This window comes from Schistocerca piceifrons, chromosome 1 (genome assembly GCF_021461385.2).
Source record: "Schistocerca piceifrons isolate TAMUIC-IGC-003096 chromosome 1, iqSchPice1.1, whole genome shotgun sequence".
Taxonomy (NCBI): Eukaryota; Metazoa; Arthropoda; class Insecta; order Orthoptera; family Acrididae; genus Schistocerca; species Schistocerca piceifrons.
In genome coordinates, this window is record NC_060138.1 from 423,915,762 (window position 1) to 423,987,850 (window position 72,089).

Here is a 72,089-nt window from a genome sequence, read left to right on the forward strand (position 1 = left end):
CGATTGTAGATATTAATTATTATCTGCGTACTATTTAAGTCAAACAGCTACTAAATTGTTAATACACACATTTACAGGTATGTGAATCTGTGGATACTGTAAAAAGTGTATACTTGGCGAACTGTAAATACATATATGATAATCGTTTCTCGGAAGCTGGATATATCCAGTAATGACGCTCATCTTTGGCCTGTTTGCCATGAATCTAATAGTTGCAGAAATTCTGTAAACCGCTTATACCCCATCTTTCGTTCTCAGTGTAGCCTTCCTGGGAACGGCAGACAATGCCTTAATCAGTTTTAACGTTGTACATCTCATAGAAATTACCTTTTCCTAATGTCTCGTACATCTAAGGTAATCGCGTAAAGTATTCAAGAACAACAGACAATTAAGAAGCCAGTATTCAATGCATTCTGTGGAGCTCAACTAGGGGAAATCATACATAATGTATACCGCTGTATCACCAAAATCATGTACATTCGATACCTGACCTAGGGAAACGTCGTATAACATTAACAACTTTATCAGTTGGAGAACTGTAAAACGGAACAGAACGTTAGTCTCACCATAAAGAGGATATGAGGTAGTTATATCTGAAAGGCCTGAGTAAGGAGAGATATACAGGTGGCAATCGTATGGAAGGTATACAGTGACATTTTTTGAACTTTTTTTTGGTGTAACGACTCTTTTTGCACTGACTTTATGAAGGAAAAAAAAACCATCCTGAGCTGTCTCTTAGTCCTCTATATTTTGGTGGTATAGGTTACCAACAGGACACTGCTTTTAGCTCTAGTAGGAACGGTGGAGGAAGACAAACGACTCACTTTTTCTAAAATAACTCTTCTGATAACTACGTTTAATGTGGCAACCAAAGGATGGCTCGTTTGTCAGTGTATTTATATATGTATCCATTCTTCGATTTGAGTCTTTGGGTAACATGAACAATAGATCAGGGATCATGCAAATGAAAAAGTTGTCTGAGGTAGGTATTAAATAAATGTTACACTAAGGTAATAGGAGTAGATAAGATTGTTATTATAGTTAAAAATTTCTGGTGTTTACACAAATATTGTGCACAAAATTACAGAAAAGCTCCTCTGAAGGAGCCCATGCATACCGGAATATCAGTGTAGCAGATTTTTGAGTAAAGCGTAACTATCTGTTTTCTGCATATTTAGAAACCTCTAGAGACATCACTTTATTTCGGGGATGGCTGCGATACGTAGTTTAATCCTACCAGAAGCAGGAATTAACAAAAAAGAAAGTGTTAATCTGCAGGCTTTAGTGTTCATTGTCAGTGAAGGTAAAATTTTCTAGGTTGTTAGTCCGCGTCATATTTCTGAACGATCGACGTTTCGATCCCTCTGCTGGAATCATCTGTACTGTTTAGCTTACCGTGAAAGCCACAAGTTCCTCAAGAAGATCTCAGCATAGGATCGAAACGTTAATAGTGTAGAAGAAATACGACGCGGCCTAGCACAAAAGAAAATTTTACATTTAAGATACAAAGTGTTTAGCAATCACTATTCACTTGAAGAGAAACATGTTCAAGTTGATAATAGTAGCTAGAGGACCGAAACACTTGTTTCATTCCACTATGACAACCACCAAATAATGTTCACGAGTGGTAGTGCTGATTCTGTTTGGCAATTACTTAATGGATGAGGAGGAAATAAAGTGTCACAGTAGCACTGTCGGAAAACGTAATACGCATAACAGCTTGAAATGTAGCCGCAGTTAATGAAAATGTTAGCTAACTTAAACGAAAGATGGTGGCATTGCGGAATGGCACGTTTGAATACGTTTAAGACTCGAGTGCATAAATAATTGTCTTTCCGGAACGAATTTGCAATATCCTCTCTGTTATTGTGTCCTATGTATGTCACAGGTATAGCTTTGTTCTCTTGAACAACAACCACATGCAGGGGTTGTTTTCTTTCGCAAATATTATGTCGGACGCACGACGATACTCTTCTTCTGAGAATCCACAATGTCCCCAGAGTTGTGAAAAGAAACGTGACATTTTCTTCACGTGTGCTCAACTTCTCCGAGATTATTTACCGGAAACAACTGTTTGAGAAAACTTCACACACTCTTGCTTACTCATTTGCAATCTGGGATTTGTCAGTCACAAACTATGAGGAATTTTAAGCGCCTAGCTTCACCACTGCATTCCTAAAAGCTGAAAACACACGCTGCTCAGTATGGAAAATGACATTTTGCAACAAATCACGTTTCACTTCTTACAAATGTTAACAACTTTCTTTACAGTCTGGAAACAAATTCCTATAAAAAGCACGACCAGTTACAAAAATATTTTAATGTACCACAGTCCAGCAAGATTCTCGACGACTCAGAAAAGAACAGCACTTCAATCACTTCTTAACAAACATAGGGAATCTAATTATTGCAAAGTAACAGCGGCAGGCGGTCGCACATCTCCACGGCCGTGGGCTCAACTACCGTCTCTGCTCGCTTACGTAGGCCTACGACACAGAACACTGTGCGTCGGGTTGCACTTACTTGCTAAACAGGAAGTAGCTATTTAGAATACATTTTTTATGGAAATGGTACTTTAATATATCAAATAGTTAGAAATATCACGCTGTTTCTGAAAACAACGAAGAGTAACTTTAGGGCCCATTGGAGGAACGAGACCATGCCACTTAGCAATAGTTTTTTGGATTCATCTTCGAAATATGATCGTCTGTCATCCTTTCTGTTACATTACAGTCTTTACCCTATACATAGGTGTCTACGAAGCACGTCCAATGCACGAGTGTAAAGAACCGAAATTTGAATATTTCATCACCATTGGGAGATCCATTCGTATATTATGTTTTTAAAGGTACACAAAGTAGAGTACTAGTTGATGAAAATACATTCTTATCACTAAATTTCGTTACCCTTCTTACACTGAACATAGGATTACAAAAGTCTGGCAACGCTCGTTACTTCTCAAAAATGTGACAAAATGTAGTACTTCTAACTGAGCCCGTTGTGCTAAAGGTCTCGTTTCCACGAAGACACCTTTCTCTGATGTGAATTTTACAGTGATAAGATTTATTTTCCCTTTGGCCCTGCCACGTACATAGCGTTGCTGTATTAACGTTTTCCTTGCTGCCTATTCTGAGAGTAATTCAAAGTATATGCTTTCATAACATCAGAGAAGCACCGAGGACAGCTTGTCATGCGAGAAAATGACTCGCAGAACTTCAGAGTTAATAACGTATCGTGAACAGCTGAATAGTAAAGCAGCCTAAGGATTAGCAAACATATTTAAAAAAAAATTAATTATGGTGGTGAATACTGCAATCATATTGTCAAAGGCGATCAATGACGAATCAAATCTGCCTCTCGCGTTTTTTTTTTTTATTTTAGTGTAGTTCGTAAAAGCAATGGCAGCATATATCGAAGGAGGAGATTATTAACAAGGAGCAGAAATAAGGACCATAAAGGGGCGTTGAGGAGGCTGAAGAGGGGATTGATATGGCTTCTGATGAGCAGATTTTTCATCTGTTTTGGAGATGCTAACCGAGTTTAAACCTCTGTGACGATAGATCCACAGGTCTGGAATGTTGGTCCACTTAGAGTACGACCAGAAGATGAACCTGGAAACTGCTCTGTAAACTTGAATGCTACAGATTATTTCAATAAAACCTTTATTTGATAACATTGCAATGTAGAAAACTGATTACTTTTTTCAACCACTTAATCGGTCATCTCCACATCAGGATACAAACATGCGGTATCTACATCAACTGTCTTGATGTTTGTATCCTGGGTGAAGAAGAGCGTTTGAAACTAGCTGTCCCAGTTCTCTGCGTTGCTACCTTGGGAATAAGGGTTTTATCAAAAAGATCAAACGTATTCAAGTGTTTTCTTGTTTTGTAGAAGACTGGCTTGTTTGAACAGTTCTCTTACATAAATGATGCTTTATATGCAAACTGTAGTTTCAAGCAGTTATGCTTGTCTGCAAGTGAGTATTTCAGCTCCACTTGGTATAGTTTAATATTATCTAACATATGGTTAATTTTCTTCGGACACCTCTGTCGAATGAATGAGAACAGGCTAACGAAACAAATATTTCTTAATTTCTGCAAAAGGAGCCAAACGTTAGCATGGATTACAGAAATAAGAATAGAACTAGAAAGAAACAACATCAATGAACCTAAAGTGAGAAAAAGTTTGGAACAAATATTTGTATTTCACGTGTATGAGCACAAATATTGTAGGTTGTCGGACAACCGGTTTCGGCCAGCAGTGACACATTGAGATATGCTGCAAAAATAGAAATAAAACTAACGAATGTCTACAGCTTAAAACAATAAAACAGGCCATGAAGGTCATAGGCGTGAAATAAATTTACTGTCAATTTTCGAATTACTGTTCCATTCTCGACCATGTCGAAACTTGTGGGACAAAAAGTTTCTTTTTAAGAATAAAGTCTCTCAAGGTACAAAAAATAAATGTGGAATAACGTGGGCGGAAGAAAGGAAAAGACAATATAGGGAGAAAATGCGGTACTGCAAAAATAGGAATCAACATAGAACGTACGTGATCCTAGTTGGTCAATAGAGAGGTAATTAAAGGTTGCAGCTACTTTTTTAAGCTTCTTTTGGCAGCTAAAATTATTTTATTGTAACTAGTTATTACGTCATGTATTGAATTGCTTTTGGAAGTGGATAATCTGTTTCTAACATCTACCAGAACCCTTACTGTTTGAGCGTATTGATCCATTTTGTCTCCTGTGTGTATAATGTTTTTTTCAAATTTTAAATAATTTAATGTATATATGGCTCGACTGTTTAATAACGTAACAATGTTCAACGGACGCTTGAAGTTGGAAGACTTATCATCCAAAATCAGTCGCCTTTAATAAAAGAAAGTGGGCAGAGGCAGATTTTAAGTTACTGGAAGTAATAGCTGCCATGTGTGATGAATGGAAAAGCTTATATTTGAAAGACATACTTGTGAAAGAATAGTGGAGAAGACGGGCGCTATGGATGCACGCTCAAAAATTAATATGTCGTCCTCTGTATGTACTACATAGGGAAGACTATTTCGGTACAAGAGCAAACTCACATTTCTCCCCGGGCAACAAAAAAATCAGTGTAATCCTTCAGGTTTTCTCGGCGAAATTTATGGTTTACAACACTTCGAATGCGCAGCAGAGTTGTTATTCAATCTTTCAAAAGATATTTCAACAATATCTTTAGTTCCCTTCGTCGGTTGAGGTGATAGTTTCATTACTTTTTTGTTCTGATTCCAGTTGGCTGTGCCAAACGGTCGCCGTGTCATACTTTGGCATGTGTCACCATTTACCATTTGGACGCGAAAGGGTTGACGTTCAAGTGGGTCTTCAAATGGTCTGACGAGGCCGAGATCATCCCGTCGCAGCCTTCCCACCGAGAAAAAAAAAATTCATGCTAGTATCGGGGAAGGAACGTAGATCCTCATAATCGTTGTCAGACACGCCAATCTCTTCGCTACACAGGTGGACTTCCCAGAGAAACACTTGTACGACAACTGCTGGACTTGCAGAACGCTTTGTGGCATTACCCTGTTTTCCAGTGGGCCCTTAGTGGTAATTGGCGCGCACGTGTCGGTGCCTAGCGTCCTCAGACGTAGACGATATGCGCGGGCTTCTTGAGGGAGCCGTTGATTGCGCCGGGGTACTGCGGCGGCGGCGGCGTGGCGGGGGAGCGGTACTGGTGCCCTCGGTAGAGCGCGGCCGCGGCCGCGGCGGCCGCCGAGCGCTCCTCGTCCCAGCAGGGCGGCAGCGGCCGGTGCTGGAAGCCGCCCGACATGGCGGCCGCAGCCGCTGCCGCAGCCTCCTCCTTCTTCGCCTTTATCCGGAAGGTGTCGACCGCGGACGGCGCGTCCGGCGGACGGTCCTTGCCGGACACCAGCATCAGCACGGCGCCGTTCTGCAGGTGCGAGTGGTGGTGCGTGTCGGTCGTGGCGGCCAGCTGCTCCTCCTTCTTGCGGCACCACTTCCAGTTGCCCATCACCAGCAGCAGGCCGCACGTCACCGCGAACAGCGCCATCACCACTACTGTCACGATGATGACCGCCAGCCACGACGCGTCGCATCGCACCTGCCGGGACAAACGCAAATCTTCGGTGGCAGCTACGAAACTCGACTAGTGCCAGTTAATAAATGGCCTATACAACCAAATTAAAAAAAAGAATTTTTTTTTGTAGCAGGAATGACGCCTTCAGTTCACTATGTAACTATCTGATCACAGGTATCTAGATACACATTAGTGGACATTAATATGGGCTGTGTCCACCCGTAGCCCTTATGACAGCTTGAACGATGCCGGGGACGCTATCAGTGAGGTGTTAGAATGTCTGTGGCGGAATAACAAATCATTGTTTCTCAAGAATGAAACCAAAAAAGACAGACTGAGTATTTATTTCGGGCGCTGAGGGTTCGCAGGGGGGGGGGGGGCGGGAGCGGTGGCGGGGGCGGTGGGGGGGGGGGGAAGGGAAGGTAAGGGAAGGTGGTCCGGCACGAAGCCGACGTTCCAGATTAGCCGTATTAAAATTTGCTGTTTTGAAGAGCACGCCGCAGCGCGTAGCATAAAGCAGTCGCCACGTCTACATGGCGGTGGCGCCGCTGTGGCAATCGCAGCTTTGGTGTCTCCCTCTGGTGGAAAAGGGAAAAAGTTGCCTGTTTATGTGCATTTAAGGGGCGCTATGAGCTCGGCAGATGGGGGCAGGCGGTGAGTCTCGGCGAGTCTGTCAGTTGGTCAGCCGGGTCAATGTGGGGCAGTCAGTGTCTGTCGTTCGGAGTGCCAGTCTACTCGAGTTTGTTAAGGCAATGGACATTGGCGGTTGGATTGATCGGTAGGTCGGTCTCTTCCCGGGGCAGGGGTGTCAGGTAGCCTGAGGGCATGTTTCCTCTGCAGGGGTGGGTCCGACCGAGTGTATCGCTTAGTCAATGTCGGTCTGCCGCCTGGAGTGCCAGGATGTCTGTCGTTCGGATCGACCTTTAAGGCCAGTTGGATCGATCAGTTGGTCGGACGTGCACTGAGACACAGAATGCCTTGTCCGTCTTGAGCGTCGGCGCATGCGAGGTCGCCACGTCAGTCCAGTGGGCCGCGCCGTATAGAGAGGAGTAGTGGCTTCGCAGCCGATACGAGAGCAACAGGAGTCAACCCACGACATCGGTCTGGCCGGCGCGAGCTGCGACGCCGTGAGACGGGAGATCGGCGTGCCTTCCTGCGTCCGTTGAAGCGGCTCGCAGCGGACGGCTCGGGAGAGCGTTTTGTGGGTGCTAAGCCAGGTCTTCGCCAGTTATCGCATAGAAGTTAAGTGATTCGTGATGTGTGTTTCATTGACTTGTTAAATTCTATTTGTTTTCTTGGTCAGTCTCTCGTCCCCAACTTGTTCGTCTGTTTCCCGCCCGCATTTGTTATGCAGTTAGTGTCTGTCTGTCGGTCTGCCGTACGTTAATAGCTGCCTCTCTCATGTTTCTCGGATTCGGTTTTAACGAATTTATTGCTTAATGGACGAATTCTTGAAATATGTTTTTATCTTGCCTATCATCCTGCGAGGTGGTATATGTGTAATGTAGAGCATGTTGTACATTTTATGTAAGTCTGCATTTTATGGGTTTTATTTAAATAGCCATTTTAGGTTATAAGGTTGCCACCCTTCCACCGTAAGAGTCATTTAAAAAAAAAGTTGCACTCTCGGTGGCAAATAATTTGAGTGTTGTACCATTTTCATCCCTCTTACGGGTTGCATAGTTTACATGTTTGTGTGAGTTGTTAAAAATTTTTTAGTTTAAAGTTGCAGATTTGCACCAGTGTACTCTTTCAGAAGTTGTTGTGAGCGGTCATGACTACGGCCGTGTTGAAAAGGAGCAGGCAAGCTTCTCAGCCCAAAGGCTCCTACTGTTAATATTGTTCTTTCTGCCTCTATATAAAATTGTAACTTGATATTCCGAGGGCGCTTTTCTGCTTATAATTTTAAATCTGTTTGTGAAAAGACTTTTAAGAATAAAATTCACATTTGTTAAAACTAATTTCATTTTCCATCAGTTACTTCCTGGCAACTACTTCCACGCTCACCTAGTGTGATTAAATGTGTTAATATTCTTGATGAATCGCTAGTAAATAAAGTAAATTATTTAAGAAAAAAAATTGAAAGTAAATTCACGGTTCACCAGATGTTCCACTGAGTTCACATCAGGAATTTGGACTCGTCTATTCATTTCAGAAATGTCCGCAGACTATTGTCTCACAGATGCTACTTTACGACAGGGTGAATTGCAAGGAAGCTAAAATATAGGGGAGATGCTGTTGTCTATACCGAGTACAGTGTCAATTGAAGTTTGTCCGCCAGCTCTGTGTCAGAAGCTGCTTGTCCATTAAAGTCCTCTATTAAACCAACCCACTTAGAGTTAATGCGTTGAATTGACCTACTTCATCAGTCGAAGACGTAAAGTCTGCGACTGAGTCCGCGATCATATTGTGAAACTTTATTTGTAAAGGTCCGTAGCGATCACACTGATTTTGCAATTCACTATTACCGGTTTCGGCGACAGCCATCTTCAGATCCGTTACAAGTAAGAAACTGAGATGCGACCAACTAACTTCAATTAGCTGGAGAAAATATATAAAAGGCCTGGTGATATATTAGAAAAATAAAAAAAAATGATCAACAGCCATTCTTACCAGCCATACATACCACAAAATATTTTGATGTAGGTGTCAATGTTAAAAGCTATACACGTACGTAAATAATAAATGCTGGTGACGTCTTGGATGCTTGTGGTATTTATACAAATAACTGAAACCAGCAGAGGGCACTACACCTAGGGTACATAAGTAACCAGTATCGTAAATTTAATAGTTAAAATGCAGTATGCGTAGTCCTCAACTGAAATTTCTACACATGGCAAAATGAGCGTCTGACAATAAAACGAGAACTGACATACAAATTGCGGAATCAGAACAATACCTAAATTCCAAATAAAAGATATAAAGAGTAATAATGGGGAGCTCCTAGCCTGGCAAAATAAATAACACACAATTGTGTAAAAGCCAGAATGTATAGTTTAAAAATAACATCACATCTATAAATCGAAACCTTCCAGTATGAAAAAAACAACTAAACCATAAACTTAACTATAAGGTAACTATGGAAAGAGTGACTGTTAATTGAAAGCTTGATATTTGTAACAGATCTGAAGAGGGCAGTAGCCACAACCGGTATCAGTGTGACCAAGTTGGACATCTACAAATAAAGTGAATTGACAGTCAGTTACGAGTATATGTTTTGAAACAATATACCTTCGTGGATGAATGCTCATTATCAGACAGTTGAAGACTTAATAATTAACGCCAACTGTAGCTCTTCGAGCAAGATGTACATCGCAGTAAAACAGCCTAAAGTTTTATTGCTGTTTTAAGTGAGATCGAAGAGCAGCACTGCAATACGAACGCTTCACTAAGACTCAGCAATTTGGCAGAGACAGGTTCAATTTTTCGGCGAAAGAGCATCTACCTATATTCTAACCTCCTCTGTGCACTGTCATGCTGACAGAAACAATCTTACCCTCCGAACTGTTTCTCTGCTGTACACATTATTGTAAAATATGTTCTCCAGTTTCCACTCACCCACTGTCCAGTGGCGTTGCTCTTCACACCGCCTACAGATTCTCTCTAACTCGCTAAGTACAGTAACTGTGCTAGCTGCACTACTGGTAGCACTTAGAAACTAACTCGTGATTCTTCCGCTGACTTCATGTGATTTTTTACAACAACTCTTGGCAATGGCAGACGATTCCTGTCCGCCATTACATGAGGTCCGCTGGTCTTTGTTGAGCTCTGGTCATTCCTTCGCGTTTCCTGTCCACAATCACATCGCTAATTGTCGATTTGGGTAGCTTCAGAAGGGTTGACATGTTCCTGATGTATCTGTTACTCAGATGACATCCAAAGTCTAGTCCACGTTCTAAGCCAGCTTGCTCTCTTGAGCAACTCATTGTGCTCTTACTACTTCTCTACTGACAGCAAAATACTCCCTGCTTTCTTCCATACTGTCGAGTTCTCCTCTCGTGGCGTCTAATGGTCAATTCCGCAGTATATAAGGGTGTCAGTATTTTAGAACAGACACCAGGGTCTTAATTTTATTGCAGTCGATTTCGGTGTTTCATTACACTAACTTCAACCCCCTATATGACGCCAGTAAAGGAACCTGGAGATGATGTAGTGGAACATAGAAATCGATTGCAATGAAATTAAGACCTCTAATTGCAGCTAAAGGTAGCATCCCTAATACATAAAGCTGCACTAAGAGTTGTCGTCACATAACCCATCAGAAGATGGAAGTACTGTAGGTAAGAAATAATCGTCATTGGTTTTGAATTTGTAACAGTAGCCGAATTTGGAGTCTAAATTATGGTAATTCAGATCTCCAGTACGACTACGTTACCAGTTTCGGATCTTCAGCTTTACAATTCATACAGTCTCCGCCATCTTCGCTTTGCATCACCTCATTTCACAGATGTATGTATAGGGATCATGGAATACACTGGACGTTAGCATGTCATAATAAAAATAACTGTATATACAAAACTGCACTGACTGACATTGTTCATGTTCATACCACAGCTGAATACAGACAATGATATGAGACGATACAAAGCGCAGATAGGGGAGATTGGGTGAACTGTAATGTTGAAGATCCGAAGATGGTAACATAGTCTTACGGAAATCGGTCATCTAAATAAATAATTTACTACAGATCTTAGCTGTATGGAATTTTTACGGATTTCGTTACACTAAGATCGCCCCTATCCTGGAAATGTGAGGAATTTATGAATAAATATGTATGGTCAAAAATTGAATTGAAGTTATATCACACATAAAAAATGAAAATACTGAATATTTTTGAGTTTAATATATGTGCATGTTATGAATGAATATAAAACACTTAACCTTGTGTCTTTGAAAGTTAAACTTCTGTCACAAACTACTGAAGAACCATGCAAATAAGTAGTGGACTTTTCAGTCAAATACATGTACGAGCTTGGTTGTTCAAAGAACTTAGAACTAATTGGTATGGGAAGTAAGCAGCAATTTAAATGCAATCCAAGCAGAAAAACAGCGACGCACCCCTAAGGAATTATCCGAATCGGTAGATGTAATGTACATTTACAAACAAATGATCACAATTCCAGAAAAATTTGATGATTTATTAAAAAAAAAGAGCTTCACAAGTTGATCATGTTAGTAACGCGTTGGTCTACATTTGGTCCTTCAGTTATTCAGCAGTTATTCGGCTTGGGGTTGATTGATAGAGTTGATGGATGTCCTCCAGCGGGGTATCCTGCCAAATTCTGTCCAACTGGCGCGTTAAATCGTCAAAACTCCTGAGCTAGTTGAGGGCCCTGTCCATAAAGTTCTAAACGTTCTCACTTCGGGAGAGATCCGATAACATTCCGGCTCAAGGTAGGGTTTGGTAGCACGCAGACAGGCAGCAGAAAATCTCGCCCTATGTGGGCGGGCATTTGTCGCTGAAAAGTAAGCCCACGATGGGTTGCCATGAAGGGCAACAACGTAGGGTGTAGGGAGTGTCGTCAACATACATCCGTGCAGTAAGAGTGCTCTGAAGTGAAATAGTACCCACTGGTTGTCGGGCTCCATATCGGGTGACCATCAGGTTCGTATTCCTGGGGCAGCCCCAGCCAAGTCTTAGGCCTGGAATCTCATTGACTGGAGCTTCGAAGTGAGACCCGGTGACTGGCCAAAACCTGTCTGGAGACACCTTTGACAGCACTGGAATACCAGCGTGACTGTCGCACTTCCTTCTGCTCGACAACCAAGAGTGGTGGTCTCGGGTGCCATTCCCCGAACCTCTCTGCCATTGAGAACCTCTGAAGCATCATGGGTGGTGTCTTCCAACCATTTCGGGGTTTTGACAATCTAATGTGCCAATTAAACAGAGTTTGGCACGATATCCCTAAGGAGGACATTAAACAACTCTGTCAATCAGTGCTAAGCCGAACAACTGCTTCCATCCGTGCCAGGGGCGGACCAATTCGTTATCGACTTGCTCAATTTGTGAAACTCCTTTTCTTGAATAAATCATCCAATTTTCCTGAAACTGCAATAATTTGTTTGTCTGTACATGTGCATCACGTTCACCGATTTCCGCCCCACTTGCATAATTCCTTCATGGCGCGTGGTTTTTTTGGCTTAGAGTGTTCTTTGTGTAGGACGAGATATTTGTTTGTTGTTTCGTACCCTCTTCACTAAAAATAATGTAACATGCCCCATCAGCTGCAAATAATATTGAAGGCAAGAAAACATTTTTATTGTGCCCTTCTGTTCTGACAAAAGTAACTCGCAAAACATGTCTCGTACATTTCTTGCCACCAGTGATATTTGACGCAGTTGTTTAAATTGTTTAATATTATTTTCGTTTAAAATAACATAAAACATCATTGTTGAATTCAGTTTAACTTAAATGAAGGTACCCAAAAGCTTTTCCACTAGCGATCTAGTTGAATGGAATTTGGTGTAAAGTACTCTCAAGCGCGCAGCGATTTTTTTCAAAACGCAATCAAATGTAGACTCAGACAACCTCGTGCATTCATGGAATTTATCACGATATGATCGTAAACTCTCATACAACGTATTAAAGTCTCCAAACAATTCTCTCCGTGTCACTAGAATACGCAGAACTTCTTTTACACTGAATAAATCGACGTTCATAAATGTATTTAAGACTCATGATTGAAATCGACGAGGGAAGTTGAAAATTTGTGCCGGACCAGGATTCGAATCCGGGTCTCATGTTTACTAGGCAGATGCTCTGACCGTCAAACCATCCAGAGGTTGCGATCATCGCAACTGCACGACTACCCAAGCACGCCTTCCATCAGACCCAAATTCTCAACACATCCACACACTACTGAAGTACTGCCCCAGGCCCATTATCCTCATTATTCGCGGCATTTCGCTGATTCCCTTTAGAGTTCGAGCCTGGTGTGAACCTGCACTGAAGTGATCATTCGCCGTCCCGCATTGCCACAATCACATCGGATAGTAAACCGTCCGGCTTATGTTTGTCTGCTCTCTGCAGAGAGCCACTACACAAAGCCAAACAAGGTATTGATGCTCAGGGCACTAAAGCGTCGACTCGCGTGCTGACATCATAGAGCGCTCTAGTCGCTCCCTGCCATGCTGCACTCAGGCTGCAGCCTCGTTGTTTCTCAGAAGGGTGTGCATGGGCTCCTGGCAGGGGGTGGACTTACGTCGGACTCTGGCACGTCGACGATGAGAAGGCCGCGGAGCGCCTCCGGCTCGTGGCAGCGGATGCCGTCCACGTCGAGCCTGGGTGTGATGTCGGGCGCAGGGGTGGGCGGCGGCGGCTGCTGGCTGGGCCCCGCCGTCGCGCCGGGGGCGGATGCGGCGGACAGCGTCGTCAGGTTGGCGGCGGACGCCTGCAGCGCCGGCGGCGGCGGCGGCGCGTCGCGCTGCTTCCGCGCCAGCAGCCACAGCCAGAGCAGCGAGCAGTTGCAGTGCAGCGGGTTGCCGGCCAGCGAGAGCGCGCGCAGCCGGTCCAGCGGGAAGTGCTCGGCCTCGAGCGCGGTGAAGGCGTTGCCGCGCGCCGACACGCGCTCCAGCGCCGGGTTGCCGTGGAACAGCCGCGGCGGCAGCGACGACAGCCGCTCGTTGTCGTCCAGCTCCACCGACTGCAGCTTGATGTTGTCCACGAAAGCCCGCACGTCCACCCTACACCGGCAGCGCAATTTCTTATCAGTACACAATAAAGTTCTCCACGCTCGAACAGTAACCACTGATTTTTTTTTCCATTTCAATTATTGCATGTTTAAAGACGTGTTGCCTAATTTTTAATAACAAGTGGTGTATTTTACAGTTCTTTAGGTAATAACACAGATGGCTCCGTATTACTAGCAATTTCTGTGGCGCCCTCAGTCATTCTGGTTATACACTCCTGGAAATGGAAAAAAGAACACATTGACACCGGTGTGTCAGACCCACCATACTTGCTCCGGACACTGCGAGAGGGCTGTACAAGCAATGATCACACGCACGGCACAGCGGACACACCAGGAACCGCGGTGTTGCAACGCCGCCGTCAGTGTCAGCCAGTTTGCCGTGGCATACGGAGCTCCATCGCAGTCTTTAACACTGGTAGCATGCCGCGACAGCGTGGACGTGAACCGTATGTGCAGTTGACGGACTTTGAGCGAGGGCGTATAGTGGGCATGCGGGAGGCCGGGTGGACGTACCGCCGAATTGCTCAACACGTGGGGCGTGAGGTCTCCACAGTACATCGATGTTGTCGCCAGTGGTCGGCGGAAGGTGCACGTGCCCGTCGACCTGGAACCGGACCGCAGCGACGCACGGATGCACGCCAAGACCGTAGGATCCTACGCAGTACCGTAGGGGACCGCACCGCCACTTCCCAGCAAATTAGGGACACTGTTGCTCCTGGGGTATCGGCGAGGACCATTCGCAACCGTCTCCATGAAGCTGGGCTACGGTCCCGCACACCGTTAAGGCCGTCTTCCGCTCACGCCCCAACATCGTGCAGCCCGCCTCCAGTGGTGTCGCGACAGGCGTGAATGGAGGGACGAATGGAGACGTGTCGTCTTCAGCGATGAGAGTCGCTTCTGCCTTGGTGCCAATGATGGTCGTATGCGTGTTTGGCGCCGTGCAGGTGAGCGCCACAATCAGGACTGCATACGACCGAGGCACACAGGGCCAACACCCGGCATCATGGTGTGGGGAGCGATCTCCTACACTGGCCGTACACCACTGGTGATCGTCGAGGGGACACTGAATAGTGCACGCTACATCCAAACCGTCATCGAACCCATCGTTCTACCATTCCTAGACCGGCAAGGGAACTTGCTGTTCCAACAGGACAATGCACGTCCGCATGTATCCCGTGCCACCCAACGTGCTCTAGAAGGTGTAAGTCAACTACCCTGGCCAGCAAGATCTCCAGATCTGTCCCCCATTGAGCATGTTTGGGACTGGATGAAGCGTCGTCTCACGCGGTCTGCACGTCCAGCACGAACGCTGGTCCAACTGAGGCGCCAGGTGGAAATGGCATGGCAAGCCGTTCCACAGGACTACGTCCAGCATCTCTACGATCGTCTCCATGGGAGAATAGCAGCCTGCATTGCTGCGAAAGGTGGATATACACTGTACTAGTGCCGACATTGTGCATGCTCTGTTGCCTGTGTCTATGTGCCTGTGGTTCTGTCAGTGTGATCATGTGATGTATCTGACCCCAGGAATGTGTCAATAAAGTTTCCCCTTCCTGGGACAATGAATTCACGGTGATCTTATTTCAATTTCCAGGAGTGTATTATTTGGACGTTTTCTTCATGAACACAATGACGGAATTTCTAGCCCATTCTTGTCGAAGGAGCAAGTGCTACGTCTGCAATGAATAAGCTTCCTCGAGTTTTACTTTCCGTTAGCGTGACGGCCTGAGACGTTCATACGAGTACTTGGCCCGTAGTCACACTCGAACTGAAATGGACCAAAATTTTCGTGCCTAAGTCACCCTGTAGGGATTTAGGGAATTTGAGGAAGAATCAAATCTGGACGGTCCTATGAGGATTTGAAGGCTTCTATCGCTCTTACACTTCCCGCTGAGAAAACCCGTGTCAGTTCAGCGTGCCAGCACATCTCTTTTAAGACAGGTTATAAAAGCAGGTAGCTAAGACATTAGTTTCATACGCGGAAAGAAGTTGTGGAAATAATCAACTGGAAAACTCTAAGGTGCGGAGTTTACCTGCGTAGTTGTCGGAGCCGGCTGAGACGCAGCTGCCGCAGCTCGAAGAGACTCTGGAAGGAGACGGCCTCGATGGTGTCGAAAGTGTTGCCGCTCAGGTCGAGGTCCACGAGATCGGCCAGCTTCGACAGCTGCGACGTCGGCACCGACGTCAAGTTGTTGTCGCTCACGTCCAGGCTCTGCAATATAAGAAGGCGGCGAGCCGCTGTGAAACGAGGGTCGGCGCCTGTGTGTAAGCGTACCGTGTCTGCTCAGGCTTAGTTCTTTGTTAACTCGGCAGACGGTTGTTGAGCAATGTCGTGTCGACAACATACTTTTCAGTTGAGAGCAGATGCGTTTTCGTACGCTTGGGTCGGGTGGAAGCAATTAGAATTTTGAGTTCGTCGCTTGGAACAGTAATGGATACGAACAGTAATCGATGCATACTAAGAGTAATGCAGTGTAACGCCATTAATGCAAGAATTAGTAATATGTGCTAGGGGACTGTGTTAAGAAAGTTTTATTCTGATTAAAAATGGATAACTGAATAAAGTTAACCACCGCATATGAATAATAATTATCATACAATGTATTACATAAAAATTTTCGTAGTTTCCATGGGGATAATGCAGACTGACGCTAACCATCTGTATCTTCATCTGTACTCTACTAACCACCTACCACGCAAGGTTGTATTTTAACCACAGTAACGAGTGCGAACTTCAACCGTTAACTGTAAATATGCTTGTTAAGTAAACAGAGATTTATTTATGCATTCTGTTCGTTCTGAGTTACGTACATTGAGCATTCTCGTACCATTGACAGTCTCAACTGAAATTAATAACAGCCAGGCTGTATTTAAATCGGAACAGCACTAGATGGTTAGTAGACTGTCTCAGCTCTTAAACGTCGCCTGTTTACCTGTTTGTGAACTCTGCAGCTCGGTTGCATTAATTTTACTAGCCTTTAACTAAATTTGGATCCTCAGGGAGTCACACCTATTGGTACGTGGCTGGCGACCACGGGGCTCCGAGCTGAGTCCTGGCATTGCTTCCACTTACTTATGTCAGGCTCCTCACTTTTATCTTTCCTGTCTGGCCACCCTCGGCCAGCTCTTGTTCTTTTCCGACCCTGACGCTATTAGGTTTCGAGGGCTAGGGGTCTCTCATTTTCCAACCTATACTTCAGTGTCCGGAGGTAAAATAGTCCCCCATTCGGATCTCCGGGGGGGACGACGACAACTTGAAAGGAGACAAAAAATCAAAACGAGAATTGGTACCTGGAATGTCAGTACTCTGCTACAAGCAGGAAAACTAGAAAACCTTAAAAGAGAGATGGAAAAGAATCATATAATAGAGAGAATAATGAACGGAAATAAGAAATGCTGCAAAATAGTAATGGTAGACTGGAACGCCATTGTGGGAGAAGGGAAAGAGGGAAACATAATAGGCAGTCATGGTCTTGGAAAGAGAAATGACAGAGGTGAATGGTTAATTGACTTCTGCAGGGAAAGGCAGCTGATAGCGGCAAACACATGGATCAAGAACCACAAGAGGAGGCTCTACACTTGGAAATCACCAGGGGATAAATACAGAAACCAAATCGATTTTATACTGGAAGAAGAAAGATACAGGAATGGAATCAAGAAGGTGCACACATTACCAGGTGCAGATATTAAAAGTGACCACAACTTACTTATGGCAGGAATAGAAATAAGAATGAAAAAACTGAAGAAGGCGACCATGGTGAAGAAGTGGGATTTAGAGAAGATAAGATCCAACAAAGAACAAATTACAGAAATGCTATCTCGGGAATTTTTAAACACATTACGAGACAAAGAAGCACCTGATAATGCCAACGAGTATTGGAATATGCTGAAAGAAGGAATCATTAAGGCAGGACAGCAAAATATAGGATATGTAAAAGGGAAAAGATTAAAAAAACCATGGGTCACACAAGAAATTATTTCCAAGATGGAGGAGAGAAGAAAATTGAAAAACAAGAACACTGAAGATGCAAGAATGATATATCGAAAGTTAAATAATGAACTGCGAAGAGAAACAGAGCAGGCTAGGAAAAACTGGCTAAAAGAGGAATGCGATGAAATTGAAGAACTGGACAGGAAGGGAAGATACGTCTTACTATACAACAGAGTAAAAACTATGACATGGGAACACAACAGAGCAGGAAGTGCTACTACGGAAATTTTGAGTAAAGACGAAGAGGTAGTGTACAAAGATCGTGACGATGTCCTCCAGATATGGGAAGAATATATAAAAGAGCTATATGACACAAATAGCAAACCAGAAACTCTGGAACTTGAATCACACAACAGTGTAAGTGATGACGAGAAAGGACGAATCATCATAATGGAAGAAGTAAAGTCTGCCATAGCTGCAATGAAAAATGGCAAAGCGGTAGGTACAGATACAATACCGGGAGAAATACTAAAATGCTTGAACCATGATGGAATAAGAGAAATATTGAGGTTATGTAATAAAATATATGACAGTGGTGAGTGGCCTGAGGACTTTCTGACAACAGTAATGATTCCATTACCGAAAAAACAAGGAACCAAGAAATGCAGCGAGCACAGGACAATCAGCCTCATTTCACATGCAGCCAAAGTGATGTTAAGAATAATTAATAAAAGACTTGAAAAAGTAATGGAGGAGAATCTTGGCGAGGAGCAGTTTGGTTTTAGACGGAATACGGGCACCAGAGATGCAATAGGGCTCCTACGAATCTTGGGAGAAAGTTTTGTTGAAAAAGGAAGAGACCTATATATGTGCTTCATCGATCTAGAAAAGGCATTTGACAATGTGGTTTGGGACAAGCTGGCGACTATAATGAGGGAAAAGAGAGTGGACTGGATAACCAGAAGACTTATAAACTCATTATATCTTAATCAAAAAGTTTCAGTTAAAGTGAGAGGAAAAAGTACAAACTGGATCAGACTAGGAAAAGGAGTAAGACAAGGATGCTGTTTATCACCTACTCTTTTCAACCTCTACTTGGAAAATACGATTGACCAATGCTCATTAGATGACGAAGGAGTAGAAACTGGAGGAAGAAGAGTAGGGTGTTTGAGATTTGCTGATGACATGGTCCTTCTAGCCACAGGGGAAAAAGAATTACAGGATTTGGTGGACACCATTGCAACTAACGGAAAAAAATATGGAATGAAAATTAACACAAATAAAACAAAAGTATTGGCACTAGGAGGAAATAAGGAAATAAAAATTATGCTGAATGGAGAAACACTAGAACAGGTGCAAAATTTTAAGTATCTTGGAAGCAGGATAGACACCGACTGGAAGTTCACCACAGAAATTAAAACAAGGATAGCAATGGCAAAAGAGGCGTTTTATAAGAAAAGGAGAATCTTCTGCTGCGGTCTGGACAGAGAACTCAGAAAGAGACTCATAAAATGTCTTGGATGGAGTGTTCTTCTATATGGCGCTGAAACATGGACTATGAGGAAAAAAGACAGAGAAAGGCTGCAGGCTTTTGAGATCTGGACATGGCGGAAGATGGAAAGAATAAGTTGAATGGACAGAGTAAAAAATGAAGAGGTACTGAGAAGAGTGGGAGAGAAAAGACAGTTACTAGATGGAATAAAGAGAAGAAAAAGAAATTGGATTGGGCATATATTAAAAAGAATGACGGACTGATAAAAACAGTTTTAGAAGGTTATGTAGAAGGAAAAGGAAGCGAGGAAGGAAGAGATTCCAGGTACTAGATGACATTATGGACAGCACAAATTACAGCAGCCCTAAGAAGGAAGCAATGGATCGCAGAAAATGGAGAGGCAAAGTACCTGCTAATATAGCAGATAACTGATGATGATGAACTAAATTTGAGTGGATACTGGCCATGAAAAATCGATCAGAACGGCAACTGGAAGATTATAAGCCGTACATTTGACGTAAAGCTGATCACTATTGCACAAAAGATGGCCATAGTTCATAGAGGGATGTACAAAAGTTCAGACGCGAGCCCTCGAATGTAATGTGTACTCAGCTACTGCGCCACAAACAGGTAAAGCGATTCTTCAATGTAAAACGAGTTAAGGAATATCAGAGGCTAAATGTTACTACCATTTTACTCAAATTATCGCCCTGTGTAAAGCTCAGTACATCTTTATGAACGAAATATCTCTATCTTAGGTCATCAAAAGCCGAACTGCCCTGTTTTACGACAGGTATGTAATGAGAGAATTATCGCTGCTGTTTTTCAATTATCGGACCACTTTCTAAGTGTCACCACTAACGGGAGAGGGGGGCGGGGAAGGCGATGCCGTAGCGGTGAGAGTGGAGAAACAGGGTGATGTGGTGTTAGGTTTTGGGAAGTGGGGGAGGTGCGAGCGGTGGACTGGGAGAGAGTGTGTGCACGAACCTGGAGGGACTGGACGCCGTCGAAGGCGGCGCGGTCGATGGAGGAGAGCACGTTGCGGCGCAGCGAGAGCGCGCGCAGGTCTCTTAGCGCGGGCAGCGCGCCCTCGGCGACGGCCTCGATGAGGTTGTCTGCGAGCCCGAGGCGCTGCAGCGCGGGCAGGCGGCGCAGCGCGGCGGCCGGCACGTCGAGCAGCTGGTTGTCGTCGAGCAGCAGCTCGCGCAGCTGCGGCAGGCGCTCGAGCGCGCGCTCGCCCACCGCCGACACGCGGTTGCCCGTCAGGTTGAGCGCGCGCAGGTCGCCCAGCTCGGACAACGCCGCGCCCTCCAGCGACGACAGCTGGTTGTAGCTCAGGTCCAGCACCTGCACCGACTTCAGGCCCTTGAACGTGTCCTTGCTCAGCGACGAGATGTCGTTGCGGCTGAAGTTCAGCGTCACCTGCGCATACAAAAGCAGCCTCGTGTAAAGGCTCGGCACCTCGTAATCAACACAACTCTGTTGAGAAACCTTGAGACGCCGGTATACAGTAAGTGCTGAAACAGACTTATTACTACGTGAGTTCATTTACTAACGATAAGCACATATCATTCAGCCACAGCAGCAAAAACACAGCTTAAAATAATTATATCTAAAGGCTGTTATTCAAGACAAATACACTAGTGGCGATTAAAATTGCTACACCACGAAGATGACGTGCTACAGACGCGAAATTTAACCGACAGGAAGAAGATACTGTGATATGCAAATTATTAGCTTTTCAGAGCATTCACACAAGATTGGCGCCGGTGGCGACACCTACAACGTGCTGACATGAGGAAAGTTTCCAACCTATTTCTCATACACAAACTGCAGTTGACCGGCGTTGCCTGGTGAAACGTTGTTGTGATGCCTCGTGTAAGGAGGAGAAATGTGTACCGTCACGTCTCCGACTTTGATAAAGGTCGGATTGTAGCCTATCGCGATTGCGGCTTATCGTATCGCGACATTGCTGCTCGAGTTGGTCGATATCCAATGACTGTTAGCAGAATATGGAATCGGTGGGTTCGGGAGGGTAATATGGAACTCCGTGCTGGATCCCAACGGCCTCGTATCACCAGCAGTCCTGATGACAGGCATCTTATCCGCAAGGCAGTAACGGATCGTGCAGCCACGTCTCGATTTCAGAGTCAGCAGATGGGGACGCTTGCAAGACAACAACCATCTGCACGAACAGTTCGACGTAGTTTGCAGCAGCATGGACTATCAGCTCGGAGGCCATGGCTGCGGCTACCCTTGACGCTGCATCACAGACAGGAGCGTTTGCGATGGTGTACTCAACGACGAACATGGGTGCACGAACGGCAAAACGCCATTTTTTCGGATGAATCCAGGTTCTGTTTAAAGCATCATGATGGTCGCATCCGTGTTTGGCGACATCGCGGTGAACGCCATACTGGCGTATCACCCGGCCTGATGGTATGGGGTGCCATTGGTTACAGGTCTCGGTCACCTCTTGTTTGCATTGACGGCACTTTGAACAGTGGACGTTACATTTCAGATCTGTTACGACCCGTAGCTCTACCCTTCGTTCGATCCCTGCGAAACCCTACATTTCAGCAGGATAATGCACGACCGCATTTTGCATGTCCTGTACCGGCCTTTCTGGATACAGAAAATGTTCAACTGCTGCCCTGTCCAGTACATTCTCCAGTCTCTCACCAATTGAAAACGTCTCGTCAATGGTAGCCGAGCAACTGGCTCGTCACAGTACGCCAGTCACTGCTGTTGATGGACTGTGGCATCGTGTTGAAGCTGCATGGGCAGCTGTACCTGTGCACGCCATCCAAGCTCTGTTTGACTGAATGCCCAGGCGTATCAGCACCGTTATTACGGCCAGAGGTGGTTGTTCTGGGTACTGACTTCTCAGTATCTATGCACCCAAACTGCGTGAAAATGTAATGACATGTTAGTTCTAGTATAATATATTTGTCCAATGAATACGCGTTTATCAACTGCATTTCTTCTTGGTGTAGCAATTTTAATGGCCAGTAGTGTAGTATACCGTGCTTAATCACTCATTAACCCAGCATTAGCGGATAAGGTCATGTTAGTTGGGTTACATAATTTAGTGTCGATATGGCAAAATCAAAGCCATCCCAAATAGGAAAAGTCATCCCAAGTTAGAATTTGCGATATTAATTCGTAACTCCTACCTCAGACAGGCACGAAGTTTACAATTTGAAATTGCTTTAAACACCAAGCTGCGTTACCAAAATGCCATGAGCGAAATAGATGGCACGTGTAAGAACACAACAACAGCCGGGGCTGCCTAGCACAGTGGCCTCCGTTCAAGAACATTTGACATCAGTTACAGGCCAGTAAAATAATCCAATTAGCTAATAAAAAAATCATTCCCAAGGCATATCAGAGCAAAAGTTCCAGTACACAACTTGGAAGTCTTACGGAAACAAAATTTAATAGACTTTAATGTCAAATTTCTCTTTAACCACGGGAAAGCCACTGCAGTGTATCACCACGGAGACGAAAATAACCGCAGCGTAAACACCTGTCTGTTGTGTTGAGCACACCTCTGGCAGCCCGCTACCTCCGTCGTAACCAACTCCACGCTCCTCTGAAGTAAATGTCGTGTGCCTAGGGGCTCCCGTCGGGTAGACCGTTCGCCGGGTGCAAGTCTTTCGATTTAACGCCACTTCGGCGACTTGCGCGTCGATGGGGATGAAATGATGATGATTAGGACAACACAACACCCAGTCCCTGAGCGGAGAAAATCTCTGACCCAGCCGGGAATCGAACCCGGGCCCTTAGGATTAACAATCTATCGCGCTGACCACTTTTTTTTTTTGCATTTTTATTCGTTATTGATCGTTGTGTTTGGTCGTTGCGGACGTCACATGACATCAGTTCATGTTCGTTTTGTTGATTCTTCCACTCAGTTTTTTATTACAGAGGCAAAGCAGCTCTCTGACCGAACACGCTGAGCGACCGTGCGGGCAACCACTCAGTTACCGGGGGGGCGGAAGCTCCACTGATATGCTTAACGATGGATACAAGGTTCCTTCAGGCCGCGGACAGCCCTTTTCCCCTATTGCACCGATAGACCGGATGCCGCCAGATAACTTGTTTTTGATTCCGCTCCACAGGCCTTATTGCCACAACCAATGAGAACCAAATCCCTTGTTCGTGACGGTTCCCTCCAGAGGGAGCCACTCGTTTCAAAGACCAGCGGTGAAAGATGAGAGGCGACTACCAAAATAGATAAGCCGCCACGGCTCACACTGTTTCAAAATACGCGTAAGCTGTCCTTATTGCAAGACATTCGTCAGAAATAAAGGGGTACCCGTGCAGAAACATAACCGATATGTACGGAAGACATATCTCGAAGACGGCGTTCCTCGTTCTGGATACACTTTCAGAGTCACTACGCTAACATATTTATTACAAATGAAACTATATGGTTCCAAAGACCTATTGAAGTCTCACACATCTAGGATTCACATATGCAGACTCATGCGACGAAAGAAAATTGGTACTGAGGCCGGCATTGGAACCCGAATCTCTGGCTCACTAGGCACTTGCGCTATCGACTACGCCACCCTGCCACGGTGGCTTTGAACAACTGCGGGGCCCACCCTAGTTGGCCCACTTCTCAACCCCAACACTAAATGGGCTGCGCTGTCAATGGGAATTTGAGTTGAGGAGGCGGCATGCTGGGGTAGTCCCTGCAGTCGTGCAAAGCTACTGGGCGACAATCTGCAGTGATGGATTCCTGAATGGAAATGGAGCAAAACAGATCCTATGAACATATATCCGGAAAGGGTCGGTGTGCACGCAACGACTAAACGACCCGCGGCAGAATCTTCTCATAGAGGGATTTCCGCTGCTGATAATCCCTGCAATCGTTGCCGGCGAGAGGGATAGTGGCGGTTGTCATGCAGGACACGCAGAATCGTATTTTGGCTTACACGATGTTGGCGGGCCACTTGCCTGGAGTTTATAATTGCGTTTGTCTCATTATTGTAGAACCTGGTCCTCCAAATCTGGTGTACGCACCAACATAGCTGCAATTTACTGATGATTATTTTCTGCTTACTTGTGTCAACAGTCCTGCAGTTTTTTTTAGAAAGAACAGTCTTATTAAATAAAAAGTCTTCTTAAATAAAGGGAGCCCCATAAAGAACGACTTTCTGAAATGCCTGCAACTTCTGTTCTAGTAAGTTGGCTGCACTGAACGTTGCACGATTTTCATTTCTTTTCTTTGTGGTTAACAACGGTTGTTCTCGCAGTGAAAACTTATTACAAATGTGGTCAATGTTGTGCAGAGACCCATCGCAAACTCCATGGAGTGATTGGTCAACGTAATACACCCAATAAATCTACGTGATGAACTGCTAATTTCTGAAAAACGGTTCGCTTGCGGACATTAAACTCTCGAGTTATCTTCGAGTAAGATGTTCTGTGGACAACATCACCATGTGAGTGATAATGTTGGTTTAAGTACGGTGAAATATTTTCGACGACGTTCACAACAATTGGATTTCTCATAACCAGCATGCAACGAATTTTAAAAGTAGATCTTGACCTTTCACTTACAAAATTCAGTTGGCACAAGAGCTGAAGCCAAACCATCACAAAAAGCGGCAAGCATGTTCCCACTGGATGTTTGACAAACAAAGAGCGGGAAGCGAAAATAAATAGTGTTCACTGATCAGGTGCACTTTCTACTGAATGGCTTCTTAGCAAACAAATTGCAGGATCTGCGGCACAGAAAACCCTCGAGTAAGTTTGGAGAAACCTTTACAACGAGCGACTGTGTGACGTGGAATTTGAGCTGAGGGCGAAAATGGGCCGTACTTCTTCCAAGATGGCGCCGGAAACGCATTAACTGTGCACGGCAAACGCTACCGCAGTATGTTAGGAGTGCTTTGTGGTCTGAGATGGATCGTATGAATGCTGGACAGTTATGGTCTGAACAAGATGGTGCAATCTGTCACTTATCGATTGCAACAATAGACTTGTTACGAGAGAAATTTCCTGCCTGTGCGATTCCTCGCAGTGGTAACATGAATTAGCGAGCAAGATCTTGCGATATGACACTATGTGATTTTTTTCATGGGGGTGTTTGAAATGTCGTATGTACATCAAGAAATCATCATTTTTAATTAGATTACATGTTTCGATAACCCAGGATCATCTTCAGATCCAAGTAGTTGCGTCAGCAACCCGTTTCATCTTCTCAGAATTACATACTCAGCAATCCGCCTTATCTGCTCAGAACCATGTGTCAGAGGACTGATGATGATTGGTTTGTAGGGCGCTCAAATGCGGGGTCATCAGCGCCCATACGAAGTCCCAATTTTTACACAGCCCAATTTTTGTACACAGTCTAGTCTAACCACTGTCACTAATGATGACGATTATGATGAAATGATGAGGACAACACAAATACCCAGCCCCGGGTTGCAAAAATCCCCCACCCGGACGGGAATCGAACACATTACAATAGAGAATACCGTGTTCTAATGTACTTGAGCTAAGTTTTTGTTCGTTTAGAGTATTTTATCACGGATGCATTTCATTTCCTGTGAGTAAATCGGCGTTTTTGATCGACGTTTCAAAGGCTTGTGCTCAAGTGGTATTCCTGTTTGACAAAATTTGTTTTCTTTGTTGTTATTTGTCTTTGTTCCAAATATTTTGGTGAGGATAATTTTGTATAATTTTCGCGTTTTGTTATGATTAGATACTAATGAATTTCAGACGTACAACCAATCTAAATAACTTGACTGCATGCAATAATTGATCGTTTGAGTGAGAAACAGCAATAATGGTAATTTTTGACACACATAAGTGGTGGCGAAGCTCATGATACTTCAAGTTTCAAAGCAGTGTGCTGTTACTATAACACGGTCTGTTCTTTGTTTCACCAACTGTATGTTTCAATGGAAATTTCAATATTAGTCGTGTAGTATTTTACACATTGTTTGAGAGCTAGCTGTTTGTCTGCACTATCACTGCACTATGCTGCTCGGCCTCTCAAGGGAGGTTCTCTGAAAACTCCTAAGTGCGTCCGAACCCAATTTTAATAAAAGTGTTCTTCCAAAAATCATTACTTTTGGAATGGGAGGTTTGGACCGCGACTGTTTTATCATCGCAATTCCGAAATCAAGTACTCTACCAACGAAATGTGAGGGACCTTTAATAGATATTGCACAAGTTGGTATTACTGTGGATTGTTTGTTGCAATAACAATCAGTTACATCAGATGTTGTTGGGAGCTTGAGGAAGAAGCACATGTTTTTATTTTTTTGCTGTGCACTCTTAACATAAAACTGCCGAGAGGTAGAAACGGACCCTGTAGGAGTCAGGTAATGTGACTGTCGTAGACCAGAGGTAGTACATCAAGATCAATACTTCACGCGGCAAAAACCCGACGGAAATGCACAGTGCGGTCTAAGATATTTAATAGTGGATCGTAGTACAGTTTCACACTGGGTTAATCGTTTTAGTGGTGGACGTATGAGCACAGACGATAATACGAAATCCGCAAGGCCAAAAACGTCAACAGATGAAAGAAGAGTGAAACTTGTAGCATTTGCTCTTGAAGAAGATTGCAGTGCGGTTTGTAAGGATCGCAGTGCGAATTTTGAGAAACTCTCCGAAGCCATGGGAACTCCCCCGACATCAGTATTCCGTATTCTCACAAGTGATTTGAAGAAGAAAAATGTTCTGCGAGATGGGTCCCACACTGTTTGGTTGCTGAAGAGAAGTAGAAACGCCTAGACTTTGCAACGTTGCTCAAACAACGATTCGATCGTGAAGGTAAAGGATTATAGTGCCGAATTGCCGCTATTAATGAAACCTGGATTAGAGACTTTGAACCGGAGTTGAAATCACAGTCCAATGAGTGGAGAGCTTCAGATCCTCCACGCCCAAAAGAAATTTTGACTCGCTCAAAGCACAAAAAAAAAAAAAAAACAAAAAATTCAAATGCGTGTGAAATCTTGTGGGACTTAACTACTAAGGTCATCTTACACACTACTTAACCTAAATTATCCTAAGGACTAATACACACACCCATGCCCGAGGGAGGACTCGAACCTCTGCCGGGACCAGCCGCACAGTCCATGACTGCAACGCCCTAGACCGCTCTGCTAATCCCGCGTGGCTCAAAGCTCAAACAAATGATGATTTTTGCTTATAATCATCAAGGAATCATCATGACAGATAGAGTCCCGTTTGGAACAAGTATCACAGCAGAGTATTGTCGTAACGTCACGTAAAACCTGGGCAGAAAAATGCACAAAGCGCCACCTCTATTGCTCGAGGCTAGGCCGCTCATTCTCCACGACAATGTTCGCCCGCATATCAGCAATGTTGTAGCCCAAAAACTGCGCAGATACGGCTGGGAAGTATTGCCTCATTCTCCTTGCAGCCCGGACATGAGTCCACCAGACGTAGACTTCTTCCTGAAGTTGACAAACTGTATGCGTGATCTTCATTATCTTTCTCCGGAAGAGCTTTCTACCACCGGTACCCGAGCCATTCGACAGACGAACAGACGGGGTGTCCTGGATGGAATAATGGAGCTTCCAAGACTTTGGTATTTAGTCATAGAGAAGCGGGGAAACTATATTGTAGCGGTGTAAAGAAATAGTGAAAAAAATATTGTAAGATGGCAAGAACTATGCCCCTTACATGAAGTCATTAAACATCACCTAACTCACGTTGAGCGAACAGTAGGGCTGAACAAAAATGACTGACAAGGCACAATGCATCTTGTAGACGATATAGTATGGACGTATTGGAATAATTAATGTCGGGTGATGGTTTTAAAGTAATTCACACGACATGAAAACTTCGTGGAAACGTGTCGATTTACTGGAGGCTAGTTTACCACAGGGAAGTACTCAAAATTGACCGTGGCCGACGGGGGAACGGCTAAGGGAAGCGACAACAGGTAGCTTAGGGCGGCTCAAGCTCTGAGAAAGCGGTAACGGTGCGCGGCCTCCAGCCGCCTTAAGATGAGTGACAGTGAGTGGGTGGTTGACCCCGACTCCATGCTGGTGTACCGGGAAACAGACGGAGAACTTATACGCCTGTTGATAAATGTCTGTCGTCCGGTTTTCTGTGAAACATGCGAGAAAGCCGCGCAAAGCTACGGTGGAGCGGTCAGCAGAGGTCAAAATATGCGTGTTCGTGACTATAGCAACTTCACGCTGAATTCACGGTCCGCAGAGCCTGAAGTAAATCAGGTGAAGAGCGACAGCATGAAATACGCCGGCCTCCGACGGGAACGTAGGACCAAGGAATTTGAATTACTCTCCTGGGCGTCAGAATTCCGGAAAAATTGGTGTTTGTGCAGACGCTAACCTTGATGGGTGGCCTGGGAGGAGCGAAATAGCAGAAGTTGAGAGGAAGGGAAATTTTGTGGGAATTTGTTCACTTCCCAGAGGAGGCATTGGTTGGCGCTGGGAAGCGACGCATAATTAAAGCGACTTGCGCTGCAATTGGCATTAGTGATTTTGCTGGAGGGGAAACCGAGGCGAAGAGCAGACTGTGAGAAGTTTCCGTAGAGGTCTTCCGTTCCCAGCTTGCCTAGAGTGCGGACGTGGCGTTCTTTACTCAGCTTGCCTGAGAAAGAGTGAGCATCTCTGCAGTTTAGGACTTAGCAAATGGAACGATTGAGCTTGGAGATAGAAAGTTTTGGTTTAGCTATGTACTGAGAAAGATAGCTAGGAGTGGAGCGCAGCCCTGCAGCGCCACGAGGTCGTCCGACGTCCACACAACGACGCCGCTCCGCCACGCTGTATTCGGTGATATTGCGCCCGCTCCGGCCACCGATTAATTTGTTGGATCATGTCGGCAAAGTTTCCACGAGGGTTTCATGGGCCGTGTATTGTAGAATTCTTCTCGCACTTCGCATTACGCCTGGGTCAGTCGATAGGAATTACTTTTGAGTTATCGCGCTTTACTCCACGCAAACGCAATTTATTACCACTGCCTGATAGGAGAGTCTTGTAATGAGATGATTGAAGGTCGGGAGTTAAAATAAATTTGTGCTAATCGACTGCATCTGTTTTCAATCAAGTAGTTGAAATCCCAAGTCACTTTATTAATTAATTTTATGTTCAACATTTGAATCTGGTGTTGAATAGATGAATATAACATTAATGTGCACCCCTTTGTAATTAAAAGTGATCAATTCTGAATAAATTAATGTCAACACTGCCACCGCAGTTCAATCAGGAGTCACAGGGCCATATTACTTTTTTGCGTTATCCGATATTGCGGCAGTTTTGCACTCTCTGTTGATCTGTTAGTCAATTAGTTGGGGTGAACACACGCCAAAACCAGCGAAGTAACGGGTGGGGTGTTACAATGTTTAAAAAAATAAACGTGTAAGTAAAAAAAATAGCTTGCGAGATTTATAAAATGTCCTTCGTATCATTGTAACGCACAACTCAAAAAAAAAAAAAAAAACACAGCCGGTAGCACAGCTACTCACCAGCTTGGTCTGCAGTTTGAAGTTGAGCGTTCCGAGCGACGATATCCTGTTACGGGACAGGTCGAGATGGCGCAGGTTGGGGTAGAGGTCGAGTGTGAAGTGGACGTTGCTGATGCGGTTGCCCTGCAGGTTGATGCGCTTGACGTCGGGGTTCAGCTGGATGGGCACGACCTCGAGGTTGGCGTCGGTGCAGGAGGCCTCGAGAGTCTCGTCGTCGCACTGGCACTTGGACGGGCAGATGGCGGCCGCCGCAGAGTCCGCCGCCAGCAGCGCCAGCGCCAGCGCCGCCCCCAGCACCGCCAGGGGCCGCCACCGACAGCTCGCCGTCCGCCACCCCGCTGTCCGCCTCTGCCGCGGCGGGGGCGGCTGGCCGCTACCTGCACTCACCACCATTCTCACGTCATGCTGGAAGCCCCTTTTGTACGAGCGGTTTCCTTATGCAATACCAAGCGACTCTAGGGCAACGCCCCTGGATTTGTATTCCTCCACTGAGTTTCGCCTGTTAGACGTGGTCGTTTTTGTTTACACATCAGTGCCAAAAATGTGTGTCGTGTGAGCTGACGTTTGTTTAGTTTGGCACCTGGACGGTGAAAGCGACGTCACGAAAAAACCGTAATACGGTAATAGAATGTACCAGGTGTACCGGTATGAAATGAGCGTATTTTTGTGAAAATGAAACACTAATTTTGAATTGAAAAGTAAAAACATTTTATTCAAAGTACTGACCATTGCTTTCTATCCATTCTGATCAGCTTTCTGGCAATTTGTGGACACCACGCCAATAGAAATGTTCGTCTTTTGAAGCAAACCAATCAGACACCCAATTTTCGACTTCTTCATAGGAATCGAAGTGTTCCTCAGCCAACGCGTGTCCCATTGATGAAAACAAATGGTAGTCGGAAGGGGCCAAGTCTGGTGAATACCGCGGGTGGGGTAGCAGCTCCCAGCCAAGTGTTTTGATTGTATCCTGAACCAGTTTTGCTTTGTGTGCAGGTGCATTGTCGTCTAAAAAAATTATTTTGCCATGTCTTCTGGCCCATTCTGGTCTTTATCTGATCAATGAATAGTTCAAATTGACCGTTTATTGTCTGTAGCGATTAGTATTCACAGTTGCACCGTATTTAGAAGCTCATGATACACCACACCTTTCTGATCCCACCAAACACAGAGCACTGTCTTCTTGCCGAATCGATCTGGTTTTGCAGTCGATGTTGATGGTTGTCCCGGATTAACCCATCTTTTTTCCCGTTTAGGATTCTTAAAATAAATCCATTTTTCATCGCCAGTAACAATTCGATGCAAAATTGACTTTCTTTCATGTCTTTGAAGCAAAATTTGACAAATGGTTTTTCGGTTTTCCATCTGTCTTTCATTCAATTCATGTGACACCCATTTACCACACTTTTGGATCTTTCCCATAGCTTTCAAACGGTCAGAAATTGTTGTGCAACGTATAGCATTGCTGCCATTTGCTTCTGACTCAAAGTATCATTTTCACCCAATATTGCTCGCAATTCGGCGTCTTCGAACTTTTCTGGTGGTATTCCACGTTCTTCATTTCTTACAAGAAAATCATTATTTCTGAACCATTGAAACCATCTTTTGCATGCTGCTTCTGATAGAGCATGCTCACCATACGCCTCGACAAGCATTCGATGCGACTCTGCAGCACTTTTTTAAAAATGAAAACAAAAAATTAATGCTTTCCGCAAATCGTCACTTTCTGGTACAAAATTCGACGTTGTTAACACGATGAAAACATATGATGTTGTTTGTTCCATGACTTGATGTATACTAAATATCTTTGACAGATGTCATACCAACCAAACAAAAAAAATTAAGGCTCGTTCACAACAAATGTTCCCTATCGACACTTTTTGTATCTTAAAGCGCATTCCATACCGGTACACCTGGTAGGAACCGGCAATGTGCGCTACTTGTACCTGACTGCCGCAGTGCGCGAGTTTCGGGCGGTGTAAATGAGAAGAGCTTGCCCCCAGCTAGTGCCAGAGATACATTGAAACGCCAAAGAAACTGGCATAGGCATGCGTATTCAAATACAGAGATACGTAAACAGGCAGAATACGGCGCTGCGGTCGACAACGCTTATATAAGACAAGTGTCTGACGCAGTTGTTAAATCGGTTACTGTTGCTACATTGGCACGTTATCAAGATTTAAGTGAGTCTGGACGTGGCGTCTTGTCTGCGAACGAACGATGGAACACAGCATCTCCGAGATAGCGATGAATTGGGGATTTTCCCGTACGACCATTTCATGAGTGTACCATGAATATCAGGAATCTGGTAAAATATCAAATCTTCGAGATCGCTGCGACCGGAAAAAAAAATCCTGCAAGAATGGGACCAGTGACGACTGAAGAGAATCGTTCAACGTCCCAGGAGTGCAAGCCTTCCGCACATTGCTGCAGATTTTAATGCTGGGCCATCAACAAGTGTCAGTGTGCGAAACATTCAACGAAACATCACCGATATAGGATTTCTGAGCCATAGACCCACTCGTGTAACCTTGATGACTGCACGACACAAAGCTTTACGCCTCAACTGGGCCCGTCAACATCGCCATTGGGCTGTTGATGACTGGAAATATGTTGCCTGGTCGGACGAATCTCGTTTCAAATTGTATCGAGCGGATCAACGTGTACGGGTATGAAGACAACCTCATGAATCCACGGACCCTGCATGTCAGCAGGGGACTGCTCAAGTTGGTGGAGGCTCTGTAATCGTGCTGGGCGTGTGCAGTTGGAGTTATATGGGACCCCTAGATACGTGTAGATAGGTGACACGTACGTAAGCATCCTGTCTGACAGCGTGCGTCCATTCATGTACGTTATGCATTCCGACGGACTTGGACAATTCCAGCAGGACAATGCGATACCCCACATGTCCAGAATTTCTACAGAATGGCTCCAGGGACACTTTTCTGAGTTTAAACACTTCCGCTGACCACCAAACTCCCCACACGTGAACATTATTGAACATATCTGGGATGCCTTGCAACGTGCTGTTTAGAAGAGATCTCCACCTCCTCGTGCTCTTACGGATTTATGGATAGCCCTCCAGGATTCATGGTGTCAGTTCCCTCCAACTCTACTTCGGATATTAGTCTATGCCACGTCCTGTTGCGGCACTTTTGTGTGTTCACGGAGCCCCTACACGATACTGGGTATCTTTGGCTCTTCCACGCAAATATTGGTGGGTCATCGGGATGTCATGTTAGGATTCTACATAGTATCAGAAAGGCACGGACTACGACCTTACTTGTAGAGAGCCACTAATTTGGATGGCTAATGGGAAAGTGGAAGAAATGGCAACACTATTAAATAAAGGTGCAAAAAATAAACAAAGACATCCATTGTGAAATCAGTACAGAACGTGTTACGCCGATGCCAAGGTAGCCCCTGAGGGCTGGCAACCCATATTACACCACAGAGGAGGGGGTTGTCTTTGTCCAAGGCGTACCAAAAGCACCATGGTAAAGACCGGCTATTTTATACACAAGATAACGGAAACAGACATTCCGAGCACTACTTCCTGCAGGGGGAGTTCGAGCCACGGCCTGCTGGAAGTATCACTACGCCAAAACCTTGTAACCTCCCCCTCACTTATCGACCTTAATGACAGTGAAAAATTAAACCGCGTGTACCTAATGGAAATTTGGGAAAAGCAATCGTCACCGAAGTTAATCTATCGGTAAAGAGGGAGGAAAGGGTTACATCTAAATGAAAGGAAAAATGCAAATGAAACTGGTGGAAATTAATTTTGAAAAGGGGTAAAGTTAATAAAGAAAGTAAATGTGCGGCCGTTACGTTAACAATTAACTAGCGGTAATTAGATATTTGAGATTTGGGGGAAATAACGGTCGCCAGTCCTAAGGACAATTACTATAGTAACCGAAAAAGAAAGGTTATTACACATATAATTAACACTAGAAGCGTGGCAACTGAAGGTTGACACGTGTAGTGTGAAAACTGAAAGTTTGTCAGAAGTAATAAATTTCGCTACACTCTGACTTAATTTAGCAAAAGAATTAATAAAACCGGAAAATCGAAAGTTAATTTAGTGACTGAAGTTAATAGTGAGCTTTCTTTCTGAAGCACATCGAAATCCAGTAAAATACGGTTAGTCTTGGACTACCTCAACAATCATTTCAAAAGCAACTTGACTCTACGCAATTTAGAAACAAGAGATTTAACTCTGAACTTGAATTAAATGATTCTGAACTATTAACAATAGTAAAATTTAGTACGTACCAAGCTGAGCTGCAGTCACAGGTAAGCTAAAATATGCTAACAAAACTCGCACTCTAAATTTGTGCTCGTGTAACCTAAATATTGTAGCCAGCTACTGAACTTTGAAATTAAAGCAGTGAAATCTAATTATATTATTTTAATGCTGGCGTTTGAATTTCAACGACACTCGGGTTCATTTCGAAAAAGGAAGGGACCCTGCTTGGCAATGCAATTGGGACAATGAGCAACAAAGGTTCATGCTAAGTTGCTGTAATTTTGCGAGGCAAATGGAACAATTTGAAAAGCTGAGGTCTGCCATACAGTTCTGAAACTTTACGTGCTTTTAGTCTTCCTTGTTGGTTGATTGAAGGTTTGAAGCCGTCGATCGAGGAGGTGGCGACAGTCACTCATTGTCGGCCGTCGCTGTTGCAGAAGCTGGATGTTGGCGCGCCTTCTTCTCGACACGGTCACCAGGCGAAACGGGCTCTTGATGTGCGCCAGCTAATGCTTCCCGTCCGCGACACCATGTCAGAAACTATCATCGCGAGTCGAGCGCAATTACATGCTGCCAAACCCCGAAAGCGCGGCAACTCGCGGGAGCGTCACACAACACACCTGCTCCACTCGCCACTCCCCGCCAGACTCTCACCGTTCTGCCCGCGCTTCACGCGGCAGAGTTAACCCTACCAAAGATCCTACACACTTTGAGTCTTCACACGACCTATCGATGTAATCGTTCGATAGCAGTTTTCCCTAGGCAAGACCCAGCGTAAAAATACAAATAATATTTACGAAACAAACCAATTATACATCGACATAAATGCATAAATATATATATATAAACAGTAAAGCAATTACAATATATAAAGAGACAGAAATGTCATATCTTGAGGTAACAAAACAAGGAAAAAAAATAATAGTACAATAGATGGAAATAGGAGGATATGCATTTCCGGCGTTACACGTGCCCCACATTGTCTGAGGATGTCCGTGTAACGTAAACAGACTCAGAAAATGTCCCAAAAAAGAAACAGCGGAAATGCATATGCTCAAAACATCAACAAAATTTAGCATTCGTCTAATTAACCATAAATCAATTTTTAGACCATAATAACTGAGTGGAGACACTCCTAATCTTATTCCACTCTGTCATCTTGCACAAAATAAAACAGGTTGACAACATATTAAAATTCATAGAAGATATAGAAAATGGTTTAGCTATTCCAAAATCGTCAAAATTCCTAACAGTATCAAGAAATGGAATACTATTTACAAAATTAATCAGAGTACATGGTCATAAAAACAGGTAGATCAAAATACGCAAATTAATAATTAAATAGACTACACATTTTATATAACCTTTTCGTAATTAATATTCTCGTCACGAGAATCTATTTAAAGCTAAACAAGAAAATAATGTACAGCAGATCGACAAAAACATAAATATTAACAGCAGAATTCTTTCAGCTGTCCAGGAAGAAAAACAATTCCGCCTTCCGTACTCGCAAGTACAAAGAATGCGGACAGCGGCACAAGAGCCGACAGCGGCTCGCCTCGCCAGTATTGTTGCGCCCGCGTGTGCGGCACGCTTGATCTCACTCGCCCTTGTGACGGCGTTTCCAGAACGTCTGTTTCACTGAATTCTTTCGGAAAAACTCACTCCCGAGTAATCTCAAGGAGTCCCTTAATACTATCACAGTGGATAAATCAACACTGTCCATCATCACACGCATGTACTAGCCTGAAACTTAAAACAGCGTCTAAGTACATCGGCAATGACTAATAAAACACACATTCATGAAATCTGACAGCTAGTTACAAAAGCATATTTACATTCCTTAATCTACTGTGACTCAGCTGAAAACTTAAACTAGCAGCTTGGATTTTTCAGTTGGTTAAACGTCTAATCAAAATTAATTACTTGTTAATTACAAGTTCTTTAATGATCTCTAGGTCAGGCAAAAGCATCGCAACATGGCACATCCTTAAATCTTCTAACTCGCTCGATTTCTCATGAGCTTTTACAAGTACTAAGTCTCCGATTGCAAACTTAGCAAAACGCGCTTTAGCGTCATGACGACGTATGCGAGCATCGGCTTTAGCTTCATTACTTCTCGCAAACGATCTTTTTTCACACCAATACTAATGTTAATCCGTGGAGGGAATTTGATTATCTCTTCCAATTCACTTTCTACACTTTTGTCAATGCCGAAATTCCTCATGTTATGGCAGTTCAAACTCATTCCTACGTCAATGTCATCCGGCCAGTTAACAATGTGTATAGGCTGGTATTGCCTATGCACACCGTCTCCTGCCTCGTCAAAACCAACTACCATTGTTTTATCTAGTGACATACATGTCAAAGTTTTGCTTTCGCAGTTAATCACTGCACGGTACTTTAATAGCCAATCTAACCCGATAATTACTTCCGTAGTTAAGTCTGGCACGACGACAAACTCTTGTTCAAATCGTGCCCCACATATCTCGAAGTTGACAAAAATCTGTTTTGTGACCGGTTTACTGGCCTTCCCAGTAGCACCGATAATTTTCACTCCTGTTACTGGCATAACTACGATGCCAGGTCTGTCTTTCAGTAACTCAAATATTTTCCCAGATACAGCACTCAATTCTGCCCCGGTGTCAATCAACACGTTTAGTTGTAGGTCGTGCATATTAACGGACACTACTATCTGTCTACACTTGTCCTCGACTGTTTCTTTATTTTCCCACAGTAAATCCTCGTCTATATCCAGGTCATTCCAGAAAAAACCATCCGGCTTTGATCCTAAATCCGATTTATCTGGCGGCTTTTTCAGCCTCTGTTTACATACAGTTTTAATTTTAACACGTTTGTCCTGAGGCTTAGTCTGTAGCTTCGCCTCCAATACCGAAACCTTTTCCTGTAACTCGTCAACTAGTGAGTGTTGCTTTGCTATCAATTCACTAATTGTCACCTTCGTTGATTCCCCTTTGGTCAGATTGATCTCATCTGCCAATCTACCTGGAGGAATGTGCCCAGTCGCATCTGAAATTACTTCCTCTGGATCTGCGCAACCCACACTGCTACCGTCTGACCGCACAACGTCAGCTCTAACCTCATACACGCTGAAATCTATGTGCTTTTCTACCAATTGTGTCCGGCTATCACTAAAATTTTCGCAATCTTTCTCCTTAATACTTTCGCAATGTTTAAACTGGAGGTTTGCGTCGGATGGGTCGGCTACTTCTACCACTGAAACTTTCGGTAAGGTCTGCCGGTTAGGGCCAGAACTTTCCGTTACTACTTCAACATCCAACTCTTGTGGGACGAGACACGACGAATCTTGCTCGTGCTCCCCCTTAACATCAACTATTTCTAGTAAAGTCTGCCGATTAGGGCCAGAACTTTCTATCATTTCACAAAAACTATCTTCTTGCGGGACGAGACGTGGCAAATCCTGCACGCGCTCCCCATAAACACTTCTCCCATACAGACCCCTATAATCTCTTAGTTCGTCGTATAAGCGACCGAACTGCCTTAACCAGACCTCATCCCTCTCTGCATCCCCTCGCTCGATGACGGACGTGTTATCCGACATCTGATCTTCTCTCAACAATTGCGAATCATTCTTAAACTCAATCTCCAGTTCCGCTGCGGGTATTACAGCTGCCACTTTATGATCGATTTCCGGAACACTACTTAAATTGTTCTCACTGACAGCGAATGTATTTTCTACTGCCGCGTATACAGCTGATCTACTACTTGTGGGCGCACTCTTTTCTCTTAACACTGGCACACTCTCCCGCCGTTGATTATTCCACACGGAATTTTCATAATGACGATACCTGGGTTTTCTCCTGTTATTGGGCCGCCAAAATTTCTCCACGCCCGCTCGGCCCCTCACCGGCGCGGCTAATGGTTTCCCTGTCTCGTCCCAGCAGATACGCTCCCCGGATGCTGCTGAGGCGGTTCATCACACCCTCTGGCGTTATTACTATTCTGTGAGGCCCGTATCACGTTAGTACGATACTGGTTTCCGTCATTCCGGTTATTATTTGCATTGTACCGATTGTTATTACGGTCCGAACCATTATTGTTATTGCTGCCATGGTTGCGGTATGCATTATTCCCATGGTTATCGTTGGTGTGGTTGCTGTGGTACCCGTTGTTGTTACCACGGCCTCTACCACTGTCGCGATTATTGCGCCAATTGTCCTCGTCCTCCACTCTTTCCAGGAAATCATTTATTGTCCTGTAATTGCTTCCTACGTAGCGTTTTGTATCATCTGGAAGCTTTTTGTAGAGTTCCCAGACTATTTCGGATTCCGTGCGGCGATCACGCAAATATTCCAACTTGCGGATCCAGCCCTCACAAAACTCCCTCATCGAGCCGCACGAATTCGCATCGAAAGGCCTCGATACGACAAATTCGCGCCAGACACTTTGCTGTTTTTGCTCTGACCAGTATTCAGCCAGAAACAATTTTTTAAACTCGTCAAAAGTCAGGTTCGTAATGTTACGGTTTAAGCCCCAACGCTTGGCATCACCAGCCAACACATCAATAACCGCATTAATTTTTCTCTCATTAGTCCATGATCTGGGTAAAACTCTTTCACAATTTTTAATGAAATCCGTCGCGTGTATACCGCCTTTTTTCAAGGGGTCGAACCGCTCCTCCTTCGTCAACAATTCCGAACTATGTGCACAGATTGGGACATAGCTCTGTTTTTCGTCAAGTTTCTTTTCTAATTCCGACACTCTCGTAATTACTTGGCAAGTGGTTGTCGCAAGCGTTTCCACTTCCCTCTTTTTCTCTTCGCAGGTGTTAGCCTGCTTCGTCACTTTGGTATCTACTTCGGATACTAAAGCCTTTAAAGTTTCCACCTTCTGTTGATCCTCTTTTCTCACTAATTGAATTTGTTCCGTCACCTTATTCTCGATGATCGGAGCAACTGCGTCTCCTACACTTTTCTCGATTCTGCTAATTTCGGAATCAAAACGAGTATTTATGCTCGCAATTTCCGCCTGAACGCCTATCATTTCCTGTTTAAGGTTACCGATTTCGGTATTAATCACGACAATATCGGCTTTGATTTTATCAACTTTTGTGTTAACAACTTCAACATTGTTGTTAACAACATTAATAGCTTTGTTCTGATTGTCTAGCATTCGTTCAATTTTTTCAGACTGAGCTACTTGCTTGGCAGCCTGAGCTGCTTGCTCGGCAGCCTGAGCTTCTTGCTTGGCAGCCTGATCTTTAATTTCTGCCGATTGAGTCTTGATTTCGTTAATCAAAACATTCAATAATTCAGTTAAATTCCCGGAAACCACCGGTTTTACTTCCGTAGCGGCTTCCTCTTTCATTGTCCCCCCGTATTCGTCATCAAGGGATTCAGATTTGATTTTCACTTCCGATTCCGAAACATTTTCTAAAGTCTGGAATACCATTTCTGCTCTTTGTTGCGTTTCGGCGGTCGCATCTTTCATGCTAGCCGCCTGCCCCGGAACAATGGGTACCGCTGTGCGCGTTTCCCACTGTTCGACCGATTGTTCCGTATCTAAGTCTACCAAATTTTGGTAATTGTTGCCTTCACTCATTTTAATAATTTTCAATATAAATGCAAAATCTCAACTCTAATTAGGATTCCTCACACGAATATTCTCGCTGACGTATCGACCATTTCGTAACCAGTACTTTGTTACGAGATTTGCACAATGCAAAATTCGTGTCCAGAACAACCTCAAATATGAAGATTGTCCTGTCACGGTCGCCACGTGTAACCTCCCCCTCACTTATCGACCTTAATGACAGTGAAAAATTAAACCGCGTGTACCTAATGGAAATTTGGGAAAAGCAATCGTCACCGAAGTTAATCTATCGGTAAAGAGGGAGGAAAGGGTTACATCTAAATGAAAGGAAAAATGCAAATGAAACTGGTGGAAATTAATTTTGAAAAGGGGTAAAGTTAATAAAGAAAGTAAATGTGCGGCCGTTACGTTAACAATTAACTAGCGGTAATTAGATATTTGAGATTTGGGGGAAATCACGGTCGCCAGTCCTAAGGACAATTACTATAGTAACCGAAAAAGAAAGGTTATTACACATATAATTAACACTAGAAGCGTGGCAACTGAAGGTTGACACGTGTAGTGTGAAAACTGAAAGTTTGTCAGAAGTAATAAATTTCGCTACACTCTGACTTAATTTAGCAAAAGAATTAATAAAACCGGAAAATCGAAAGTTAATTTAGTGACTGAAGTTAATAGTGAGCTTTCTTTCTGAAGCACATCGAAATCCAGTAAAATACGGTTAGTCTTGGACTACCTCAACAATCATTTCAAAAGCAACTTGACTCTACGCAATTTAGAAACAAGAGATTTAACTCTGAACTTGAATTAAATGATTCTGAACTATTAACAATAGTAAAATTTAGTACGTACCAAGCTGAGCTGCAGTCACAGGTAAGCTAAAATATGCTAACAAAACTCGCACTCTAAATTTGTGCTCGTGTAACCTAAATATTGTAGCCAGCTACTGAACTTTGAAATTAAAGCAGTGAAATCTAATTATATTATTTTAATGCTGGCGTTTGAATTTCAACGACACTCGGGTTCATTTCGAAAAAGGAAGGGACCCTGCTTGGCAATGCAATTGGGACAATGAGCAACAAAGGTTCATGCTAAGTTGCTGTAATTTTGCGAGGCAAATGGAACAATTTGAAAAGCTGAGGTCTGCCATACAGTTCTGAAACTTTACGTGCTTTTAGTCTTCCTTGTTGGTTGATTGAAGGTTTGAAGCCGTCGATCGAGGAGGTGGCGACAGTCACTCATTGTCGGCCGTCGCTGTTGCAGAAGCTGGATGTTGGCGCGCCTTCTTCTCGACACGGTCACCAGGCGAAACGGGCTCTTGATGTGCGCCAGCTAATGCTTCCCGTCCGCGACACCATGTCAGAAACTATCATCGCGAGTCGAGCGCAATTACATGCTGCCAAACCCCGAAAGCGCGGCAACTCGCGGGAGCGTCACACAACACACCTGCTCCACTCGCCACTCCCCGCCAGACTCTCACCGTTCTGCCCGCGCTTCACGCGGCAGAGTTAACCCTACCAAAGATCCTACACACTTTGAGTCTTCACACGACCTATCGATGTAATCGTTCGATAGCAGTTTTCCCTAGGCAAGACCCAGCGTAAAAATACAAATAATATTTACGAAACAAACCAATTATACATCGACATAAATGCATAAATATATATATATAAACAGTAAAGCAATTACAATATATAAAGAGACAGAAATGTCATATCTTGAGGTAACAAAACAAGGAAAAAAAATAATAGTACAATAGATGGAAATAGGAGGATATGCATTTCCGGCGTTACAACCTGATTGGCTGCAGACAGCTATTTAGGGGCTAGAACCAGCGCCGAAGTTCAGTTCACTCCGGAGGCCGACCTCGTGGACTTCGACCGCTGAAGATTACGTCTTCGTCTTTGAATTTCACTTTTACTAGTGTGTATGTGCTACCACGAACCTCTGTGGAAATTTAGAAAACTTTTGTTTTCCTCAATTAGGAGACTTTTAATGGCATTTCTATTGTTAGCTTTCTTTTGCTGGTCAGTCGTCAACTTTGTAAATTTACCTAAATAAAAGTTGTGTTTGTGAAAAATTGCTAATTGCCAGTCATAACAGAACGTGGTAAACTTAATCGAGGTTAGCCTCCCTGATATAAAAATAATCACAGAACGACCTACAGAAGAAGTATTGATTATAACTACACAAGTTTAATACGAGAATTGTTCAGAGAGTGAATACTCATCCGCGAGAATTAGGTATAGGCAACAAAAGAGCGTTTGCTGGCACTGCTGCTCTCCCGTAGTATCTTGCGAGCGCCAAACCGAAACGGCAATGGAATCCGAGCGTCATTACTTGATTTGGTCCGAAGTAGCGACCGATAAACTTTACCGCAGAATGGCGAAGCGTACCTATAGATAAGATGCGTTCCCGTGCGAGACGGCAACTGGAGGACCTTCCAGAGAGGCGTTGCAGAATGTCACGGAGCGGCGGTTTGTTAGCTGGCCGGTCCCTCATTCTAGCGGGCCTACGGCTGGTGTCAACTTGCTGGGTGATCAAGTGGCTAGCTGTCGTCTGCTGGCCTATAGAACTGGCCACTTCGTTTTTGACGCATATGTTTTCTAACATGGTGCAGCTTCCGCCGTTATATTCGTGTGCACCTCAAGACCGAGAAGACACTACGTTTAAACTTGAATCTTAACAGTCGCGGCCACAATGAACAAATTATTAATTCCACTCCAATTGACGGCAACCGAAATCTGTTTACAGATTTCGTTTTCTCTGTATGTAGGGAAGTATTATTACAAGTTTTCTTTGCTTCCTGTAATTATTTCGATATTTTAATTCGAGGTTGAATTTTTAGGTACATCGAAATATTGATGGAGCAGCAGTTTATTGTTCATCAAAAGATACTGAAGCTGTCACTTGTTTTCCTATTTATTAATGACTTCTCGACTCACCCTGTCTGCTTTGCCTTGAACGGTTGCACACCTCGTAGCATTCTTGGAAGGGTTCGTAACAAGATGAGTTAGAAATGATGATCGAACCTCTGACGACACAATGGCAGAAATCATTGAATGCTTATGATTTCATCCAAAGTATGCACTCAGAAATGGTGGAAGACGGCCTTGGAGCTTCGTCTGCTATTTGTGTCTACAGAATTCACGGACAAAGTGGGATTAGTGAGCCGTAGCCATCGCCCCTTATTGCACATATCTGGAGGGTATCTTAGTGTGTAGATTGTACGAACAGTTATTCAGAGCTAATCTCCGTGCTTTATGGTTCTTTAAACTATGTGTGTTAGATTGTATTAGATCTGAGATAACCTGGGCTTTATTTAAACAGTTTACTAATTACAGCTTGGTTATCTTATATTGCTAAAATTGTTTGTGCCACAGTTGTTCGGAACTAGTTGTGTAGTTCCTGTCTATAGGGTTTGAGTCCTGTTGGCAATTTATGAACATTGTATATGCTGTTTATATATAATTTATTTCGTACTTGTGGCTCAATGTAAGGTTCATTTTTGCTATCTACTATTTTAGTTTAACCCATGTTGGCTTTGTAGTTTAAATTTTATTTATGCATTCTTTTATACAACTAGCCCGAATTACCACAACTCAAAACCGAGCTACGTACATTAGTTACATTCTTTCTCTGCTGAGATTTGCATTCTACATAATTCCATGCTTGTCTGTGTTTCCTAGTCTCTGGCTCTTTAAACAGACAAGCGCTTCCTATCTAAGAGAGTTCGAATAATGATACTCTGATTTACGTAAAGTATAATTTCGCATTGTTTTTATAGTTGCTCAGTGCCTGTAGTGATCTGGTTTGTTCATAGGTGTTAACTGAGCCGAAAGGATAGGGAACATTTCAAAACATCTAGATTGACCCTGCGGGAAAATAAATACTCACAGACACATAAAACATTACTCTGGAGGCAGTAAGAAGCACCTTTTTACTTTATCTTTTTAATTGCCAAATGAGATAAAAATTCCAGAATGAGATTTTCACTCTGCAGCGGAGTGTGCGCTGATATGAAACTTCCTGGCAGATTAAAACTACGTGCCCGACCGAGACTCGAACTCGGGACCTTTGCCTTTCGCGGGCAAGTGCTCTACCAACTGAGCTACCGAAGCACGACTGACGCCCGGTACTCACAGCTTTACTTTTGCCAGTACCTCGTCTCCTACCCTCCAAACTTTACAGAAGCTCTCCTGCGAACCTTGCAGAACTAGCACTCCTGAAAGATAGGATATTGCAGAGACATGGCTTAGCCACAGCCTGGGGGATGTTTCCAGAATGAGATTTTCACTCTGCAGCGGAGTGTGCACTGATATGAAACTTCCTGGCAGATTAAAACTGCGTGCCCGACCGAGACTCGAACTCGGGACCTTTGCCTTTCGCAGGCAAGTGCTCTACCAACTGAGCTACCGAAGCACGACTCACGCCCGGTACTCACAGCTTTACTTCTGCCAGTACCTCGTCTCCTACCCTCCAAACTTTACAGAAGCTCTCCTGCGAATCTTGCAGTTCTGCAAGGTAGAGCACTGGTCCGCGAAAGGCAAAGGTCCCGAGTTCGACCTTTGAAAGGGCACGGCCGATTTCCTTCCCCATCCTTCCCTAACTCGAGCTTGTGCTCCGTCTCTAATGACCTCGTTGTCGATGGGACGTTAAACACTAATCTCCTCCTCCTCCTCCCGAGTTCGAGTCTCGGTCGGGCACGCAGTTAAAACAAAGGTAACAATGAAATGTAGACACATAATCCATTGCTATGACGCAACGAAGCGATAACTGGTTAATTTCCTATATTAACAGAAGAAGACTCCATCTCTTGTTTGTAACCTGCGGATTGTTCCTCATAGGAACTAAAACATCATATTCAGTACAAACAATTGCTCATTTACATAGCTGACCGTCTCGCGACGCGGCTCGCGGCTGATTTACACGCTGGCACATAACGCATACCCTCAACGATCAGTCTATTTTGTCGAGAAAGTTGCTCCTCTAAAGCCCTTTTAGCACGAGCGACTTTCTGGTCAAAATCGACTGATCGTGGTGGACGCGCCCCACGTGCCATCGTGTAAATCAGCCGCAAACCGCGTCGCAAGTGAGTCTGTGACGTAAATGAGCAATTGATTGTGGCGAGTGTGTTCTAGAATATTGATTGTGCCGCATACTGCGCATGCGCGGATAGACGTGTCTGTGGCGTCGTCTGGTAACATCGGAACTTAACCAACTCTTTCATCAAATGTACTCGCAGTCGTAAATATGGACAAACATAAGATGTATAAAGAAATGGCGGCAGCCCCGGTTTTCCGCTTATCGCGAGCAGTCTCCTTACCATCAGGCTTTCCGAGAACGACTCATGGTTTCACTCAAACGTCCATACGTCGTGAGCCACGTGTGTACAAAGTGCACTCGATAGTCATTAGTATTCTTGTACAGAGGAGACAGTTTAACTGTTGTCATGAATGTCCGAAGGAACTTTATATCGTATTTCTGAGCAACACAGCACAACAATATCGCAGTTAACCAACTCTCGCCAAGCTCACTCATGTTATAGTCATGGATTTCATGCTTTTGTGTCTTTTCAATCTTCAGTTCGTTGTTTGCTTCGTTTTTGTGGCACATTGCAAGGTTGTATTTCCCCGTAAGTGACACGAAATATCCAGAAACAATAAGATATTTACGTTATACATTAAATCGGCAGAGAAAAAGCCTCCACTATGACACAATAAGAAAGTAATTAGATATGCACCTTTTAATGACAACTGTTTCAACAGTGAGAAAGTCAGATCTATTTACGGAGAAAATTAATTTTTATTTCGAAACTTCCTGGCAGATTAAAACTGCGTGCCCGACCGAGACTCGAACTCGGGAGGAGGAGGAGGAGATTAGTGTTTAACGTCCCATCGACAACGAGGTCATTAGAGACGGAGCACAAGCTTGTAGCAGTTTGTTTCCAAAACGTGAAATAAGGTACTTGGAATGCCCTTTCTATTTTTAAATGCAAGAACCAAAATGTGCAGATTAATAGTAAATTAAATGTTAATAAGAACCACCATAACTGTAGTCCAGGAGCATTTATTAAGCCGCAGCCTGGATTGTTCTTAATGAACTTCTTTAGGTGACACCTGAAGTTCACCAGTAGTCTTCGTAACTAATTCTCGCGATGTGGTGGAAATGTGCCGTTGTCATAAACCAAAAATGTCTAATCGCCATTCGTAACGCTAAACGACACATTCTAGAACTCGATACATTGGCGTAGTATATAAAGTGCAGTAGACTAGTATAGTGCAGCACATTGTTGTTTCCTGTATAAACTAATGGCCTTATTTGTACAAGGCGGTCGCTGAAGTGTTTCAACGTGATAGTCGTGTACCACAATGTGCTTTTTAGCGTCATGTGTACTACACTGCTTTTGACGACGACGGTAGAGGAAGACGATGAAACAAATGTGAACTGGCAAGTAAGCCGAAAAACAAAAAAGTGAAAAACTATATTCTGTAAATAACAAAGTTTTGTACTCACCGTTGTGGTGCTGAATGAGACGCAATTTACTTCCCGCTCAATTTTCTTAAATTGTCTTTCCAGACTCAACAGGGAAAGACGAGGGCAATAAACATACAGAAACAAGGATATCTTCAGGAGTGCCCCAGGGAGTGTGATAGGACCACTGTATACATAAATGATCTGACTGTGAGCAGCAATCTTTGGCTGTTTGCCGATGATGATGTGATGTACGGGAAGGTCTACTTGGTTACTGACTATACGAGGATACACGATGACAGACAAAATTTATAGTTCGCGTGATAAATGACACGTAGCTCGAAATGTAGAAAAATGTAATGCAGAAAAATGTTAATGCAGATGACTATAAAAACAATCTCATATTACTCGTATTTGAACACAGCATTAGTATTGCGCTGCCTCTCACAATCGCGTCTGTTAAATATCTAGACGTATCGTTGCCAAGCGGTATGAAATAGAACGAGAATGAAAGGACTATAGTAATAGGACAAGCGAGCGGTTGATTTCGGTTTATTGCGAGAATTGTAGGAAAGTACGGGTGATCTGTGAAGGAGACCGCGTATAGATCACCACTGCGATCTACTTTTTAGTACTGCTGGAGTGTTTGGGATCCCCACCACTTCTGATTAAAGGAAGACATCAAAGCAGTCCACAAGGGGCTGCTAGATTTGTTACCGGTGGGATTGATCAACACGCAAGAATTAAGGAGGTGCTTTGGAACTGAAACGAGAATCCCTGGAACGAAGGCGACTTTCTTTTCGAGGAACACTGTTGACAAAATTTAGAGAACCAGCGTTTGAAGCTGACTGCGGAACGATTCTACTGCCGTCAAAGAAGAAAAGAAATTAGGGTTCGTGCGGAGGATTATAGGCAGTCGTTTTTCCCTCGCTCTATTTGCGAGTGGAACAGGAAACGAAGCGACTAATAGTGGTACAAGGTGCCCATCACCACGCACCATGCAGTGGCTTGCGAATTATCTATGAAGGTGAGGAAGTCGCTCAGACGCTGATATTATTATGTGTCCATGAAACTGTAGTTGTTACTTCTGTTACACTGTATATCGTCATTTTTTCTGTTTTCCGTCTTTCTCTTAGTTGCTCTAAATTCGTGGAGGTATGTACCGTCTATGCAACTAAATGAAGGCAGTTCGTTTATTGCCATTCGCGTTTCGCTTCTTTTATTTCGAAAGCGTCATCAGTGGCCTCAAATACATGTTTCCTTTTATACGTACAATAATCGTATTATGTGGTAGATATAACATGCTGCTATATTACATTTTGTCTTGTTTTTCTCTTGTTTTTTACGTTAGGAGCAACATTTGTAGCACAAGGTCCGTACTGTGAATGCATCGTTCGGTGTTTTACACAGTAATGAACTTGTGCTACAAAAGTTGCTTAGAACCTAAAAAACAAGAGAAAAACACGAAAAAATGTAATATAGCAGCATGTTATATCTACCACATAATACGTTTATTGCATGTATAAAATGAAACATGTAATTCAGGCCACTGATGACGCTTCCCAAATAAAAGAAGCGAAACGCGTATGGCAATCAACAAACTGCCTTCATTTAGTTACACTGTATATATTTAGACAATGGCTAGGCGTGCATTGTATCTATGTGTACGGCCTGTCCCATAGTAGTTACCGTACGCTGAAAGCAGTGTACAGATGAAAGTGAGATTAAATCGTATCACTCTAGTGCCTGTAAATACATGTAAGCTATTACTTCTAAGCATTTTGTTTTCTGTCACCGCAACTGTGACTATAACGCGCGCAGATTGCTATTAGATGCTACACACAGGACACATGTATCGTGGCAGATGACCCACAGCTTAGGATACGTAAGATTCTAGTTACTATCGACGTATGTAGACCTCTATGATTATCTTCGGCTGTATAAATAAACAGTGATTAGCTGATAAGTATTCTGCGTGGCATGAATCTGTTCACGCCGTTAACACTATTACAGTCCTAACACGAATGTGTACACTCCGTAGCACAGTTTTTTGTAGATTGACGACGTAATTAATATTATGATATGATGACCGTACCATTGTGAACTATTGACGTCTTTATGTTACGTGGCTTCCGTAATGAATCCATCACTGTGTTATGGTACACTTTTATTTTCAGTGTATTGTTGCTGCTTTTATCACATGCATGATTTTATATTTCGTCTAACATGATGCTGTGACTACTTTTATGTAAGTGATATTTCATTACGTATGTGTTGATGTTAACACTTACATCAGTTAACAGATTTGTGGCATTTTAAGTCTGTAATGTTACTTATGTATAATTTTGTTTGGTAAATAGAAATCTAATCATGGACAAACGGCTGAAACTCACTGTATAAATAAAGTATTTTACCAGCAGCTCAGGGTGGTAATATGACGTTTTTCAAGCACGAGAAGAGAAGACAGGACAGAAGAGAGTTTCAGTTTCGGTTAGTACTATGGCCATGCATAGAAAGTTTTTTATACTACAACGATTTTCATCGTGCATTCACTCACAAATCTACCCTGCGGAGAAACTGAATGAGCAGTATTACCAAGGCTAGCACATTCTTGATTTGACTTACGCGGGAAATAATGAAATTACTGCAGTTGCTGCTGCAGTAGTGATTATCTACCTCATTGTTTGGGAAGTATATCATCAGCCGAATTGTGGAATTATACATGTCGTATCGGTTTCTATCAACGCACGACTCTGTTACACAGTAAACTGTAGACAGGCGGACTTACCGAAGCGCGCACCACGGGCGTCACTGGGCGTTGATACCGGGCTCTGCTGCTGTGACCCATGATTTAAGGAGGCGGGCCGCGGGGACCCGGCGTGGGCGGCGCCCTGGGGGCGCGCGTCGCCCCACCACCGCCGTGTTGTCTGCTCATCCTCCATTCCACGGCGTCGCAGCGATCATGGGCTCCTGCAACACCAAAAGCCGTGGTATTGGCAGCTTCGTCTTCGTCTCCGTCCTTCGCGCCGGCTTGCGCCGGTCCCAGATCAAATAGCGCCCTGTAACGAACCGAAACATCTCCCGGCATAATAAGGAACCCGGAGCCGGCAGCTCTGTGCTGCGGCGCGCAGCAGCAGGACACGTACGCGGCCTTGTTTTATGTCTGGGAACCAGATTGCGCCAGCCGCCGGCGCGGGATATGACATTCAGCATGAATTTAAATTGGGAGATGGCGCGGTGGCAGCACCGTCGAGAGATTGGAGAAACAACTGAAGGGCGAAATAAGCTCCGGAGAATGGAGTGGGGGGGGGGGGGGGGCGCTCGATAGCCGCGGAGGAGTGCACGTTTTTATAGGGGACATAAAATAAACAGACTCCCGACACAATACGATCGAATTCCGTATAGAGACGGGCATAAACCGCTCTCCGTCGGCCTGGGACCTCTTCCCCCGACTTCTTCCTGCCACTGCGGCAGGCGATGGTCCCACTATTCTTGCTTCTCTTTCTTGAGAATAAAGTCGGCTGTACGAAGTAACAACCTGTCTGTTCTTAGCGTATTATCACCGGCACTTTAGTCTGGACGTAACGGACTGCAACATCCCTGGAAATACAAAATGATGCGAAACTGCTTTGGATCTTCTTCCTTACTTGACTTCACGAGAACTTGCAATAAAACGGATTAAAATTGTTTGACAATTGAAGTGTGTCACTTGCCGCTACGGTGTTGCCATTCGGCTGGTGGTTATCGCTCGGTTATAGGCGACACACAAACACGGCGGCTCACTTCACGAATACAGTTAATACGTAACGCGGAGCAGTGTTGGAAGCGGCCGCCGCGAGGTATGACGGGAATGCGATACGCTCTGTCGACTGCTGATTTTAGTGACCAATAACTGAACTGCGGGGGGCGATGCGTTTTGTAGCCCTGAATTGAAACTCAGAGTAACGTAACCTCAACATAGTGATATGGAGCGACAGAACTAAAATTATAATCGTTTTTTCGCGGCGATAAAGGTTACCTTTACGAGCAAACTCATGAAATAAATATTTCAGTTTCAGCGCTAAAAGCAAACTATAATTTCTCGCTGTATTTGATTACTTAAAACTATCCTCACACTGGCTACAAAGTTGCAGCGTCACGAACCAATGAGCAGTCCTTGTTGTCAGTTGGTTACAGATTATAAGCAACACAGGCAGATTCCAAGCGAACAAAAAAATATAGGAAGGAAAGTAAGAGCAAATAAAAAAATCAGTACAATGATGAAAATGACACGCAAAGTATTAGCAATAAAAAAAATTGCATTTAAACCAATTAACGGAATTGTCTGTTGATTAGGTTAGGAAATAAAAAAATAGTGCATTTGAAGGGGTTTGAACCTACGACCTTCTACAAGTTAAATTCATGCGGTGAACACTTTTTTTTATTTTTTTATTTTTTTTAATTTTTTTGTGAAGGGAACCTTCCAGACGCCCAAACGTAGGGGTGGGGGCAAGGTGGGCAGGGGTCGCAACCCGAGGCCTCGCCACCATGTCCCGTTCCCATCCTCCAGGAACCAAGGAAAGCGTAGGGACTGTGGAGTAGAGGTACAATGAACATCGTTTATTTATTTGTTTTTTTTTCGTTTTTTTAATTTTTATTTATTTTTTACTTTTGTCATTAATACGACTGAACGACCGAAAATATCAGAAAGCAGCGTCACGCGAGGAGGGGGGTGCAACAAGACGTCAGACTAACTGAGACTATTAAACATAGTTTCTCCGAACGAACATTCCGATCACTTGTGAATATATCGGTTCTAAGTATGGAAGAGACGGGGATCAACTCTTCATGACAGGAATACCCCAGTTATGGGGTGGTTTAAGGAAAACGCTGCAGAGGAAATTGGAATAAAATTGTCCGTATTTTGGATTGCGGACAACTGCACAATGATGTTCATTAACGAACTGCCAAAAGCCAAGTATACTTTTCTCGCCATGAGCAAACAAGTAGTGTGCTGCGGGTCCACAAATCCACCCCACAGAGTTCGTTTTCGCTTGCGGGAAGTGTCCCGCGTCCGGAAAGAGGAGGGCGGTTGAGTAGGTGTCTGATGAGGAGTCGTACGGTTAATTAGGGACAACATCTGTCGCACCAAGAACCAGACAGCTCTCGCCGATCTGCACACCAGGCGGTGCTCGTTCTGTACACTTCCAGAACGTCCATCCTCAACATCGACGTCGTCCGCCCAGGAGAGAGACGTGTCACGGGCCGGTTCAGCGGAACATTATCAGAGGTGCGCCCACAGGTAGCGTCAGATACAGAAAGTGAGGCTACCGCATCAGACGCAGACGGGGGAAGGTCGATGTTCGGAGGTGGACACTGACTGAAGGTGGAGGCAGGGAAGGACGTCGGGTCATCAAGTGTCAGGGCATCAGAGTACAGCGCACCATCAGTCGTCAACCTGTGCAAACTTCCGATGGACGCAGTCATCAGAAGGGGTACGACGTTGTCTCCTCCGTTTCCTCGGCGACCGTTGCTTCCTAACATGCTGTTCCGTGTCGGATGGCGGGCGGGTATCCTCCGACATGCAGGCTGATGGCAGAAAAGCGGAGGTAGGTACAGCTCCATGACCAACGACTATGTGGTCGAGACAGACAGTTTGTGCCTACTGACAGTCGTCATTCATTTGTATTGCCTCCGGCAGGGGTGTAGGAGAGACAGACGGAACTGTCGGCAGCATGGGTGTGTGTGTCGTCCTTAGCGTAAGTTAAAGTTAGGTTAAGTAGTGTGTAACCATAGGGACCGATGACCTCAGCAGTTGGTCCCATAAGATCTTACCACAAATTTCCAAATTTTCCGAAACGTCCATCGCGTCGTCGAGTGGAGTCGACACCGTGATCTAACGGAAAAGTTAATTTAATTGTTGCTTGGTGGTAAGAAAATCCCATGACAATCGATGAAGTCGGACTCGTAAACAAGTCACTATGCGGATGTAAACAAACCCGCGCTCGCCAGTAAGCAGCGCAGCAGGCGAGACGCAAACAAGGCGTGTGACCCTCGCCACAGCCAAAGGCCGACTACCCCTGCACTATGCTTCACCTTGCATATAATTATTTTATTTTGTCAGCCAGTTGCAACGATGAATTGCAGCCTTCAGAATTTAAGTTTTACTCAATGTTGGGTGAACATTATCTAATGCAAGCCGATCTCTGTGGTTGTAATAGCAGTATAGGTGACGCGGAATCGCGTCTTATAGCAGTGTTTGGTTAGTACTGTGTCTAAAACGCGTGTAATTCGTTAGCATCGTTGTGTGTGTGTGTGTGTGTGTGTGTGTGTGTGTGTGTGTGTTTACAGAAGGGTCGGGCCCTAGGTTCAGGATCCAAACGTATCAAGAAAGATAGCCGGACAAGAAATTATTGTGGCACTCTGGGAACGGCGCGCGGTTCGGCCGTGACGTTGAGAGCTCCGATTGGAAGAAACCAGCTCCAACGCGTGAAGTGTCAACTATCAAGAGTAATTTTAATAGTATAGTGCTTAACTGTAAAAAACGGAGACGAACCAGAACCAGAACTAAAGGTACTGTCAGATTATCAAAAATCGATCTGGTACATCGATACACTTTAGTTTAGTTGTTAAACGGTATTTCGTATGCCTTTTTGCTATGACTGGTCTGGTACCAATCTCCTCTTAGACATAAAAACATCATTAGAAAAAATAAGACTACACATCAACCAGGCGAATCAGAAAGTACTTTCCTTGCTGGGAATAACTGATGTTTTTGATGACAAGAAGGGTATCCCGTAGTAAGTAATTAATTAAAGAATAAATAGTAATTACTGAATCGTGGACTGTGCCACATAGAGAGAGAGAGAGAGAGAGAGAGAGAGAGAGAGAGAGAAAATGAGGAATGGGGTGCGTAGAATATCGCCAGGTTCATTTGAGTAAGGATATGAATAAGTACTGTGTGGAATCTTAAGACATCGCTCTCAGTTCGTGTTGAACAAAGTATTTCTATTAATGCGGTTATGACAGTTACAAGTTGTACCACTACTGACTCCACCCCAACTTTTCGGCTGATGATCAACCCTTATAATTAGCCCACACTCTTTGCCAGGAACACACAAGAGGCGACTCTCCTGCTACCCCTCGGCACTGAACTACGATCGTGCTCGACTTTATGGTCTCCAGATCAAATACCACTAGCATGCAGTCTCCATCAGTAACACCCGCCTTATTTCATTCTTCCTGATGAACAGTCCATCGTACGTAACAATGTACCATGCTATGTTACATTTTCCACCCATCTGCAGATGTGTTCTTAAGAACTGTCCTATATGTACTCTTTAACTTCTATTAAAAGGTAACGTTCCAAACGCCTTCCTATTGTGTATCTACTTCAATACCTGACGACATTATCTTCCGCCGGCCGCGGTGGTCTCGCGGTTCTAGGCGCTCAGTCCGGAACCGCGCGACTGCTACGGTCGCAGGTTCGAATCCTGCCTCGGGCATGGATGTGTGTGATGTCCTTAGGTTAGCTAGGTTTAAGTAGTTCTAAGTTCTAGGGGACTGATGACCATAGCTGTTAAGTCCCGTAGTGCTCAGAGCCATTTTGACATTATCTTCCTCCACGTCCATCCCACCCTCCTTTCACCCCAGCGATACCTCCAATGACATTTCAACAATTTCACCCACTGGAGTAGCAATTGCACCTTTCAATCAATATAATAACGCGGACAATAATTACAGGAAAATCCATCCACCTGTTTTGTTCGCAAGACTTGTACCTAACAGTCCACAACTGTCCAATCCAACTAACAAAAATTCTAAACCGTTTACGACTAACACTCAATAACCACTAACTTGGAATCTCCATCTAGCAACCATCCAAAAGAAATCCCATAATACCCGACAACTGCTAATGTCACTGTGCAGTTGAATATGTGAACTAAATTTCACGATCACCGACAAACATAAGCACTCATCCGTACCATTCCCACCTTTTCGAGTGTTGCACGGACCTCCGATTCTCGAAAGTTCTGTCGCTTTCTCCAATTCATTAAATGAAATGCATTCCCCTTACATTTTCACACCAATTACCCGTATCCTGTGCCATCTTATAAAGTTCTCTAACCCCATACATAACAGGATTTCGCCTGTCGTATGTCTTCCCTGAACTACAGTCCCAAAACCCAATGTGTATCACCCATCGTTGAGAACGGTGAACTCTTGCTGCGCCACTGTCGAATCCAGATTTCCTTTCATCTACAAACACTCCAGTTTGCAGGGCATTTTTAACCACCTCCCTCTCTCAGACCGTAAATGCTCTCTGACATCTACCGAACTTATCATCTGTAACCTGCCTTAACCATTCCAGCCAAAGTGAAAACTCAAACGTATTCTCCTTCCAGTTGACTGAAATCCCACACAATGTCTACATTACATTTATCTGTTCCTTACCCCATCGCGGACATGTTTACTCTTGAAATTCCGAAATCGTACATTCCAAAAGATTTCCCCACAGTATAGTACATCTTGACACAGACGTCTCCCAAAATTATTGCGATGAGAAAAATCAGAGAGAATGCTCATAATCAGGTTTAACGATAGTGGCTCTTCCGACACATCATTTGTAAACTGAACAGAAAAGGCGGGATGCTGCTATCAGAAGTATGCCCCCTCAAACCATAAGATGGCTTGCTGAGAATAGACACCACATCCTCTTCCATGCAAAATCATCTGCCATACCTTCCACAGGTAAATTCCTTATATACAGAACAAATTTGTACTACGCAGCGGAGTGTGCAGCGAGATGAAACTTCGTTGTTGATAAAAACTCTATGTTTCGGACCGGAAATCGAACCCGTAACTTTTGTGTCACGTGGCAAAATGTTCTAAAGAGTGATCTATCAAGACCCACGATACATTTACCTGTTCTCGTCACTGAGCACGTTACCAATACCTCGCCGTGTACGAGTATATCATGACCATAGCATCAGGTTACAGTTTTATATTTGTTTAACAACAAAATTTTCATCTGTCACCAATATTACAAGTCCCGCAATTGTAACATCGACAGTAGGGTACTTTCAACTGGAAAAGCGCATATCAAAAACTTTTCAGTCTTCTCTGGCATGTACATACATATCACGCTGTAGATTTGTTTGTGTACTTAATAGTGCATACAAATTAAAGGCTGGAGAGTCACAACTTGGAAGCTGCCTATACCGGCACAACAGAACAAAAGTGAATAACAAATAAACATATAAATTACAAGTAGTATAAACATGTCCCAAAAAATATAACTGTGAGGCTTTATGCACGATTTATGACTCATACATTTCCACTTGAAAGATGGTTAAAGCCAAAAGTGGCAAATCGTGGGCAAAGAAGAGAATATTTGTTAATAATTATAGATGACGTGGAAACAAATAACAGATCGAGATCTGTTGACGAAGCCTGTCAACGTTTGCTTTTTGTATTATAAATATTCAGAACTCGATATGCCCGGTCTTGCTACTCATACATAAACGTGTGTTGTACACTCCAGAAGGACACATTGCGAGAATTTCACGAACTGAATTACACTAATAATCGGCAACTGCATACGCAAGATCCTTAAACTTTTTCAGTACTGTTTGGCGAAAAGAAAGCAGTCTTTCTTCCAAGGATTGCCATTTCAGTTCACGGAGTATTTCCGTAATACTCGAGTGTTGATCGAACGGAACCACGGGAGACAATTTCGTTAGGATGCCGTGAATTGCTTCGATGTCTTCCTTGAATCCGGACCGAGTAGGGCTCCCAAACACTCCTTTATTAATGAGGTATACTTCCTTAGAATTGAGCCGGCCGGTGTGGCCAAGCGGTTAAAGGCGCTACAGTCTGGAACCTCGTGACCGCTACGGTCGCAGGTTCGAATCCTGCCTCGGGCATGGATGTGTGTGATGTCCTTAGGTTAGTTAGGTTTAAGTAGTTCTAAGTTCTAGGGGACTGATGACCTTAGAAGTTAAGTCCCACAGAGCTCAGAGCCATTTTTCCTTAGAATTGTCCCAATAAATCGACATTGACCACGAGACTTCTCTAGTACCAATCTCATTTACTAGTTCCATCGTTTACTGTTTTTCAACATTACTCCTAGGTAACACCGTGTCAAGTAGCACACCACTAATAACGTATTTGATAATTACAGGATTGTTTTTCCTTTTTATATGCATTAACTTACATTATTCTACATTTAGAGCAATCCGCCATTTATCGCACCAAAAAGAAATTCTTTCTGAGTCATTCTGTGTGCTTCTGCAGACCTTCGACGACAATACTTTTCCATATTTGTACATTAAAGCGTCTTCAGCAGTCGCAGATTGCTGCTCATCCTGTCCAGCAGATCATTTATGTATATAGGGGATAAGAGCGGTCCTACCATGCTCCCCTTGTTTCTGATAAACACTCGTCATCTAGGGTAACGTACTGAGTTCTATTGCTTAAGATCTCTTTGACCTACACACGGATCTGAGAACCTAGTCCTTATGTTCTGACCTCTGTAAGCAGTCTGCAGTACAGCGCTACAGATTTCTGGAAATCTAGGAAAGTGGAATCTATCTGTTGCTCGCAGGATATCATGCGAGAAAACTGCAACCAGAATTTTGTGCTGGTGATACTGATTTGTGGATAGACGCTTTTCTGTCTTAAGAAATTTATTATACTCGAGCTTAGAACATTGTCAATAATTCTGCAGCAAATCGACGTTAACGATATTGATCTATAATTTTACGGATCCTTTCTTTTATCCCTTCTTCTATATGGAAGTTATCTGCGTTTTGTATTTCAGTCGCTTGGAACTTTGCGCTGGGTGAGAGATGCGCGATAAAATACATGTGGTTAAAGGAGAGCTGACTATATTTCTTATACTAGAAACATGTACCACAAGTACAGGGTTTACATAAAGTCCGGAAACACTTTCAGTTATTTATTGCACAAGAACCAAACATTCTACAGATATAATACATATGTCATTTTCAAGAGAAAACCTGAAAGTTTTTTTTTTTTCATGTATACCGCCACAGCGTAGTTCGGTAATTTGCCGATAGTCAGTGCTAGTCGCAAACATGGCGAGTTCAGGTGCTGAGCGAGCTTTCTGTGTGTTGGAGTTCGACAAAAACAAGTGTGCAACAGCTGTTCAACGGATGTTTAGAACCAAGTACGGTAAGAAGCCACCAACAAGGAAGACCATTTACCACTGGCACAACAAATTCATTACTCCGGATTGATTGTGCCAGGCACAGAGAAGCGGACGTCTCAGTGTGAGTGAAGTGAATGTGGAGCGAGTACGAGAGACACCCATAAGGAGTCCAAAGAAATCGGTTTGTCGTGCATCTCGTGCACTCGAAATGGCTCCCATGACAGTGTGAAAAGTCCTGCGACAGAAACTGTCTATAAAACCATTCAAATTGGAGCTAGTGCAGAAGCTCAATGACGGCGACAAAGGCAAGCGTTTTGAGTTTTGTTCGCAATTGGTCGGCCGCTGTGGCCGAGCAGTTCTAGGCGTTTCAGTCTGGAACCGAGCGACCGCTACGGTCGCAGATTCGAATCCTGCCTCGGGCATGGATGTGTGTGATGTCCTTAGGTTAGTTAGGTTTAAGTAGTTCTAAGTTCTAGGGGACTGATGACCTCAGATGTTAAGTCTCATAGTGCTCAGAGCCATTTGAACCATTTTTTGTTCGCAGCTGCAACAACTGAATGAGGCTGGGGATGGCATTGTTGATCGCTTAGTTTTTAGCGACGAAGCCACTTTTTACCCTATGGGAAAGTGAAGAGGCATAATTGTCGAATCTGAGGTACAAAACATCCACACGAATGCATTGAATTTGAGCATGATTTGCCTAAGATAAATGTTTTTTGTGCGTTGTCACGTCGAAAACTGTACGGGCCATTGTTCTTCGCCGAGAGCACTGTCACTGGATATTCCTACTTGGACATGTTGCAGCAATGGTTGATGCCTCAAATGCAATCGGACTCTCCGTTCATCTTTCAGCAGGATGGGGCTCCACCCCATTTTCATCGTGAAGTTCGTGGGTACCTGATCACGTAGCTGCCGCATCGATGGATTTGCCGTGTTACAGAAGGGGACAGCTGTTTTATGAAATGGCCTCCTCGATTACCAGATTTCACTCCGTGTGACTTTTGTCTGTGGGGACACATTAAAGATCTGATGTATGTACCGCCTCTAGCAGAGCTTCGGGAGAGAATACGGGAAGCGACTGTCACAGTCGCACAGTCGACGATGCCATGCTGGGACAGGTATGGCTAGAATTCGATTACCGTATTGACCTCTGCCGGGTCGCTCATGGTTCGTGTATCGAATGTTCGTAAAAAAAAAAAAAAAAAAAAAAAAAAAAAAAAAAAAAAAAAAAAATAACCTTTCAGTCAGAGTTCCTCTTCAAAATGTAATAAGTATGGCATCTGTACAATGTTTAATTTTTGTGCAATAAATAATTGAAAGTGTTCCCGGACTTTATGGACTTTATATACACCCTGTGTATTATGTCGTACAGTATGGCCGAAATACCGATGCTCCATTGAGAAAAAAATTCCGCTTTCGAGGTTGGCAGCTCCCAGCTGTGAAGCGGGGGTTTGTGCTCCCCGGGTCGTCTTTCTCATCAGAGCCCACCGCCCCTGCCGGCGTCTTCTCCCTATCTTTGCTCACGCAAGAGAATGGAAATTCTATGGCATCTCACACCGAGAAGACCCACCCCATGTCCATAATTCTGCATTACGATTTCAGTTCAAAATCAATTTTCAGGCGCTTCGGGCGTTTCAGTTTTCTCGAAGGTCGCTCGTGAAATTAAACTGCTGCCCTATTTATATGTTTTACGGCATGCGAAAGCGTTTTAAATTTCGTCATAAAACAAAGTACCACAATGCCTATTTCCATATTCCCTTCGTGTTATTTGGGGGGAAAGAAAATATGTGCCCCAGAGCAAAATAAAATAAGCGGTTTAGATGGGGTTGCGCCCTTCCTGTTACCACGGCGCGCCATTACTATGCATGTCCAAATTATTTCTTCTTATTCTATACATTTCGCACAATGAGGCTTGTTTTGAGTTTCTGAAAGCTACATAGGAAGAATCCAATGTGACAATTTTTTTATCTACCGAAATACTGAAGCAGCTATGATTTTTAAATGGAACGATGGTATTTCATGATCGATATTACCATTGCAAAGGAGCGAAGAAAATAGCTACAGGGCACAGATACTCATAGAACACATTACCGTCCACCATTTTGTGTATGAGTTTAAAAATAAATCGCAGACTCGTAACAGCGGTAAATGATTTACAAGGTTTAAACAAGTTTTGCGTTCGTTCATTTAATATACACTGCTGTCAGTCAATCAGGACTCTGCCTCATCACACACACACACACAGAGAGAGAGAGAGAGAGAGAGAGAGAGAGAGAGAGAGAGAGAGAGACACGCGCAAGTGACTATGCTAAAAGAAAAGAATGACATTTATAGTCGTTATGAAGACTCTATACATGGCAGATAGCATAAGAATTAATACTAGGGACTAGTAAACTGGGTCAAGTGCACGTGCTAGTAACATCGCAATGCAGCCAGCTAGTACTTTAACTTTGTTCCTACCACTTGCTGTACCACCGCTGGCCATTCTAGATGCTAAGCTTCGTTATAATATAACCAGCGCACGTAGTTGACGAAATACTTATTCGATCTGTACCCCTACCTACAGTTTCGCACGGACTTCTCATTTTTCCCATCTATATTAGGCCGTTACAGTTACTGATTAAGAAACGAGTACAACCTAATTAGCTTTAAAAATAAATGTGTGTGAGTACGCGCGCGTGCGTGAGAGAAAGAGAGAGAGAGAGAGAGAGAGAGAGAGAGAGAGAGAGAGAGAGTTAGCAGTTTGAGTATGGCCTCTACTCGCTGCAAATGCATCACTGTCTCTCTGACGAGACAACTGGAAGCCATTTTTCCTCCTATTGTACATTAATGTCAGTAACTAAACGATTTCGAGAACGAGTAAATTACTCGAGAGACCACTGCGAATTCGACGAATGACCTTGCCTGCTTCTAAACGATGTATTGCAACGACTTTCTGCAGATCATAAATAATGCTATAGTCGCCGAACGGAAAACGTGCGCCGTAAGTCGTAAGCCGAGGCTGAAACGATGTGGAGTACTGTCAGTTCTCCATAATACCTTTCATCCAGATATTCCTAATCTGATTAAAGATGGGTCTTTGCAGTATGGCTGGTTTATAAATTTACATTTATTTTCTACAGATCACCGTACATTCTGTGACAGAGGATACTTACCGCACTAACATCGCTTTCTATTTCAATCGCGGCTCTACTTGAGAAGCAGGATTGTAGGACTCTCTCGCTCTGAAAGCCGAAATTTCTCTAATCGGTCTCAGTCAGTGGCTTGGGCTAAGTACCAAGCACCTCCGCGGTGTTTTATGGAGTGAGAGCTTGTGACATTTGATCGTGATTCGTCTATCGGAAGAGGATGTTTAGGTCGGCTGCCCTCTAGTCGCTATTCGAGTGTGAGCACAAGGTTTCACCCACTTTCTCCTCACGTCATCGTCATCATGGTCATTATCGTCAGAATTATAATCAGCAACATTACCACCTGCAACAACAACAACAACAACAAAATAAAAATGAAACGACACTACAGACCTAGAAATTACAGTCACCTACACGAGGCTAGGAAATGTGCATTGTTCGCAGAGAAGAGAAGTCTTCCCATTTCGGCTTCTATACAACTTCTCCTGGATTTTCCACGTATCAGTGCCACTGGAACTTCTTCTTCTTCTTCTTCTTCTTCTTCTCCTTCTCCTCCTCCTCCTCCTCCTCCTCCTCCTCTTCCTCTTCCTCCACTTCATCGATTAGGCTTTCGCACCTGTCTTCAGCGCGTTCTTTCCCTCGACGTGTTACCCAATGGTGCCTTGGAAAGTCTGGCATTTTCCATTCTTTGCAAATCAACGGTCCAGTTCTATTATTTAATTTATAAATTATGGAGTGCAGCAATCAGTCGTCCTTTTTTTTTGTAGGTTTTATTAGGCAAATACAGATTTCCGCTAGTGCCCAGCCATTATCAATGCAACGTTTTCTAATCCCGATTCATGTTAGTTCCCTGTCATTCGGGGGTGTCACAGTTCTTTGATATTTTGTTGTGTACTGATTCTATATCTGGTTGTTTCATAATATCTTCATTTCGTATCAAATCTATCCACATGGAACTTGCTTGAGGGTTGAAACTACCCAGTGGATCAGCACTCGAAACCGGAACGTTTCCTTTCGCTGGCGATGCTCTTAGCGGCTGGACGGAAGTGCAGTGTTGTCTGGGAAAGACGTCAAACAGCATACAATAAGCTGCAATCTGAAAGATTCATTCTAGTTACTGTACGAGAATCCCTTTATCTTTAAGTTTACAGTTATAACGCGAGGTATAAGCCGAAGAAGTAATTGATTTCTTGATTCTTACCGAGTGTGCTGTTTCGGAGTTTTGAGAATGAGATTCTAGGCAAAGTACGAACCCTTTTGTATAATGTCACGCACTGAGCTTTGAGAGTTAAACTTCGTGACGAATATCACTGTTCTTCAGTAAATTTTTTTATCCCTTTGTTCAATTAAAAAAGGTAAGAGTTCTAGACTGTCGAACAGTACTTAAGGATCGACCCAAGGGGGGTATTTTGGTGATCTTTTTCATGTAAGGATTTATCCTCTACGTCTGTTGGGCGTTTTGCCTTCCGCGTGGCAGGATTTCATCTAGACAGATATTCGTACATATTTAACGTTTTCCACTTATTACAGTGGCTGATCGTGGATCGTGTAAGTAAACGATATCGTCTCCGTTGATTCGCGGGATATTAAATTAATTTGACGGTAAGCTTCCAGTCATTGCACCTCGTGTAGACTCCTTGCCGGTACTCTCGAGTTTCGTAATGTTGCTGAATTGACGTCACATCGCAGTTCACTACTGGTTGGTCTACGATAGCCTTGAGAGCTATGGACGCGATCTTCCAGGTAATTAACGTAAATCGTGAGCAGCCGCCATCCTACCGCACTTAAAACTGAAGTGCTCCAAGCGAGACGGCCCAGTGGCTATGGCTCTAAGAGGAGTGTTGTTCGAAGACCCACCTGGTCATCAAGATTTAAATTTTCGGTAGTTTAGCTAAATCAGTCACAGTCAGCGGCAGAGCGTTTCAGGACATAGCATATTTTATCCCCTATCCTTGTCTTAAAACACGATCTGGGTCTCTCTGTCTAATGATTCAGCACCGATAGGAACGTTGTGTCTCATCCTTCCGTACTAAGTTTTTTCGTAAGGTCCGCCGAACTCTTATTTTAATTCTGCCGTCGTCTCCTCAGTAACTACGACGTACCTCAATCCACTTGCTACAAATTTCTCTATCCAATTACGTAACAGTAACTATATTCGTGAGTCACCTGTATCGATTATTAGACCATTAGGCGAAAATGTATTAAAGGCTTTATGGGAATCAAGGAACATGGTACCAATCTGAGCTCCACTATTTTATAGACTTCTGGATGTCGCGTACAAACGTGTTGGGTTTTCACACGAATGTTGTTTACGGAATGTGGTCCAATCTTAAAAAATGTCATCATATACGAGAATAATATAGTTTACGTAATTTGTCCTCAAACACAACAGTGAAACAGGCTTTCAGTTCTCCACTACACAAGAACTTTCACCGCCTGTCATATTAGCTATTTCCCTGTATCATTTTCTCCCTTTTCATCTGATGAAATACAACTCCCATTTATACACTTTTTATTCAAGTTACGGATCCTTAACTGGTTTAAAAATTATGTAGCTATCTTCCTGTATCACTGGAAAAATTTTGGTGGGACTCTGTTGCAACTCGTAAAGCACAATCCTCATACCTCTGATTAGCCGAAAAATTCTGTGAAAGACTGGCAGTCTCTGTCCTTCTGGGTAAAGAAAAGTCTTGCCAGTAGGGGGCGATAATTTTTGAGGTAATCAACCATGCCTTGTACTTTCCATTGACGTAGTCATTGTCCTTTGACAGTACCTAATATTTCTAGACAGCAAGAATTTGCCATATCTATTATAAGGATCCATTAACACACAAACGAAGAAGAAATGGCTTGGGAAGACACGATACTGTACACAGACTGGAAATATCACTGTCTAAAACAGAGTTTCGCTTAACAAAACGATCAAGCCTAAACAAATACTGTTGGCGGGATCTTCTTTTCTGGCAACTAAGCAATTCTGGAAACACCCCCCAGGCTGTGGCTAAGCCATGTCTCCGCAGTATCCTTTCTTTCAGGAGTGCTAGTTCTGCAAGGTACGCAGGAGGGCCTCTGTGAAGGTTGGATGGTAGGAGACGAGGTACTGGCGGAATTAAGGCTTTGAGGACGGGTCGTGAATCGGGCTTGGATAGCTCAATTGGTAGAGCATCACTTGGTAGAGCAGTAGCCCGCGAAAGGCAAAGGTCCCGAGTTCGAGTCTCGGTCCAGCACACAGTTTTAATCTGCCAGGAAGTTTCAGAGACGGCATATTAAACTTGCACAACATGCATGTTAGGTGGACCAAGATCCGCTTGCGCAGGTGATTCAAAATCACTAACACAGGATCGGTATTAAAATCCCTGGAAAATAGGTGACCACATTATTGGATCATATCTACTGCCAAACTAACTACCAGGACTTACCTACCTCACATTTATTACAGATGATTTGCCAGTCCTACTGGATGTAATGCTACTAAATGTTCTGACGGGGATGGAGCTGCAACACGACGGAATTCAGCACACTTTGATGTCGATGTGTGGCATCACAACGTCGCATATCCTGATCTATCCCAATCATGGATTGGTAGAGGTGGACAAGTTCCGTGGTCACACTGGCGCCTGACCTGAAACCTCTCGATTATTTCCGGCGCGGGGGGGGGGGGGGGGGTGTTAGTATGAAGAGTAAGATTTGTGGCACACCTGTAACGTTAGTGGAGGACCTTATTACTCGAGTCCTCGGAGCGACTGAAATACTTCAAAGACAACCCCACTTATTGGCTCATGTGCGTGACGTTCAGGACCGCCGATGTAGACTCCGCACTAACCTAGGAAGTACGCGGTTAGAGCCCGTTTGTAATGTAAAAAGCGTGATGTGCTGCTGATGTTGAGGTTTATTGACGTAATTTGGCACGCACGTCCATCTCAGAATTCGACGTTCTCCAGTGCCCAAGCAGTGCGTTTCCGGACATGAGTTCCTTCTTGAAAACCGTACAAAGTGTTGTTGACGTTTTTTGGGACATGCGGTATATGTAACTGATTAGTTTTTGTACTCTTCTATTTGTTTCTTGCTTTCTTTGTTTGAATACAGATATCGTGATGGTGGTGTAATACCGAAATTGGTGGTTTAATAAAAAACAACTAAGCAGCTGCGTGTCACACATAAAAAAGAAAGATACTTACCTGTGTCTGGGTCTGAGTCCCATCCCTCCCGAACACGAACGTAGAGGTTTAGCTGCGCCAACTCTCTTGCTGCTTGGCGGACCAAACTACCGACGGTAAGTGCTATGTTGTCAGATCACACGTGCATAGAGTACGTCTGCAGTAAGATCGTATCTGAGCGCCAACCAGCCACGTCACTGAGTTTCACGTTGAAGGCTTACCTACTACCACTCCAATATGAAAACTCTGAATGTTACAGGATGTGTCGTATGTGCATTTATCTTACCCTAGTTAGGCAGTGAAGAAACATTTCCGATTCAGTAACCGCATCCTGCATTCATTTAAACTTTCTCCAGGCTGTGAAATATTATTAAATTCTGTTTCTGGAATTTGTAAAAATTTACCTCTCTGAAAGAGGGGCGGGTGGAGTACCGTGCGACTTAAATCATTGCTGAAAATCCAATTTTAAGTGCATTAGCAGTCGACCGTGCCGAGAACGCCTTGGGCCCCGCCTCATTATTAAAAGCTGCGGGCGAAATAGTAACAAGCCGAGAGGAAAGAGGTGTTATCAGATTTCTCGCTCGCTAATGGAGAAAAATGAGCTGCTACGCTTAAGTTGCCCTTACTGCTGCGCGCAGACAACTGAATGTTTTTTGTGCGGGGTCCTTTTAAAAGCTGCAGAATTCTCCGTAAAGGAGTCGAGTCGAAGTTGTGCGGTTGACACGATAATCTACTTTGCATTCCGTCACAATGAACGATAATCGACAGAGAGCGCACAGTGGCAGTTTTGAGTAATTACTCCCGAGGGAGGAAGAGGAGGAGGTGGCTGCGGTGGCGGCGGCGTTTGTGGCGAAATTATTGTGGAGATACGAATTAACTTGGCAGAGTAATGGGCAAGGCGGGGCGCAGAGATTGGCTGCCGCTTCCGCGGGCCCGACGTCACTGTGGCGGAAATATCGCATTAGCCGCGGCAGAAAAGTTGCGGCCGAGTTTGCGGAAGTCGGCAGGCGCTGTTGTGATCTGCAGCCGGAAGGGCGGGTCGCCGCTGTTTGCTTTGTGGGCGTGCTCAGTGCTCACTGTTCGCTGCTCACTTTCCCGCCGCGCGTCGCGTTCGCCGGGCCGTCGCTCGGCATGTCGTCGTGTCGCGTTGCGTCGCGCGCGCGGTGTGGCCGGCGGACGGACGGCATTCGGCTAAACTGATTACGCACGGCGAGCGGAAGCTTAAACGGCCGAGAGTGGCCGCCACAGAGAGGCGGAAACGCTGCCGGGAGCGGTGGGCCGAAAATACCACTAGCAGCACTTACTCTGCTTTATTGTCGCGTCAGCTCCCTGCTGGAGATCCTATAGAGCAGGCAGCCCTGGTCACTAATGACGAATCGAAAAAAAAAATGGCACGCACCTTAAGGCCTGTTCACTTGATATCAACAACTACATTCTCTGAAATTAAATTAGTTGATGCCAACGTATTCTGTAGACTTTCAGCGTCGTAGGGAGTCTGTATCTCGCGGTTTAGTAGTAAGCATTGCTGCAGCCAGATCTTGGTGTCCACGGTTCGATTCCCGGTGGGATCAGAGATTTTTTATTCGCTCGGGGATTAGGTGTTTGTCTTGTCCTAATCATTTTACATCATCGTCATCGACGCACGACTCGCCAAAGAGGCTTAAAACAGAAAGACTCACGCAAGGCTGTCGAACAACCCCAGACAGGATCTTCCAGACAGCAATACCATACCATCATCTCATTGCTTACCTGCAAAGGGAGAAATCAAGAGTCGAAATGCCAAAGGTTCCTAGTGCCATTTCTCACAAAAAGAATTTTCAGTGCTGCTGTGTTCCCAGTCACTAGACTTGTTACGAGTGTCAAATCATGGAGGAAAGCTTTCTAATATCTGTATTACAATGGTTAACCCGGGGCAAGGCTCAATTACATGTTCCTTATCTGAAGGCTTCCAACTGCACAAAAAATTGCTTATCAATATTTAATACAGCTATTAAAGAGTTATTGTAAAAAATTAAAATGCTGTCGTAATCTGCTCATTAACACCTCTAATGCTATGTTAAAGGTTTCACACAATAAGTCAAGTATTACAGCTAGTGGCAGCGAAACGCACGACGTAAGTCATCATGTATAGGCGAATGACAGCAGTTGGCAATTCCCAGCAAACTTTACACATAATTTAGATACATTTTTCTTAAAAAAAATATTTTCCGCTGACTCCTAGTCCTCCCTAGATGAAAGGAGAAAAGTTTGTCACTTACTACATTTTCGTTGCGCATGCAGTAAAATTGCAGTCAGGCATGGCGTTTTTATTTATTGCTTCTTTACTACTGACTCTATTCGCAACAGATTTTACAGGTAGTATTCACATATATCTTTCAACATACGTGTAAAATTATATCGTTGTAGGACACACAGTTTGGGACATACGCCGTTTTATACATGGCAGTTCGATAGTTTAAAGAATTACTCGGATTCACTGGTTCGTTGCAAGATGGAACATGGTCATTGTCCCAAGCAGTGTCTCCCGTGGGGTTCCAAGTGCCATGCGCGTATATCTCTTCCACTTAGCTTTGGATATTTTGAAGATATAACACAAGTTTTTTTGCAGTTGTAGAGAAAGAGAGGTAGATAGAAAAGGTCTTTGTTTCATAAAATTTACACCGACTATTTGAAACAGTGGTTGGTCGACGCAGTTACAGATTTTTTGCACGCTGCTGAAACACTTTTGTCAACGTAGGCGTGCAAGATCTTCAGGTGCAGTATGACCAAAGTGTCTCACAGCCATCCATCTCAAATACCTATTACAGAGTCTTAGTCTCAAACAGAAGAATGGAAAAATGTCAATATGTTCAAAAGAGGAGAGACCATGGCTGACGTATGCCATGTTCAGCAATTGTAAAACACAAAGACCTGTCGACAATGTTGTAATTTCTTCCGTAACAGTACAGGAAGTTCTGCAGTAAACTTTGCAACATCTGATCCCACAAATGAAATTGTGTAAGAAATACAAGTCGATAATAAAATATTTTTCCCTGAAATTAATTTTGTTATTCTCTTATAAAAAATTAAAAATATGTGAGAAATAATTTTTGTTCAAATATTACTTCTACATTTCTACCCTCTCGTTATCATAAATAAAACGTATTAATGTGACATGAAATAAAAGCTTTCTTATTTTCTGTTAGTTAAAACATTGCTGCCGTATCTCTGCCCTCGTATTATCACAAATGAAACGTAGTGCGTCAGTATTAATAACACTTGAATCAAAAACTTCCTTGTTGGCACATATAACCATTCAGTCCTGGGTATGGCATATAAAACATTCTTAATAAATTATTTATTTTCTAATTAGTCTCATTATTTTTTGTAGTGATGAGGTGGGCAGCATATTTCTCTGTTGTCAGAATACCTTCTCCATTTTTTGATAGAAATAAGTCAGGTACCAGTGGTCTACGGAGCCGGCACGGTAGCTCAGCGTGTTCGGTCAGAGGGATAGCTGCCCTCTGTAATAAAAAAAACTGAGTGAACGGATCAACGATGAACTTGAATGGATGTCATATGATCTCTGCGCCGAACAAATGCAACAAGCTATAACGAACAAAATGAGATCAAAAAATAAATAAAAAAGGGCTAGCGTCTTCGATTCGTAATCAAAACGTCTTCGATCCCGGGTTCAAATCCCGCCGCAGGTTAAATTTTGATTAATAATCAGCACTGGCGGCCGGAAACTACCGGCATAAGAAATCACCCTCATTCTGCCAACGGCCTTGTAAATTTTGATTAATAATCAGCACTGGCGGCCGGAAACTACCGGCATAAGAAATCACCCTCATTCTGCCAACGGCCTTGTCAAAGAGGGCGGAGGAGCGGACAGAGGTCCAGGGCATACTCTTGTCCTAGGGGAGAGAAACTGACACTGAAGGCGGAAGAATCAACAAAGATCAACGGCATGAGGATGCAGAAGGCAATGGAAACCACTACATCAAAGACATGTAACGAGTATCCACGGGACATGTGGCCTGTAACTGAACAAGTGTCATAACGATCTTTCCTTTAGCAAAAGTTTCCGGAATAGTTCTTCATTCGGCTCTCCAGGAGGGCACTGCCAAGGGGAGGTTACCATAAGAAAAAGGCTGAATAATCAACGAAATAATAACATTCTACGCGTGGGGGCGTCGAGCGTCCCAAGCTACAACGCAGTAGGTAAACTAGAAAATCTGAAAAGGGAAATGCAAAGGCTCAATCTAGATATAGTAGGGGTCAGTGAAGTGAAGTGGAAAGAAGACAAGGATTTCCGGTCAGATGAGTAAAGAGTAATATCAACAGCAGCAGAAAATGGTAAAACGGTAGTAGAATTCTATATGAAGGTAGGGGAGAAAGTGTGTTACCGTAAACAGTTCAGTGATAGGGTTATCTTATCAAAATCGGCAGCAAAGCAACACCGACAACGATAGTTCAGATATACATGCCGACGTCGCAAGCTGAAGATGAAGAGATAGAGAAAGTTTATGAGGATATGAAAGGGTAATACAGTATGTAAAGGGGTATGAAAATCTAATAGTCATGGGGGACTGGAATGCAGTTGAAGGGGAAGGAGTAGAAGAAAAGAATATGGGCTGGGACAAGGAATGAGAGAGGAGAAAGACTAATTGAGTTCTGTAACAAGTTTCAGCTAGTAATAGCGAATACTTTGTTCAAGAATCACAAGAGGAGAAGGTACACTTGGGAAATGCCGGGTGATACGGGAAGATTTCAGTTAGATTATATCACTGTCAGACAGAGATTCCGAAATGAGATACTGGGTTGTAAGGCGTACCCGGGAGCAGATATAGTAGTGATGAAAAGTGGGCTGAAGTTTAAGACATTAGTCAGGAAGAATCAATACGCAAAGAAATGCGATACGGAAGTACTAAGGAGTGACGAGATACGGTTGAAGTTCTCTAAGACTATAGATACAGCAATAAGAAATAGCTCAGTACACATTACAAAAAAATGGCTCTGAGCACTACGGGACTAAACTTCTGAGGTCATCGGTCCCCTACAACTTAGAACTACTTAAACCTAACTAACCTAAGGACATCACATACATCCATGCCCGTGGCAAGATTCGAACCTGCGACCGTAGCAGTCACGTGGTTCCAGACTGTGGCGCCTAGAACCGCTCGGCCACTCCTGCCGGCAGTACGCATTACTGTTGAAGGGTAATGGGCATCTCTTAAAAGGGCCATTATAGAAGTTGAGAAGGAAAACATAGGTACAAAGAACTGCGAAGAAACCATGGGTAAGACAAGAAACTGATCGATCAAAGGAGTAAGTACAAAAATGTTCCGTGATACGCAAGCAAAACAGAAATACAAGTAGCTGTGGAATGAAATAAATAGGAAGTGCAGGGAAGCTAAGGCCAAATGGCTGCAGGAAAAATGTGAAGACATCGAAAAAGAAATGATTATGAGGAGGACATACTCAGCATACTGGGACATTAAAGGCAAGGGCGATAACATTAAGAGTGCAGCGGGAATTCCACTACTAAATGCAGAGGAGAGAGCGGATAGGTGGAAAAAGTACATTGAAAGCCTCTAAGAGGGGAAGATTTTTCTAATTTGATAGAAGAAGAAACAGGAGTCTATTGACAAGAGATAGGGGATCCAGTATTAGAATCAGAATTTAAAAGAGCTTTGGGGTACTTAAGGTCAAATAAGACAGAAGGGATAAATAACATTACATGACAATTTCTAAAATCATTGGGGGAAGTGGCAACAAAACGACTATTCACGTTGGTGTGTAGAATGTATGGGTCTGGCGACGTACCATCTGACTTTCGCAAAAGCATCATTTACACAATTCCGAAGACAGCAAGAGCTGACAATTGCGAGAATTATCTGCTTTAACAGCTTATGCATCCAAGTTGCTTACAAGAATAATATACAGAAGAATCGAAAAGAAAATTGAGAAAGCGCAGAAGACGATCAGTTTGGCTTTAGGAAGCCACGAGAGAAGCAATTCTGACGTTGCGGCAAATAATGGAAGCAAGGCTAAAGAAAAATCAAGACACGTTCATAGGATTTGTCGATCTGGAAAAAGCGTTTGACAATGTAAAATGGCTCAAGATGTTCGAAATTCTGAAAAAAGTAGGGGTAAGATTTAGGGAGAAACGGGTCATATGCAATATGTACAACAGCCAAGACAGAATAATAAGAGTGGACGACCAAGATCGATGTGCTCGTATTAAAAAGGGTGTAAGACAAGGATGTAGCCTTTCGCTCCAACTGTTCAATCTGTACATCGAGGAAGCAATGATGGAAATAAAAGAAAGGTTCAGGAGTAGAATTAAAATTCAAGATGAATGGATATCAATGATACGAGCTGATATCATTGCTATCCTGAGTGAAAGTGAAGAAAAATTACTTGATCTGCTGAACGGAATGAACAGTCTAATGAGTACAGAGTATGGATTGAGAGTAAACTGAAGAAAGGCGGAGGTAATGAGAAGTAGTAGAAACTTAACATCAGGATTAATGGTCACGAAGCAGATGGAGTTAAGGAATTCTACTACCTAGGCAACAAAATAACCAATGACGGACGAACCAAGGAGGACGTCAAAAGCACAAAAGCAGGCTAGCGCTGGCAAAAACGGCATTCCTGACCAAGAGAATTCTACTAGCAACAAACACAGGCCTTAATTGGAGAAAGAAATTTCTGAGAATGTCCGACTGGACAACAGTATTGCATGGTAGTGAAACATGGCCTGTGGGGAAACCGGAACAGAAGAGAATCGAAGCTTTTGAGATTTGGTACTACAGACGAATGTTGAAAATTAGGTGGACTGATAAGGTAAGGAATGAGGGGGTTCTGTGCAGAATCGGGGAGGAAAGAAACATGTGGAAAACGGTGATAAGGAGAAGGGACAGTATGATAGGACATCTGTTAGGACATGATGGAATGACGTCCATGGTACTAGAGGGAGCTGTAGAGGGCAAAAGCTGTAGAGGAAGGCAGAGATTGGAATACATCCAGTAAATAATTGAGAGCGTCGGTTTCAAGTGATTAAGATGAAGAGGTTAGCACAGGAGAGGAATTCGTGGCGGGCCGCATCAGACCAGTCAGAATACTGATAAAAAGAAACAAGTTATTTTTTTATTCTCCTGAAGAATGTGAAATTTAGTAGTTAGAACGACTGATATTTCCACTCTTCAAATGATCATCGTAATAAAATAATAGGAATCTGAGCTCACGGGTAAAGATTGGCATGCTCACCTCTCCAAAGTGAAATATATTATAATGCAGGTTTCAAGGTAGGTATTTGTGTCACTGGTGAATTTTGTTCTATAGACGCAAAGCCCTGGTCGACAGCACGTTTATGTGCGTAACCCTTCATCTCCTACAGATGAAGACATCATCAGCGGCTTCACAGACAGAGAAAGCAGTTTCAGATTTAAAGTAAGCTGAGCAAGTCGGACTGTTTATGTGTATCGCCGCAACGATCGGTTGGGTGCCAACTCTTCCGCACTACATGCTTCATAACACACGTTAGCGCGACTTCAGGATCTTAGACAGCACTCTGATGACTTCACGTATAAACAGTTCGGTTTGATGAGTTTGTGTAAGTTTGCAACTGTTACCTGTTCCTGTGTAGTCTTTGATGACGCCTTCAGCACAAGAAGACGAAACGCTTTGGTGGACG

General features: G+C 43.8%; 1 protein-coding gene across 1 annotated transcript; it reads right to left on the reverse strand.

Annotated features, from left to right (window-relative positions):
* Positions 1 to 524: 524 nt before the first annotated feature.
* On the reverse strand, positions 525 to 48,913 carry LOC124732586 (leucine-rich repeat and immunoglobulin-like domain containing-NOGO receptor-interacting protein 4). Its single transcript, XM_047248521.1, has 7 exons — positions 48,760 to 48,913; positions 29,678 to 30,054; positions 20,179 to 20,613; positions 15,802 to 15,980; positions 13,280 to 13,760; positions 5,736 to 6,101; positions 525 to 536 (listed from the first exon to the last, which is right to left on the reverse strand). The coding sequence occupies exons 1-7, from the start codon at positions 48,911 to 48,913 to the stop codon at positions 525 to 527; spliced, it is 2,004 nt and encodes a 667-aa protein (XP_047104477.1).
* Positions 48,914 to 72,089: the final 23,176 nt, after the last annotated feature.

What these genes read in the sequence shown, in the direction of transcription:
- LOC124732586 (XM_047248521.1), bottom strand. Translation starts at nt 48,913, where the DNA reads ATGGAGGATGAGCAGACAACACGGCGGTGGTGGGGCGACGCGCGCCCC. An exon ending in ACGGCGTCCAGTCCCTCCAG is followed by an intron (nt 15,981 to 20,178) that starts GTTCGTGCACAC and finishes CTTATATTGCAG; the next exon opens with AGCCTGGACGTGAGCGACAA. An exon ending in TCGACGTGCCAGAGTCCGAC is followed by an intron (nt 6,102 to 13,279) that starts GTAAGTCCACCC and finishes TTGTCCCGGCAG; the next exon opens with GTGCGATGCGACGCGTCGTG.